Raw genomic sequence first — 71,412 nt, 5'->3', positions numbered from 1 at the left:
ACTGTCATACATGTTGGTATTTTTTCTTTATCTTCAAGGTGGCTGTGTATAGTTGGTATTTTTTCTTTATCTTCAAGGTGGCTGTGTATAGTAGTGACTGGGTTTTGTTGTCATTATTTTGTGTGTAAAGTGTAAACCATCTTTAAGATGCTACTCAATAGAGTCGAAAAAAGAAAAAGGTTGGGAACTAGTTCAACTTCTGAATATATTGTTTTTAATTAATTTAATCGACTGATCAAGTGTGCTTGGAATGGAGAAGTAACAAGTTTACATGATATAATCTAAGTTGAAGCTTAATAGATTGCTAGTGGTGATAACCCTATCTTCTACGTATTGTAGAGATATTCAAGCGAGCAGTATACTTCTCGATGACAGATATGAAGTTCGGTTAGGGAGTCTAAGTGAAGCCTGTGGTCAGGAAGGTGATGCCCATCAAAGTAAAATCACCCGGTTTCTGCGATTGCCTCAGTAAGTACTCCGCTAACATTGTATTTAAAGTAACTGAATGGTTATTCACTGTGCATTGACCACATTGTGCTTTGTGGGACTTAATCATTTAGTCCGTTTTTGGGAAAAATGCCTATGATTTGAAATTATATACTGCTTAAAGAATTATTTATATATTTTAGAAATGTCATTTTGTCTGTTGTATATGTATGTGTTTTAAATAACAAATGCCGCTCATTCGGTTTTTGTAATCACTGCTCGTTAACTTTTCTGGGCTTTGCAACGCTGGATTCTTTTCTTACCTTGCTTTTTCTTTCACATTTTCTGCCATTATTTCATTGCTCTGTGGTTCAGCTGCATTATGAGTTTGACTAGTTTTAATGTCATATTTGCAAATTCATATTGTTTGCTATAAAAAAGATGTATCTAATTTCTCATTTCTATTTTTAATGTGTAGGTCCTCTGAACAAGGCGCATCTGGTAAGTAGAAGCTCAATTTCTGTTTTCAAAAGTTTTATGTTTTGATTGCTTGTCTGTGTCATACATAATTCCTCACTTTCCTTCTTACAAAGTATTTGGTGCATGCGTGGATTTGCTTCCTTAGGAAAAAATTGTTCCATCCCCCAAAAGCCGTGTCAGTAAGACTTACAAGCTATTTTTAACAAAAAATAAGCTAATCCAAACTTTAAAAATGTACACATGGTCTTCCCATGTTTGCTATATGGTTGCAAAATTTATTCCTTGGCATAAAAGATTTCTGGAACAAAATGATTTCCACGTGGGAGGGATTGAGAAATAGATTCCCATGAGGTGTGAACAAATTCTGTTTGTAACTTTCTTTTTTTAATTCCTATAACTGCCTCTACACCAGTGTTCTCAAATATCAGCCGTGGCGGATGTTTTTATAATCTCCACGGCTAATTTGCGAAGGATGTGGTGGGTTAAAATGACGGATTTTAAGCTTTTCGCAATGGTTCACTATCCGCAATCGATAACATTGCTCTACACCCCACTTCTATGAAAGACTATTGGGATTTGGGAGTGCATATAAGTGTCTAAAATTATATAAAAAGTACCTGGGGATAACATTCCCATCATTAAATTTTCGGAATAGTTATTTCTGGAAATGAATTTTGATGACTTGAAACAAATGCCTCATTGCTAGTGTTGGCTTTGCAGGATATAGTATTTTTATGAATTAGTTTGTATTAGATGATGATTGATCTGGTAGTTTATTTTATATGCTTGTGGTAATTGCATTTTCTGCTTTTCTGACTTGAGGTAAGGCAGAGACATTTATTTATGTTGAGCTAAGCAGAATAGTCATTCAATCTATTACTATTATTTTGACACAAATTTTGTGCACTGTCCGTGGAAACAGGTTCATCAACATCAGTTTGTGCCTACGACGTTTATTGCTTTGGGAAAGTGTTACTTGAACTGGTGACTGGTAAGCTGGGAATTAGTGCTTCGAGTGAGGGTGTATTAAGGGAATGGCTTGATCAAATTCTACCTTGCATTAACATGTATGACAAGGAGCTCGTGACGAAAATCGTTGACCCATCTCTTGTTGTGGATGAGGATTTCTTAGAGGAAGTGTGGGCAATAGCCATTGTTGCCAGGTCATGCCTAAACCCAAAACCTTCAAGACGACCACCGATGAGATATGTTCTCAAGGCTTTGGAAAATCCTTTAAAAGTTGTAAGAGAAGAAAGTTCGAGTTCTGCACGGCTGAAAGCAACCTCTTCCAGAGGCTCGTGGAATGCTACTTTGTTTGGTAGTTGGCGTCAGAGTTCGTCTGATGTAGCCGTAATCCCTGCAGCTTCTGGTACGAAATTAGAAGGGGCTAGTAGTTTGAAGCTTTCAGCAACTAGTAGTTCATCGTCGCGGAGACGTCATTCAAATGAGATATGCCCTGAGCCATCATTTGGCTTACCTGATGTAGAGAGGGTGGACCCCTGAAGGAATAGAGGCTTAAGTTTTAAAATTTTTTCTTCTTTTAGTTCATTAATACCCTTGTGCTCTTATCGGTTTCTGGGCATTTCTTAGGGTATTTTTGGAACTAAAAAGTGCTCACTGCACATTTCAGCAGACAAATTGGCAGTAAATTCCTTGAACTCATGATAATACCTTTCAAAGGGGAATATTGTTTTTGTTTTCAGTGGTCTTGGACAAACTTTTGGAGATAGATGTAGAGTGGATAGAAAGACCAATTGACAACTGATGTGGTAGATATGGATGATACTTCTTTGACTGCTTGTTTTGGACAGAGACAAGCTCCATTTTTTTCACCTGTAATTGAATTTTTTTTACCCCTTGTCCCAAGTCTTTTAGTGGTTGTACATTTTGAATCCGGCACTTCTAAAGTGAGCAGATAGTAAAGTAAGTGATCTCAACCATTAATGAGAAAATTAAGGGTTGATAATTCAACATACTCATGATTTGTCATGTATGTACATTTGATATTAACCATTGGTTTATTTATCAATAGTTGATATTACTTACTTTATTATACTTTAAAGTGACTTACTCATTTTAAAGAAATAGATTCTTAAATTTTAATGTGTAAGACATTATTCTTCATTCAAATCATAATTGATGACATTTTTTTGGGAAAAAAGGGACAACATCAGAATTATAGAGGATGAAAGAGAAAACTAGTTTTACTAGTTCTTCCCTTATGGATCTCTTAATTGGTTTTGGAAACGTTGTTAAGCGTCTGTTTGGTTGCGCATTGCACGTCCACTTGTTCTGTTGCGATTTTTTAGAAGCTACAAAACCAAGCTTATGCGCTAATGTGGAAAATTCCTGCAATTTTGGATTCAACATTATAAATCTACACTGTTAGCCTGTGGTAATTTTTTTAACATATGAACAACCTCAACCTCTTTTGTTTGTCTTCGCATAAACTTCTCATAAACTCAACACTAGAGTTTATATAAAAATGAGAAAATACGGATTTACTATAAGCTATAATGAAACTAAATTTGATAATGCCGTATTTTGACATGAAAACTGTCCACCACCTTCTTTGAGTCTAATTCTAAATCAACCGGTCCCAAATCTAACTCATGTATCCAATTGAGAGTTGAAAGTAAGCCAAGTGTTTCACCAATATGAACATTGTAAAAAATATTTACATTAATACTATTCAAATTAAACTATGTTTTAACCATAGTTTAAATTCAACATTATATCAATATGCAAAAACAACATACACCTGGCTTTATCATAAAAAAAACAAAAAAAAATTATGGTTGATATGGAAAATATAAATAAAAGGAGAGGCGTTTAAATTATGACTTTAAATTATGACTTATTTGAAAAGAATATTGAAAAGAATATAAAAGATAAAAAAGTCCCACCGAGACTTGAACTCGGGTTACTGGATTACTGGATTCAGAGTCCAATGTCCTAACCGCTAGACCATGGGACCTTAACGATGGAATTGCTTCAGATACACCACTTTATTATCTAGAAATAAAAGAATTTAACAAAAACCTTCAAAAATAAAATAAAAACCATACTATTAACAAATGCTACTTTTATTTGTATAAACGATCCTTCAAAAAAAAAAAAATTGTGTATAAACGAAAAAACGTTTTTTAAAACTAAATATGACGTTTTATTAAAAAAAAAACTAAATATGATGTTATTCTTTTATTAAAATACTGTCCTTGATTGCTTTATAAAAAAATGTTATTCATTTACATATCTAACATCTAAATACCGTTCCGAATAAACACCACAACATGAACGAGAAACAAAACAATGTTACACCAAAACGACGAACCAACCAAACGTCATACTAAGATAACAAGATCACAAAAGGAAACACTAAATATATGTGAAAATACTTATTTAAACAAAATGAATGAAAATACGATCTAGAAGCAAACTATTTTAATTAAAAAAATTATACACATGACATCCTAGTCGCGTGTGCGTTGATTGAGCAAAAATTGGATAAGGGGGTCAAAAGTGCAAAATAAGGTAAACTTAAGGGGCTGATTTGTTATTATTTTTTATAGGGGTCAAAATCGCAAGATTGTGAAACATAAGAGGCCAAAACTACAATTAAACCTAAATTTTTATTAAGACATGCTCATGCCATATCATTTTTAATGTGGGACTCCTACATCCCCTACTCCATGATCGAAAATCTAAAACGTGACTCGATAACGGAAATTTGATAACACGTATTCCAAAGAAACTTGAATACCCTCCGTTACCATTTTAAAATTTTTGGTTTAATCTAATACAACCCTACAAATATGACTGAGGTGATGACTACTCCCACTCATAAACATTTGTTCAAGCCATATAAGTTCAAATGAAAGACTCTTAATAGAGTGTATAGCTAGACAAAACTTATGCTACAGGAAGGAAGTAAATGATCCATTAGACTGGAAACAAGCATGAATTCTGCTCTTCACCCTGCACTTTTCGCTCGCGCCCTGCAGCCATGCCGAAAATACTCCTGCGTTAGTTAACTAACACATGTGTAAATCAAACAATCTTAAATTTACACATGCGTGACTTAAGTCACGCTGCATGAGTTAACTCACACAGGTTATAAACCCAGCGTGAGTTAACTCACGCTAGTCTGTTTTGATCTTTTGTGGTATCTAGAGCTTGACGGTGCTTCAATGTTTATGCTACTTTTAATGCTTATTAGTTATTGTACTTACAAGGTCACTGTTCTGCTTTATAGCTTAAAGATCCTTTTTTTCAATTCAAGGTATGGAATTAAGAAGATCCACGTGGCTTACATATGATGGTTCAAAGGAATTTATTGTGTTTGGTATATTCAATTAGAAGTATAACAACTAGGATTCATTCATCACCGGTGCCTGGTATATTTGAACGTGAATATGTAAAAACATTCTCAATATGAAAAACAATACCAGCGTGAGTTAACTCACGCTGGGTTTATAATCTGCGTGAGTTAACTCATGCAGCGTGACTTAAGTTACGCATGTGTAAATTTAAGACATGTTTGATTTACACGTACGCTAGTTAACTAACGCAGGGGTATTTTCGGCATGGTTGCAGGGCGCGAGCGAAAAGTGCAGGGTGAAGAGCAGAATTCAACAAGCATTTATATTTGGGCCTATAATTGGTTATGTGATGAGACAGTGTTATCGTAGCCTACTGCCCTTGATCCAGATCGAGTTCCACACTTACTTGAACCAACAACAAAAACATGGAAATGGAGCTTTGACAACATCTCTATTTTATCATGCTTCCGCTCATAAAATACTGTTGACTCTGTTGTTTGACTTAGTTAGTTGTCGAGGATGATAGGATTTAGAAGGTAGAGAAGGAGAAGCATGAAAGATATTCAATATACAGGGTGCTTACCGTTAAGAACCTGCTACATGGAGGGTGTGCAAAAAGTGTCTTCTAAGTTCTAAACTAGGCGGAGGCTGCAATTTGACTCTATACATGTGTTGGAGGGTTGGTGGAAAAATTTGCATTTTCTTTTTCATTGTCCCAACACAATGTGCGTTGTTGACAAATAGTGGTGTTGTGGAAGCATGCATTCAATTCCGGCTATGCACAACAATGTCAATGATGTATTTTTTGAAATTCTACGGCATCGGAAGACAACCTTTTTGTTGTTTGTTTGGTGATGATATATGGAGCATTTCAAAGCAACGCAACACCATGGTGCGGAATAAGAAAGTAGACACGTCTCAACAAGTTTGGAATCGAACCATGCATGTTTTAGAAGGTTGACATTTTGCATTTATGTTTGGCCAAGACTGGGAAGCAACACATAAGATACTAGTCAAGTAAGATGGACTGACCCTTCAAAAGAAGATTGACTGAACGAAAAAAATAATTGATATAAATGTAATATTGATGCTTTTATTTTCTGGTTTCTACCCATCATAACTGTGTGAATATTGATGTGTTTGAGACTGTACATACTATCTGAGTAAGATAGACTAAAGCAAAAAAATAACAGGTATAAATGTAATATTGATTCTTCATTTTTTACTCATCATAATCGTGTGAATGTGGCTTGTTTTTGAGAGTTGGTAATGCAGTAGACATTTTTTCGTGCCAAAATTTTGTGGATTTCTCCACTATGTACGGTTGATGAAGGTGATGCCTATGAGCCTCTGCTTGCTTTAAAATGAGTTCATGATCTTCAATTGAAGCCTCTTGTGAATTCTAGTTAGATTTAAAACGTGTTTTAGACCGGTTTAGTCTATACCAAAATGTAAATATTGATATTTGTACAACTATTTGTGACAATGCAACTTTGATGACAACTTTCATTTTCTCTCTTCCTATTAATATAGAGAAAAAAGAAAGAGAAATAATAAGAATAATAATGTGAGTATGAGAGAGAAAATTGTCATAAAATGGTTGTACAAATATCATTTCTCAAATATAAATGAGGATACACTCTTTTGAGTTGAATTTTTTCCTAAATCATATTTCATTTTACAATATCAACGAATCACTAATGCTTATTTCCCAAATATATTTTTGTAAAATAATTTATAAAAGTACTTTTCGATATAACATTAACTACATTTCTTAATTCCCAAAGATATTTCACATAAAATTGTTTTTTTAAGAAGCCCTAATTCACATAAAATTGTTTTTTTTAAGAAGTCACACCTGCCCATTAAATTGGCACCGAGGAGAATCGAACATGATATCTTGAAAGGAACACATTCCAAAGGTCTCAAGACAACACTATCAGACCAACTTAAGTGGGTTTATTCACATAAAATCGTTAAAGTGACATATAATTGGGACAAAATTAATCCAAACTCTTTCTCTCTTTTCTCCTTCCCAAACCTTAGTCGTCACAATTTTTCTTCCTCTTGATCTACTGAAGAGGGGTGATTTAAAGTCAAATTTAACCCAAAATCACCCCCGCCAAATTGTTTATCTTTCACTTTTAGTTAAATAAGCAATTTCCACATGTTTTCAGTTTTCTTTTTCATTTGTTTTGTGATTTTATCGTCGTAGCACGACTCTATTTTTTTTTGTTTTTCCGTCTTTGTACTTTGTGTTTTTGATTTTCCATCTTAGTGCAGTGTTGATCAAGTGCAAATCTATTGGGTGACTTTGACATCGTCAACGTTGCAAATCGTGAGAAATGAGTGTTCCGAAAATTTAAATATAGTCGTACTTGCATGCAGGCATATATACTCTTCCGTTTTATGTTATTAATATAGATGTCGTGAGTTTGTTTACAAATTCATCTTTTCTGTTTTTAATGACTTTAAATCGATATAGTCTATTAATTTAAATGAATGAATATTGTTTATTTTTGTAAAAAGATAATAATTTGGGACATAAAATATAAACGATCATTTATTTGTAGATATATTTAAAATTACTATCAACTTTCTTAAGTGATATGCTCATACATCCTCTTGTTACTATTACAAATAAAAATCAACATTTTAGATTCATTCAATTAATAATGTATGTTGTCTTTATAATAGACCACATACATAATTTAATAAATGAATTTAAAATGTTCCTAATTTTTGCTTATATTTAAGCATAGATACTCCATCTGTCCCAAATTATAAGCAAAAAAAACTAATTTTCTTTGTCCCAAATTATAAGCAAAAAAGACCAACTTTTATCATACTCCCTCCGTCCCTATATGTAAACCCCCTTTGTCTTTTTCACATTTCTTAAGAAAAGTTGTTAGTGTAATTAATGTGTCTATTTTGTGTGTTAATATTACCAAATTATCCTTTGTTTGTATGTGTATTAAATTTGACTTTACATATATCAAGACAAGTTAGTAGTTAATTAGGGGTATGTTTAGGAAAAAAATAATAAATGCATCTAGTAATTTGAAAATGAGTTTACATTTAGGGACAAAAATAAAATTAAATGGGTGATTACATATAGGGACGGAGAGAGTATTTAATTATATTGTTTCAAAAAATTATCTTTTCCAAAGGAAAATTAAATGCAAAGTACATTCAATTTTCTCTCTCTTTCATTTTCTCAATAACCAATAACCAATGAAAATTGTTTTTACATCTTCCTATAAAATTTATTTCAAAAATAACATAAGAAACTATGTTGCAAACTACTATGTTTTGATTTTTTTTAATAAATGTGATTTTATTTATTTTTGCTTATAATATGGAACGGAAGGAGTATAGTAAATTCAAGACCTAGAGTAAATGGAAAAATCAAATCGAACTGAAAGTTGTACTCCCTTCGGTCATATTTATAAGCAAAAAATAATTTTTTAGGTACATTGAATAATTAATGTATCCGATCACATTTATGGGTTAGATACATTAATTATTAAATGTATTTAAAAAGTTTTTTTTGTTTATAAATGTGATCGGAGGGAATACAATGTGGAGACCTTAATATGGATATTTTGAAAGTACAATTGAACTATGGAAGTGAGACTTCAATTTGTCCGACAACAACATTCAATACCCAGTAGTAAGGCAGCTAGCAGCCCAGATATTTCACGTATTCCGAGTTTCCCATTAATATCTAAAATTTACTCCGACCCGCGTCGCCAGCTTTGCTTTTCCCAACCTCACCTGATACAATGCAATCCCCATCACTACCGAAACTTCATGCAACAATTCAATACCCAATTCTTGAGTAATGTTATTTGAAGAATAAAAAATTAAAAATGTTAACGAGTGTCTTTCTAGCACTTTTTAAAGACCATGAGTAAGAAATATTTATGAAAATGCATGTAATCATTACATTAGTTAGTTTAAAGTGTATCCCAGAATACTCGTTAACAAAATCCATAAAAAATTCACAATTTTTAAGATAATATTTTTCTTTTGAAACAAAAATGATAAAGAGAACAAAGGACCTAAGAACAAGTCCTCTTGGGAGAGAGACACTCATTTTTTTTCTACTTTACAAACCAAAACACTTATTTATTTTTTTTAGGTTAAACTAAAACACTTTTTAAATATTTTGTACCAAAAAAAAAAAAAAACTAAAACACTTTTAAACTACTGACTATTGGAAGTTGTATAAGAGGACACTCTATTTCAAAATGAATATATTTAAAAATTTTACACATTAAAAATGTAATAATTAGAAAAAAGAGAATAAATTTTTACTAAAACTATTCCCATTAACACAAAATAGATAAACGAAAATTGTTATATTTGATTCAAATTTTGAATCAAATGCATCAACCATTTTTACATACTTTTAGTGTGTAATAAACTCACGGGATATTTTTAAATGTTACCGGTAGCACTAATACAAGTAAGTTTTGGTAAGTAACGTAGTGCACTAATTTTGCCACATCCTCACCATAATCCTACATTAATTCTATATTAAGTAGACAAAATCCATGATTCAAAACTCAGTTTTATTTCTTGGCCTTGGGCTGTAAATGTAAATCCGACACCGGAGCTGGAGTTTGAAACTAGATTAGTTGGTGAAACAAAATGCCAAGCAAGTATGCAGAATATAGTATGTCCTAACAAATCGTTTGGTGGCGAGTTACTTTGGATAATTACGTTTACGTGGAATCCAGGTTCAGTCACTTGACACTTTGACAAACATATATAGAGCCAAGAGAGACCCTTTCACCATATCAAAATGGATGAGTACGTTTGAACTTCCACAGGATATTAATTCACTGGTTCCAAATCAAAGTGGCATTGAAAAATACTAATGTTGATGTACTGTTTCTAACACTTTTTTTATTTCCAATTCAACCCTTGGCACTATTATTGTACTATCATTTTATTGTTAATTAATTAATACTCCGTAGTACATGATAATGATGCTGTATTAAACACGCAATAATTTATTAAATAAACATTCTGCATTATTCTACAGCTGAATTGTTTTTTTAAGAAGCAAATAGAAAACTCTACCAGGTAATACACGTGATATTATTGACTCAATAAGAAAGAGACTATCATGTACTAGTAAAAAATAGAAAGGGACTGTATGATTAAAACTTAATCAGTTAATCCCTATGTCGAATGCACACTTCACATTAATGTATCTCTACCTATAGTAACCGAGCTTGCATTTCACCATTGGAAGAACCAACTAAAACAAAAGGAAATTGCTATGTATAATGAAAGATTTTTCTCAGATCCATCGCAGCAAGTGTGATTTAATTACATAGCACACTATCGCTACCTATATGATTTTCTATCAATCCAGAATTGAAATGTGGACAAAATTATTTTGCCATTTCATGCTTCTCTATACACATAGTAAGTCTCTCTTGAATTATTCATTCGCTTGATATAGCAATATGGCATCACTCAAAACAAAAATTATATGTAGTCAATTATTTTTTGTTAATTAACAATGTTAAATATTAGATTCAAAGTTTTGTGAAAAAAATTGATGCAAAGTTTTGTCATATTGCACACTACTAGTCTTACTATATGATACAGAAAGTTTGAAGACCCAAGTGTCCCCCTTAAAATAGATACAAATGTCTGTATTGATATACTTCAATTTGGTTACTTCAAAATTCAAACTATTATATTATAGTATAATGTACCTACGTGTAATTAAATATCCATGTCATATCACATGTTGTTGTCAATGTCCATTTTTTCATAAGATTAATTTGCACTCCCCCAGTCCCCACGTCATGCAGCTCCCTAAATACCTGGGCACTGATTCTGAATCTGATTAATTATGAGTGGCATTTAAGTAAATATAATCACATCCAAGTCCTAAAAGTAACAACAGTAGTAATACTGTAGTTTCCTTTCGCTTTTGTAATATCCGTTGGTGAAAGTTGAAACTTCACTTTTCTCAATATTCTCTCTTCTCTTCTTTTTCTTTTCCTTTCTCTTTTCCTTTTCTTTCTTCTTTGTTTCTTCATTAGAATTTTTTCACCAACCAAACATTCTCACATTTTCACTTCCGATTCCACCGGAGCTAGCATAGCAATGGCACCTTCCGCCAATTCTTCCGGCGGTGCTGTGCCGTTGCTGACCACCTCCATCGCAGGTCTCAAATTCTACATCTTAGTCCTCATTTTCGTCGCAATTGTAGTCACAATCATTCTCATCACCGTTCTCTGCATTCGCCGGAACAGAACCTCAAAGAAGAGCAAAATGCGGCGAGTGAAGCATAGTTCAGGAACTATTCCACTCGTTTCTAAGGAGATCGTGGAGGTGATCAAGATCGAACAAGTTGACGGTGATGAATCGTCGAGGATGAAGAGTGAGATCGAAGAGAGTAGTAGTGTGTCGGTGGAATCACCGTCGCCGTCAGCGAACATAGGGTGGGGTCGATGGTATAGTTTGAAGGAATTGGAGAATGCGACGGATGGATTTGCGGAAGGGAACGTGATAGGAGAAGGAGGATATGGAATTGTATACAGAGGAATTCTTCAAGATGGTTCTATTGTTGCTGTCAAGAATCTTCTCAACAATAAGTATGTTATTGCTAATTAATTCACATTTCCCATTTTCATTCTTATAGAGTACAGTAAATTGTTGTTTTATCTATAGTAAAAATTTAATAAATTTCTCGCAACCCAATTTAGTTCTAGATAACAAATAACAAATAATAATACTCAAATTACAATCTGATAAGGGACTAAGTTGATCTCTGGCGAAGATGCCAGGGACTACTGGCAAGAAAATTGACCCGCAAGAAAACTGCGAGAGACTAAAATAAAATTTTACTCTAAACTCATGTTAATTTGTTATTGAGTTAATCATTTGTTCTTTTTTTCTGAGAAATATTGAGTTAATCATTTGTTCACTTGATGAATATGACTAGAAACAGTTACTATAGGAATAGTAAACGGTCACTTAGTTCTTCTTTACTTTATTTTTCTTTTTTTTTTTTTTTTTTTTGAGGGAGGGATTTATTTTTCTTCTTTTAAATAAGGTATTTTCCTTTTTGAGCTGATCTCGGTAATTTTACCTTTCTCTTTATCTACTTTCACTTTTGAATTATTTATCTTATTCGTGATTTTTTTTATAGCTCAACTTTTTCTTTACAGTCATATTGACATTGTCTTACTCCCTACAAAAACTTTAGTCTAAATATATTTAATCATCTATTATAAAAAATATAAAAGTTGATATTTCAAAAATAGTCATTGTGATAATAATAATAATGACATAAGAATGAAGTAATTAATAAAAAAATGGCATAAGAATGAAGTAATTAAAAAAATTAAGAATTTCTACTTTTGTTGCTTCATTACTTCCTTAAATTGAGCTTGCGTGAGTGCAAACCGTTGAAATCTCCATGATAAATTAAAGAAATATTGCAAGATATCCAAACTAAGAAGAAATTGAGCATTTTTATTTTGCACACAACTTTGCTCTGCAGTACTATATCAAGATGTTATGCTTTACCTCAAAATGTTGATAACTTTGCTCTGCTATGGTATGCTGAAAATTCATGTGCATTATTGTAATAATTAGAGGTCAAGCAGAGAAAGAGTTTAAAGTGGAAGTTGAAGCCATTGGAAAAGTGAGGCATAAGAATTTGGTTGGGTTAGTTGGATATTGTGCAGAAGGTGCTAAAAGGCAAGTATTATGTTTATTACATGACTGTTATTCTTTTGATTTAAGGTTTTTCAAATGAAGAAACTTCCTATAAATTCTGTCTAAAGCGATTTTGCTGACTATACAGGATGCTTGTTTACGAATATGTTGACAATGGAAATTTAGAGCAGTGGCTGCATGGTGATGTAGGACCTGTTAGCCCCTTGACTTGGGATATACGAATGAAGATTGCTGTTGGGACTGCAAAAGGGTGTGTTTATTGAGTTCTTTGCTCGTTTTATCGAGTTTATATCTTAAATTATCCGTATTAGTGTATCACCCACGTTACCTTCACATGCATTTATGATAATAATACTTGTCAACTGAGATATTGACTATATATATTTTTATAACAACAGGAATGTATTTTTATGAGTTATCAATGTCATGCTCCAATAGAAAAACAATAATAAACAAAGCCTTAATTGGTTTCAGAGACCAATTAAACTATATCATAATATCCTATCATGAATCATATCCAATGACACACTGTTATGATGCTTCATAGTTGTGGAATTCCCATTAACTTATATATGTTTTTATAGAATATTAATTAACTTTTCTACATTATGAAACAGGCTAGCCTATTTGCACGAAGGCTTAGAACCCAAAGTTGTCCACCGAGACGTAAAATCAAGTAACATTCTTTTAGACAAAAAATGGCATGCTAAAGTATCAGACTTTGGACTCGCCAAGCTCTTAGGGTCTGGGAAAAGCTATGTGACAACACGTGTAATGGGGACATTTGGGTTAGTTCTTTCTTTTCCTGGCCTCAGTTATTTTGTAATAATCTCTTTACTGTATATGAGTGATATTTTACTATATTATTTCTTCCCACAAACAATTTTTCTGCAGATATGTTTCACCCGAGTATGCAAGCACAGGTATGCTTAATGAGGGCAGCGATGTGTATAGTTTTGGGATTCTACTCATGGAGCTAGTTACAGGAAGAAGTCCCATTGATTATTCTAGAGCACCTGCAGAGGTGAATCCAGGATTTCTTTACAGCATTCCTTGGAATTGTAAGAAGTCTTACGTCTCTTTTTGTTTGGTTTGCTTCAGATGAACTTGGTTGATTGGTTTAAGGGAATGGTAGCAAGTCGTCGTGGCGAGGAGCTAGTTGATCCTTTGATCGAGATTCAGCCTTCTCCAAGATCTTTGAAGCGAGCTTTGCTGGTTTGTCTTCGTTGTATAGATTTGGATGCCAATAAGCGACCAAAGATGGGTCAAATTGTTCATATGCTTGAGGCAGATGATTTTCCCTTCCGTTCTGTAAGCCTTAAGTTTTAGCGTCTCCATATTATAAGAAAATACATAAGTTACGCACACACGCTTAGTTTTGAAACTATATGGAAATGAGTTACCTAGATTAACTTCTTAGCGTCTTCCATATTATAGTTTTGAAACTATAAGAAAAATTAACTTCTTAGTTGTGCCCTGAAATACATGTTTGTGCTCAGTACATAAAGTACATGTGCTCATTAGTTAAAGTATATGCCATGTTCACCTACACCAGTTACTAATACTATGAAAATTTAAAATATTATTATCTACACCACATCTTTGGCAGGATATTCAGTAAAATAGTTCTTTATATGATTTTGTTTCCTTGTTGATAGGAACTTCGAACTAGAGAGAAAGATCCTGTTCCCTCTCAAGTAGACCTTTCCAGAAAGGTTCCGTATCCAACAAGACATGTGGAGCCCGTGAATAAAGCGAGCTGGAGATGATTGTTTGTTGCAATGACCATGGCAGCCTTGGATTGCAAATTACTAGTTCTAATGAAGTTCAACTTGTTATGAAAAAAGTCAGAAGCCATTGTGCATATCTTATATTACCATGTAGTTAACAGTTATTTTTCTTTAGGTCTTAACATATTTTGTTTGCATTATCTTGTGAATAAACAAGCTCTGTAAATATTTATCTCTCATGATATATCAATTTTATTAGTCTGAATAAGATGATATTTCTGCAATATTGCTTATATTATTTATTCATGGATTTTATTATTTGTACTTTATATTTGGTTGGAATGATTTAGGGTCTCTTCTTTCTTAGGCGCTCTGTGTTGTAAAATATTGTTCACCAATGCTTCAAATCACAAACAAAGCAACCACAACCGATAACTTCAACAATCTCGAACAAAGTCGAAACATCTATAATCACAAACCATGAGTCTAGAGCACAAACAACAAGAATTAGAAAATAACTATGAATATTGATAAACATGAGCCGTGTAAACTCAAAGATTTATTCACCCAAGACGAACATGCTCTTCTGCCCGCGAACTCATGATTTATTCACCTTTGCCCCACATTATCAGCTTGGATTTCAGCAATGCTTGAATACCGTGTTTTTTTTGTCTAAGATCAAATAACTTGAAAGGTAGCTTTACTCAAAATATGTATATCAACTTTCATCAGCAGCCTGTCAAGATAGATTCAAAATTGTTTGAATCACATGAAGACAATGTCCCTCATTATAAGTCATATGTTTCGGGTGAACCCCCCTCAAAACTAACCTTGTCCTTTCCCAGTTTCCTATGTCAATAATACGACAATAACTTATTACACAGAGTTTCTAAAAGCACCCACCTACATCACCTTGAAGTACTTAGCAACAGGGGTTACATTTGAAAGTAAGCATACCTCCTCTCCAAGTCATGAACTTGGAGGCATGCTTGTTTTCAATGTGTTGACCGCTTGTAAGATCTGATCTATGTGATGTTAGTCATAAAGACTTTTAACCACTATAAAACTATATACAAAACACAGTTTGTTTGTTTTTTGTGGTCAAAGAAAACACAAAAGTTGCAACCTTATGAAACAAATAAATTTAGGGTTAATTAAGTTTTTAGTCCCTATAAATATTCACAGTTTTGTTTTTAGTCCCTACAAAATAAAATCACAATTTTTAGTCCCTGTGGCATTTTCCTTAAGCATTTTAGGGACCAAAAATGTTGATGAAAATTTTTGTAAGGACTAAAAATGCTGATGGAAAAAATTTATAGGGACTAAAAATACTGATGAAATTTTTTAGAGGGACTAAAAAGTGTGATTTTATTTTATAGGGATTAAAAACAAAATTCTGAATATTTACAGGGACCAATTACTTAATTAACCCATAAATTTAAGCATCATATTAACAAGCAAGTAATTACTACAGGGCAGTTTCTGAGATTTTGATGGCCTATGACAAACCTATAATTTGGGTCATAAATAATGCATATATAAAAAAAAATTAAATTTCCAAAATATGAAAATAATTTGCTTGAAGAGGATGGTTTTTACTATATTAAGATATTATCTAACAAAAAAATTATAAATAGGACAACAAAGGATTAAACCTATTATTAACAACCACACATCCCTTTAGAATATAAGTAATTTTTTTAGGGCATAATGAACCCCTAATTTTACTTTGTTAGGGTCCAAATTCCGCGCTATTTTTTAGGATCTAGAATGGCCCCCCTACTCGCCTGCCTCAGATACGGTCCTGAATTACCCTTGGCAACAATCAAACAAAAATTTCATTTCACTTTCATTTCACATAAGCCCAAATACCTCATTAAATATGCTTCTTCACAAAGCCTATCGATCATCACATCATATATTTGTAATAAACTATTCATACTTTGCTTGGTTTTTTTTGGTGGTCGGGGTTCGAACCCCGGACCTTGCATATTTTATGCATTTGTCCCTACCAACTGAGCTAAGCTCACGAAGACCTTTGCTTAGTTTAGTTTCATGATAAAAGGGACAATAATCACACTATATATATATATATATATATATATATATATATATATATATATATATATATATATATATATATATATAGGGTCATGTTAACTTGTGCCTTAAGGGCACATGTTAAGGAACCTAAAAGAAGTAACTTTGCATTGGAAAATATAACATTTTGACTTTTAAGAAGTTGAATGCACGACTTTTCATACTTATATTTCTTTAATAAGTTCCTTAACATGTGCCCTTGAGGACACAAGTTAACATTTGCCATACACACACATATCTTATGATACGACTTACCGAAGAAATTAAAACTAGCTCAGCGTTTGTTTGGTTCAAAGGAGAAAGGTTTGAATTATAGTTGAGAAAGTGAGGGATTTGAAAACTTGAAAACTAGTTTACCTTTTATACATCCATTCTAACCTTCTATGTTACATTTTATGTATGGATATTTTAGGCAAGAACTAATGATTTATCGACAAAAATTCGTGATTTTATTGGACCGGTTTTTGTGGTCAACAATAAACCATAGTCACGCATTCAAACATCGAAGATCATCCAATCTTGATTGAATGGTCCAAATTTAAACGCATTATTTTAAATTAAAAAATAAAAATCAAATCTATCGAATTATGATTTATTCACCTTCCCCTCAATGACAGAAGAAAGGAGATATGTTTTTCTTAACCACATGAAGGCTGACTATGATAGTTGATCAGTTCGGTGATGATCGATGAATTTGGATGGTCGGTTCGGTGATGATCGATGAATTTGGATGGTTGTCCACGGTGTTCCGGTGCAGTAGAGGCTGAGTCTTCACGATGGAAATGGAAGCGGTGTCAGGCATATTCTCACTTCAACTTTCAAGTCAGAATCTGAAAGAGGTGGTAAAGTGCAGAAAGTGGCAAAAGTGAATCACCCTTTGTCGCGTCATTTTTCGGAGATCATCGCTATTTGATTAGCGTTTGACTCACTAATTTATTTCCCGACTGAACATTTTATTTTTTATTAAGAAAAAGGGGAAAAAAGTTCAAACTACCCCATTGAAAAGATTTTGGGTTCGGGGGTTAGTTACATAAAGGGAAGGTATTAGCACCCTTTATGTACGTAGTACTCTACGGGAACCTCTTGGTTTTATTCAATTTAATGTGCTATAAACTTGCCTTTTTTTAAAAATGGAATTTAATATGATAAAAGAAAGGAAGCCTAGTTTATCTACATTTTATCGATTTGGAAGGACGAGTGTCCTCTGCCTACGTACCCGTGAGGGATCAAAACCTCGTAGTTTGGGGTTAAGAAAATGACGTTTGATTTGTTTTGGTGTTTTTTATTAATTTTGAAAAAAGCTTTTAAAATAAAAGCCAAGTGGCAAATGAGTATTTGTTTGTATTTTTTATATTGAAAGAAAGATGACTCAAAGTATGATTAAAATTGATTTGATATTTCATTAAGAAAGAAAGTAAAAAGAACGATCACTTGATTGAAAATCAAGGTTTATTATGAAAATATTTTTGTGATTTTTGTTATTTGAATGTTTTTGTTGTTTTGGAATAATAAATGAAAATTAAACTAACGGAGCAATAAAAATAAAAGCGCGTGGATTTTTGTAGTGACGTTGGGTCACCACAAAATCTCTAATCTAATTTTTTTGTATTTTTTGATATATATAAAGCGGTAAAGAAATAAAAGACACACACACACACACACACACACACACACACACTTACTTTTCTCGTTTATATTTACATTGGACCTAAATACATTCTATTTGCTGGAAAATAAATGACAATAATTAAAATGCTAAATAAAAATAAAATAAAATGCTAAAAAGAAATAAAATGCAAGAAAATAAAAGAAAGGGACAACCGAAGGGACAAAAATTACCGAAGGGACAAAATTCCAAAGGGACTTATTCCGAAGGGACAGAAAAAAGAGGGAGAAGAAAAGAATAGCTCGTCAACACAAGCTAAATGAGGGAGAAGAGAGAAAAGTTCTTTGACAACTCAAGAGAACTTTTAGGTGTGTGAAATTGTGAAGGATGAGAGCTCTATTTATAGGTTCTAAGGTTGTTGAAAAATGGAAAATTGGTTTAATGCACTTTGATGGGGATTTGAATGAGATTGATGGTTTTGGAATGTGATTTGAATGATTTTTCAAATGGGAGAGTTGACATGTAAAAATGGCATGATTGGTGGCACACTTGAGAAAGAAAAAAATTGGACCTTGACACTATATTTTTTGACAATTTTTGGACTCATTAAAAAAAGTTAATAAAAACCTAAAGAAGTAATTAAACGAAAAAAATAAAAACAAAATGGTAAAATGGAAAATAAAAAAATATAAAAATCAAGACTGAATAAAAATGAAAGATAAAAATAAAAACTAAAAGTTTAAAAAAAAATGACTAATAAATTAAAAAAGTGAGAAGAGGTATTGATGATGAAACGCGTTCCTGATGAAAAATGGGAAGAAAGTTTTGACTCTACACTGATTATGGCATGGCTTGGAGGAAAAATATTTTGGACCCCTGGACACTTAATTTTGGACTCATTCACACTTTGGTTTTTTTTTTACTTGGACAATAAACTAAAAGTGACTAAAATAAAATATGAAAAATGACTAATTAAAAGCTAAAATAAAAATTGGAAATAAAAACTAAAATTATAAAATTAAATAAAAGATGGAAATTAAAGAGTAAATAACAAAAAATAAAGAAAACTAAAATTATAAAAATATAAAGAGCGAAGGGGGCCCGACTCGGAACCAAACATGAGGTATTTTAAGATACCTTTCTGCTGAAATTTCCTTTGAAAAGTCAAAGACTATTCAGGGTCAGACAATGTATGAATGTAGGATGTTAGGTCAAAAATTGGGGTATGACAGATGCCCTTATTTAAGTTTTCTTCGTCCGGAGATTTGAAGATGAAATCTTTGAGTTGACGGGACGAAGAGACTTAAATACAAAAGTACACCAATTTTTGACCTAAGATGTTGTGAAATGCTCATGATGCAATTATGAATGCAAGGCGGCAAAGATGATTTGACTAGGACGAGAAACAAACAACGGGATACCCAATTTGTTAAAGAAAGGGATCCGACTCCGCTGGGGAATTGCAGTTTCACTGGGGAAGAGATTGTCTACTACCGTATTGGTTTGGGACGATAGCTTAATGAAGACAACACTTTTAGCGATATTTCTAGAACAACTAAGCTGGGGATGACACTGGAGAAAATAAAATGTGATTTCAAACTGTTCATTGGTTGGAACTGACTATGACAAAAGGTAAACTCAAGCGGTCCGTTGTTTAGGACTGACAGCTTGAAACAAGACAAAAGGTAAACTCAAGCGGTCCGTTGTTTAGGACTGGCAGCTTGAAACAAGACGGAAGGTAAACTCAAGCAGTCCGTTGTTTAGGACTGACAGCCTGAAACAAGACAAAATGTAGACACAAGTGGTCCGTTGTTTTGGACTAGCAGCTTGAAACAAGACAAAAAAGGTAAACTCAAGCGGTCCGTTGTTTAGGACTGACAGCTTGAAACAAGACAAAAAGGTAAACTCAAGCGGTCCGTTGTTTTGGACTGGCGGCTTGAAACAAGATTAAAAGGTAAACTCAAGCGGTCCGTTGTTTAGGACTAGCAGCTTGAAACAAGGTAAACGTTTGCGAGAATCCACCCGGCTTTTGATAAACATTTGTGAGAATCCACTAAGCTTTTGCAAGGTTGTGCCGGAATCCACGAGGCTTTGTAAAAGATTGCCGGAATCCACCGGGCTTTGTAAGAGTTGGCCGGAATCCATCGGGCTTATAATGAGTGACATCTCTGGACCAGACACGCTGGGGATGACACTTTTGATGATAAGAAGGTAAATGTCAGATGTTCATGTGTAGAAACTTGCGGCTTGACACAATGATAAGTAAAGACCGAACTGAAGAGACACGACCGAAACAAGATTTTGGTGACTAATTTGATCATGTGTGAATGATGTCATGTATATGTTGTGTATGCATGAGTGTATGAACATGTGTCAGTATTAATGTATGAATGTATGATTGTATCAATGCATGAATGTATGGAGGTAGCTTGTACGACTGTATAAATTGGATATGACAAGCGACTCGATGAAACGAGACAAGATATGTAGGATGGGAGGCGGACAGACATCACAGTACAAACACTCGGCAAACTTCCTTGGAGATGATGTGATTGAACAAATCAAGCCGTTGGCGGTGTAAAACCCGGCACAAGGTAGCAACTGATGCCTCTTGGGGAGAGAGCCCATTGTTTAACCAAAAGCCTAGAAGAAGTCGCCATTTGTGAACCGACGCATAGTGTACTTCTATCGGCATGCTTCCGCAGTCATGTTTTTTCTTTTTTTGAAAATCCCTAACTTTTGCCTGGACCGCCCTTTCGGGTTTTCAGTCCACCGGGAGTATATTCTTTTTTGTGCCCCTAATTTTTGCCTGGACCGCCCTTTAGAGTTTTCAGTCCACCGGGACGCTCTCTATTGCCTAAGCCGCCCTTTCGGGTTTTCAACATAGCGAGCTTTTATTTTTTGTATTTTTTTGTATATTTTTTTTTTAGACTGTGAAAGCATCTTGTTCGAAGCAGAGGTCCTCTCCATAGTGCTTAGCCATGTTTCTCTTTCGGAATGTAACCGTTTTCGAGGCGGATGTTGATGTATGCTTCAACTACTCACGAGTTTAAAGAGAGTGTGTTTGTCGTTCACACTTTTCAAAAGATGTAAAAAAAGTTTTTGTATTTTGAAAATCTTGCTTCAAGTATTGCCATCAAAAATAGAAGAAATTTTGCAAATAGAATAAACAGGAGTTCCAAATAAATGGCCACAGGCTCAAATTTGATGAATTGAGTGGTGACCTGCCAATGGCATGGCTCCACGGATCTTTGAAAATTTTGGAAAATGGTAATTGTAATGGGGAGGTACATTGAACACAATAACCGTTATTCTCCCTAACAACTTTGAATGCCCCTGTTCCGAGTCTTTGATCTACAGATACTTCGAATCGAAGGTCTTTTGATAGCTGGATGCCCCAAGTGGATCGTGCCTGACCGGATGCGACCTTGAATTGCCCCTGTTCCGAGTCTTGGATTTGTAGATGCTTAAATTGGAGGTTCTTTGATAACAGTTATGCCCCAAGTGGATTGTGCCTGACTGGATGCAGTTACTTTGTCTCTTAATCCTTAACTTTTGCATAGATGGCCCTTTTCAGGTTTTCAATCTATCAGGATAATCATCTTTGTCCATGTCTCTAATTTTTGTCTGGACCGCCCTTTTGGGTTTTCAGTCCACCGAGACGCTCATTTTTGCCTAAGCCGCCTTTTCAGGTTTGCGACTTATCGAGCTTTTATTTTGACAAAGTATTTCTTGACTGCACCGGCATTCATAGGACATGTGAGTTTGTCATCATCCATGGTTGTAAAAGTCATTGCACATGAGCCTTCATATTAGGCATCCACTTGCCCCTGAAGTCTGGTTGGAAAGTAGTACAAAGTTCCCTTCTTGAAATTCATGGTGACGAACCTTTTTGTTAGAAGCTTGTTTCAAACCTCTTTTGATATATTTGGACAAGGTTGTCATGCATTTTAAGTTCAACCAAATCGGGATTCCAGCAGAACTCCTATTGACGGGACTTCGACCTCCATAGGAAACACGACCTCCATGTCGTATATTGGGGAAGGAGGGGGGTTTCCCCTGTTGAAATGTGTACTGGAGTATGATACTCATGAAGTGTAGACGATAGCATCTCGGGCCAATCTTTGTAAGCGACTGCCATCTTCTGGAAAATCTTCTTGATTTTTGTTTGCAACTTCAACGGCTAAGATGCCCCAGTATGCGAGAGATTTCATCAGGAGCTTCGGATACAAGGAACTCAAAGTTTGAAGATAGTATAAGGTTAATGTGTTCAACGGGTTTATTAATGCATGATTTGATTATTGATTTTGACAAGTAAGTATAAGTTATGATTATGCAGATATTTGAAGATGATTATTTTTTTGGGTTTTTTGTATTACCATTTTTCCAGAAAAAGCACAAAATAAAACAAAGTCGGGATCAAAACGACCTTTTTATTAATGATGGAAAATACATGAAGCAAAAATCCATACACAAGTTCACTTTCATCTCAGGCGGGAAGAAAGGATTTTTTTTGAAAAGCAGCAAACAACAAACAGACACATTATTTGAATAGATGAGTAGTAGAAGGAACATCAAAAGCGACCCAAAGCGACCCAATTGCGGCTATCCACTCCATGTGTCACAATACTAGGTAATATAATTCGGCAGTGGATTAACTTGTACGTCCGAATTTAATCTTCAAGAAGCAAGATATTGGCTTCAATCAGCTTCTGGACTTCAATCTTCAAAGAGAAACAGTGCTCGATGTCATGGCCGGGTGCTCCTTGATGGAAGGCACAGGAGAGGTCAGGTTGACACCAAATCGGCAACTCGTTAGGCGCCCGAGGAGGCGCTCTAGTTTGGACAAGGTTCTTCATGAGCAAAATGGGAAGCAGCTCCTCATATGTCATTGGGATTGGGTCAAACTGCATCCTTGGAGCCTGTTGTTGAGGCTGCTGTTGATGTTGGCGTTCGGGCCCTTGTTTGAACCGCGACTGATCCTGTGAAGATACCAATGAAACCACCAGGGTACTCAGTCTCTCTAACTCGGCCTGAAGTGTTGTTACCTCTTCACGAATGCTCGTGGATTTCTTGTTCAAACTGATGCGTTCTCTCTCTTTGTTTGCACGAGTGTTGTAGGTGTGAGTTGGCTTTGGATGAGGACAGTCGGACCACTTTTGAAATGGGTTGACCTTTTTATAGGAAAAACAAACGTGTGAGACACAGACTTGAATTTATGAATGCATGATGATGGATTATGCTTATGCAAAAAATGGACACATTTTTTTATTGAAGGACTTTGTCAAAGTAATTGTAAACATTATAAGGAACATTGTTTCAATTGATAATTTGAAGTGTTACAAACAGTTTCCTTAAGAGCAAAAGCAAAGTCAAGGAAAGAGACCCCAACAAAAGCTAAGGTCTGGATAAGACTTTTGAAAATGTATTTCTCGGTTTTCCTTTTACAAGGTTCATACCTCTAATGTTTATAAAAACTTATCGAAGTCCTTCGGTATTTAATGAGAAAAAGTTTATGAATGTATGCATGTATGCATGATTATGCAACAAGAACGGTGAAAACATGGCGAGGTTTAAGTCCATAATGTTGGAGTCAAGGGTAATAACGTCTTTTGGTAAGGACTATGGTTTCATTTGTACTTGTAACAAGGGTTCTACCAAGTTCCCAAAGTCCAACCCCCTCAGAATTTTATTGGATACCGAGACAACACCCGGTCCAACAACGTTCGTAGGAAAGTCTCGTTTGAGTGTAGCATCACGTGTCGACTAATTCCGAGACAACACTCGGTTAGCCACCGCACTACGTCCTAAAAAGGCCAAGATGGGTTAAGGGTTACTAAAGGTCCTTAGCGTTCAACGGAAACTCAAGAGTAATAAAGTCTAAACGTGACGACACACGCCGACAAATATCACTTCAAGCTCCTCCTCTAAGTGTGGCCATATCACATGTGTCAAGACACGGGAATACTCTCGGTATGCCACTATGATTCTACCACTCCTATCTTATATTTCTCTCAAGCCCGGGTTAGGACTTATCTCACCACTCACGTTAAGAAAGGAGAAAGAAGAAGGAAGAACAAATATACACGTAATTTCCATCTTTTATTTTTTTGATTTTTTTTAAGCAAGTTTAAAGCACAAAATTTCAATCAAAGCCAAGTTAGGCTTAACCCTCTTAGGACGTCTCCAGTGAAGTCGCCATTTCTGTCGCGTCATTTTTCGGAGATCATCGCTATTTGATTAGCGTTTGACTCACTAATTTATTTCACGACTGAACATTTTATTTTTTATTAAGAAAAAGGGGAAAAAAGTTCAAACTACCCCATTGAAAAGATTTTGGGTTCGGGGGTTAGTTACATAAAGGGAAGGTATTAACACCCTTTATGTCCGTAGTACTCTACGGGAACCTCTTGGTTTTATTCAATTCAATGTGCTATAAACTTGCCTTTTTTAAAAAATGGAATTTAAAATGATAAAAGAAAGGAAGCCTAGTTTATCTACATTTTATCGATTTGGAAGGACGAGTGTCCTCAGCCTACGTACCCGTGAGGGATCAAAACCTCGTAGTTCGGGGTTAAGAAAATGACGTTTGATTTGTTTTGGTGTTTTTTATTAATTTTGAAAAAAGCTTTTAAAATAAAAGCCAAGTGGCAAATGAGTATTTGTTTGTATTTTTTATATTGAAAGAAAGATGACTCAAAGTATGATTAAAATTGATTTGATATTTCATTAAGAAAGAAAGTAAAAAGAACGATCACTTGATTGAAAATCAAGGTTTATTATGAAAATATTTTTGTGATTTTTGTTATTTGAATGTTTTTGTTGTTTTGGAATAATAAATGAAAATTAAACTAACGGAGCAATAAAAATAAAAGCGCGTGGATTTTTGTAGTGACGTTGGGTCACCACAAAATCTCTAATCTAATTTTTTTGTATTTTTTGATATATATATAAAGCGGTAAAGAAATAAAAGACACACACACACACACACACACACTTACTTTTCTCGTTTATATTTACGTTGGACCTAAATACATTCTCGTTTATAAATGACAATAATTAAAATGCTAAATAAAAATAAAATAAAATGCTAAAAAGAAATAAAATGCAAGAAAATAAAAGAAAGGGACAACCGAAGGGACAAAAATTACCAAAGGGACTTATTCCGAAGGGACAGAAAAAAGAGGGAGAAGAAAAGAATAGCTCGTCAACACAAGCTAAATGAGGGAGAAGAGAGAAAAGTTCTTTGACAACTCAAGAGAACTTTTTGGTGTGTGAAATTGTGAAGGATGAGAGCTCTATTTATAGGTTCTAAGGTTGATGAAAAATGGAAAATTGGTTTAATGCACTTTGATGGGGATTTGAATGAGATTGATGGTTTTGGAATGTGATTTGAATGATTTTTCAAATGGGAGAGTTGACATGTAAAAATGGCATGATTGGTGGCACACTTGAGAAAGAAAAAAATTGGACCTTGACACTATATTTTTTGACAATTTTTGGACTCATTAAAAAAAGTTAATAAAAACCTAAAGAAGTAATTAAACGAAAAAAATAAAAACAAAATGGTAAAATGGAAAATAAAAAAATATAAAAATCAAGACTGAATAAAAATGAAAGATAAAAATAAAAACTAAAAGTTTAAAAAAAATGACTAATAAATTAAAAAAGTGATGAAAAATGGGAAGAAAGTTTTGACTCTACACTGATTATGGCATGGCTTGGAGGAAAAATATTTTGGACCCCTGGACACTTAATTTTGGACTCATTGACACTTTGGTTTTTTTTTACTTGGACAATAAACTAAAAGTGACTAAAATAAAATATGAAAAATGACTAATTAAAAGCTAAAATAAAAATTGGAAATAAAAACTAAAATTATAAAATTAAATAAAAGATGGAAATTAAAGAGTAAATAACAAAAAATAAAGAAAACTAAAATTATAAAAATATAAAGAGCGAAGGGGGCCCGACTCGGAACCAAACATAAGGTATTTTAAGATACCTTTCTGCTGAAATTTCCTTTGAAAAGTCAAAGAATATTCAGGGTCAGACAATGTATGAATGTAGGATGTTAGGTCAAAAATTGGGGTATGACACCCTTATATAGCGCGTGAAGGCACCACTTTCGTGAAACACGGTGCGAACAGAGGAGTTCGCTGGAGATGATTTGGATGGTCGAGATGGAGATGGGACGTGCGTCTTTGCGGTAGGTAGTCTACGTAGAGCTTAGCATACTCACTCGTCGTGTTATCTCTAGTTCCTTATGTGTGGGTCCTTTGGGTTTTGCTTTCGCGGACTTGTGGTAAATGATTCTTTTTATATAATGACATGGCAACTACATTGCGTCTTATTTTTCTTATGTTGTTTTGAGGTACGAGTATTTTCAAATAAACCATCAATTTTGATAAGTAGTCCTTAAAATGTATAAAATGTGTCGATTTAGTCTTGGATGCTAAAATGTCAAAGACTAAATTGATGATTTTTAAATATTTTTAGGATTTAAATTGACAAGTTTTTAAATGTTAAGTAGGAGTACTTGTTATCCTTTACAAAAAATCATTTGAGGAAAAACAAATCATAGATTAGAGACTATAAAAAAATAATTGTCTAGAGACTAATTTGGTGGTTTATTTGAGTCTTCACATTGCACATGTAGCAGAAGTGCAGAACGTTGGCAAATGACTGAGTTTTATTGCAACATGGTGTTCTTGATGCATGCCACAAACTATTGATTTATGTTGGATAACTTTCAAGAACTATTGGTCCTTGGAGGAGAAAATAATCAAGTCCCCTGCGAGTGAAATTGGTCGTTCTTCCTATGATAGTTTAAACACTCGGTACAAATCCTCGCAGTGAACAAAGTTTCTTATGTACTTCAATATTTTTATATCTGTTTCCTATCAGCACAATGATTGGGAAAGGAAATAAACTATGATCAACAGGCTTATATTTTTATGTGCTTAGACTCAGTTATTTGGATTTTCAATATTTGATTTCAAATTTATTTCCATGAGTTAGGTGCAGAATGATTTCTTTGTGATGATCTTGTATTAGCCTTGAAGATTTTGTGATTTCTTTGTGATGATTTCAATATTTTATATCTTGTATTTCTTTGTGATGTTCTACACCACATGTTACGTTTAACATGTGGCATATTATTAAAAACTACTCTATTATATTTTTTTAAGTGGCTTAATGATTATAATTCATCATTTAAGAAGAATAAGTGAGATGTTTAAGGTTTAAACCCAATCCCTACATATAACGATGTATTATTCCTCCTAACTTCTTGTAGTCAACTAAACTATATTCATGAGGAAACTGTATTAAGTGTAAAAGTGATACTCCATTCTCCATCCTTCCCTTTTTTTATAAGAACAATTAAAAAGTATTAAAGAAAAATTGTTAAAATAATAAATGCCTACAATATGTATTACTAAATTACCCTTTTTATATAAATGCATTCAATCTTACTTTTCATATTCCAATATAAATAATAGTATATATCAAGAATTACTTACACTTGGATGACAAAACCAATCATCGTAAACACGTAAACCCAATATTCATGGACCTAGTAGACATGACATTGTTATGCATGACTCTTTGAACCTTATGCAGAAGGTTAACAACATCTGGTGTTAGAAAACCGAAAATATCAAAAGCAAATGATATAAAAACATGTTGATTGTCAGAACAAATTTTCTCATGTTTAGCCATTTTATTTGACGCAACTTTTATGGCTGCTTGTCTTACTGTAAAAATCCCGACACCTAATCCAACTAGTGGTGAACCCCTAGTCAAGTCCACACATGCATGTTTTCCCCTACTCATCCGTACACCATAACATCCACATGCAGAAGTGTCAATCTTCTATCTAATGGATAAGTCAAGAAATTCACATACGTCACCTTCTTTAATCTTTACTGATACTCCTGCATATTAATTAAGGAAAATTTTATGATGAAGTCATGAAAATGACTTTTCTGGTGAAGTTGAATGGTCAATCATTGAACATTTGTGTATTTAATTCATGTCACGTCAGATTATATGGTGTATTGGTCATTTTCCCACAAGGCGTGTCATTATATATTTACTTATTACAATTGTGTCGCTGATTAAATCAAAATTAAACATAGATTCTCATTTGTACACTAAGATTGAAATTCCTCTTAATATTTTGTATGATGACTGATTTGTAATAAGGTAAAGTTTAGTTTTAGAGTGGTCCACCAGCAGGACACTAGCTGACATGACATCGACAGTTATACTATTGGCTAAACAAAATAATTTTTCCAAAAAAGTCAATTTTCTAACTGCACCGTAGAAGCTCCCATTAATTAGATATTGTCATACCCCAATTTTTGACCTAAGGTCCCACATTCATACACCGTTTGATCCTGATTAGTCTCTGACTTTTTTAGTGAAAAATTCGACAGAAATGGCGACTTCACTGGGGATGATATTATTGTGAACAAATCGAGCCGTTGGCGGTGTAAAACCTGGCACAAGGTAGCAGCTGATGCTCCTGGGGATAAAGCCCATTGTTGACCAAGAGTCTGGAAGAAGTCGCCATTTGTAAATCGACGCAGAGTGTTCTTCCACTGGTATGCTTCAGCAGTCATGTTTTTTTTTTTTTTTTTTTTGGATTTTTAAGCAAGTTTAAAGCACAAAATTTTAAACAAAGCCAAGTTAGGCTTAACCCTCTTAAATTGTACATTTAATATTAAATATAATTTTTTAAAATAAATAATTGTTTTTTCTAAAAATAGTTACTACTATTAGTTGTTTTAACACGTGAAATGTTGCACATATTAGACAAACTCTTAAAAAAAATACATATAATAATTTATTACAAGTCTTTTATCGAAGAACAACCATTTTTTTTCTAAGTAGTTTTATATTCCCTCCGTTTTAAAATAAATGTCGTTTTAGGTGTTTACACACATATTAAGAAATGCAATGATTAAAAGAAAGAGAATGATTATTTTACCGAATTATCCTTATTAACTATTAGTTAGTTTTAAAAGTAATACTTTGGAAGTAGTGTGCAGAGTATTAATTGGAGGGTACAATTGAAAAGAAAAAGTTATTATTGCATTGGAAAATGAAAGCGACATTCATTTTGAAACAATTTTTTTTTTGCTAAAACGACACTCATTTTAAAACGAAGGGAGTAGTTAAAAGACGAAATGAGTATAATAAAATACAAATGAAGTAACATTCTCCAAAATAAATTGATTCCAATTGTAAGACCATCTCCAATGGTCCTTGTTGAAGCTTGTTGAGACATGTTGAAGCCATTGGAAGAGCCTTGTTGAAGATGAGGTGGAGGAGTTGGGTGATGAAGGTATTCAACATGTTTAATCCTGCAAGCTGAAGCCACGCGGCGCGTTTTTATTGTTTGAAACCTGGCGCGTGCGTTACACGCGCCGACAGGGCGCGTCGGGCAAGATGAGGGCGGAGAGAGAAAGAAAAGTGGGGGGATAAGGGACAGCTGGCGCGTTCTTATTGGCTGGTTGGATTTTAAATTATCTTCATATTTTGCACTCAATTATTTCGGTGGAAATAAATTTTTTATTTTTTATTTTTTTTACCAAAATTCGTGATTTTTTTTCCTCTATAAATAGAGACTTGGATCATTTCATTTGGACACAGAAAAAAATCAAGTTTTTCACTCTCTTAATCTTATTATTAGCCTTTCTTTTAAGTTTTAGTCTTTGATTAGTGAAATGGTTCCCAATAACAATCAATTTAACACCCAAAATTCTTCTGATTACCCATTTAACTATCAAAATCCCAACAATTATCAACACCCAAATCAATTTCGAAACCAACATTTTTAAAAAAATATTGTTTTTTTTTAAAAAAAATATTTGTATTATTTTAATTTAATTATAATCGATAATTATAATTTTATGTGATTATAAAAAAAAAAATTAAATAAGAATAAGAAATAAAAAGTAGTGGGGTAGGGTGTTGAATGAAAACTATTGGAGTAGTAAAAATTGAATGAGTGTTGAATTAAGAGAGAGAAAATGATGTGGAGTGTTGAGAATTGAAAAAGTGGGTGTTGAAGGTTATTGAAAAAAATTTCCCATTGTACATGGTCTAACTCATGAAACTTAAATGCCGCCCCTTAGTAAAGCTATCCAGCTAATCTGTCTTTTTGTAAGTATTGAGATTTGATATACACGCTCTTTCTACCGTTATCTCTCTCAACTCAATCATACACTTTCTCTTCCGTTATTTTTATTTTTCGTACTAAAGTGTATACACTGTTTTCACTTCACTTCACTCTGATGAAATTGAAGTTGGCTTTATAGCACCATCTTCATCGTCTACTTGTTGTTGTTTTCAGACTCACTGTTCCAATTACCAACTCAATCAACGCCATGTCTCCTCCTACACCTTTATTCCTTCTCTTCCTTTCTTTATTCGCCATTGCTCTCTCCTTTGCCGGTAATTAATTACTTCCTTCTTCTTCTTCTTCTTCTTCTTGCATTGCTCTCATTCTTTTGAAGTACTAGTAAAAAAGTAACGTTACTTTTTTCGAAATATATTATTTTCTTGGGAAAGTGCGAAAATTACTTTCACTTTCTTTAACTTTTCCATTTCTGCAGACTCACAATCCTTCGTCGGCGTTAACTACGGTCAGACCGCCGACAACCTTCCACCACCGGAAGCCACTGCCAAGCTTCTCCAATCCACCACCATCGGAAAAGTACGTATCTACGGCGCCGATTCCGCAATCATAAAATCCCTAGCCAATTCCGGCATCGGAATTGTCATCGGAGCCGTAAACAACGACATTCCAAGTCTAGCTTCTGATCCTAACGCCGCAACTCAATGGATAAACACAAACGTCTTGGCTTATTACCCTGCCAGTAACATCACTCTCATCACCGTCGGTAACGAGGTTTTGACTTCCGGTGATCAAGGACTTGTTTCACAGCTTATGCCGGCGATTCGAAATGTCCAAACTGCCCTCAGCTCGGTGAAACTCGGCGGAAAGGTGAAGGTATCCACCGTACATTCCATGGCGGTGTTGTCTCAGTCGGATCCACCTTCGTCCGGGTCGTTTAACCCAGCGTTACGAAATACGTTGAATCAGTTGCTGGCGTTTTTGAAGGATAATAAATCGCCGTTTACGGTTAATCCGTATCCGTTTTTTGCTTACCAGAGTGATCCAAGACCCGAAACGCTTGCGTTCTGTTTATTTCAACCGAATTCGGGTCGGGTTGACTCGGGTAACGGAAAGCTCTATACCAACATGTTCGATGCTCAGGTAACGTTCCCTTTTTTCATTTTCATGCTGTCTTTCTTTAAGTAATTTATTGATTTTAATTAACTGTTGTAAAACGAAAATTTAAGTGGGAGTATTGAAGAGACAATCTTTCTCTGTTTTATAACATTCGGCATTACATGCGCACGTGTTGCCAGAATTAGGAAAAGATTAATACTATTGCTTGGAGCCCATTCTTTCTCCTACTCCCACCGTCCCATATTACTTGACCTATTTAGAATATTTGCACTATTCATGTACCATGCTTTGACTCTATTTTTCTACTAATATATAAAAACAAAATATAGCATATAAGATGTTGTTAGATTCGTCTCGATTAATATTTTCAAAATATCAAATTTTCGTAATTTTTTCTACTAGATTATTAAAGAAATTTAAGTTTAAAATTGTGCATTGGCATACGTGACAGAGTCAACTAGGTCAAGTAATATGGGACGGAGGGAGTACTAAATATACAAAATCACATATAATCATTAACTTATGTAGAGGCGTCTTGGCCAGCAATTTTAACATTTTTATTAGTTAATATGGAATTTGCGGACAATTCTATTATAATCCAAAATAAATTAAAAGTCTTGTTTATATATATGAGTGAAACAAGTGTTGCATCATTCAAATAAATACTACTACTACTTGTTTGACTCGCGGCCGAATATAACCTAAAAACTATAAACTATAAATAATTATATTTTAGATTATTTCGACCGCAAGTTAAACAAGTATTTTTTTAATAACATGAACTTATAAGTTATAAACTAATTTATTACGTTTGCTAAACAGGCCCTTATGTACACATATATTATTTTAAAGAAATCATTGTTTCTTTCATGATTTTTTGATAATTTTTTTTATTACAACAGCAATATGTTCTCTTTGAGTTTAGATGACTTAAACTTTCTGTCTTGAGCTTGGAAATGTTAAATGCCCACATAAGACTTGCGTAAGCAGACCATTCACGGGTTAATCGGTCTAAAGAGCAAACACATCATATTTGATTAGTAGTCTAGATTGGCACTGGTGTCAAATTGTAAGGAATAAAGTTGTTCTTATCCATATGTGATTGAGAATGCTGTCCTCTGTTTCATCTGTTTGGGTTTCAACTGTGAAATAATGAGTACATAGATTATAATCTCATGACTTTGATTGGAGACTAGCTGGCACAGATAATGTGGTCACAAGTCCTTCCAAAGTCTCAATAATTGTTTGGCATAGTAGAGAAAATGGACCCATAGTAATAGTAGTAGCAAGTATGGTAATGGTAGGTAGATCCTTGCTCTTTTTCGATCTCATGGAATAAAGAGGTGAAAAAGTTTCCAATAATGTACTAGTATGTCTTTACTCTCCTAGTTTCTGTCCACTTTCCTTCAAAAACAAAAAAACTTATAAGCTAGCTTATTCTTGGCTGTTCATTTTAACTCTCTATTAATCTTCATCATAGAGTCAAAAAAGTTGGTAGCAGCATATTAATATTTGTTGACAATTTGTATTGTTGTATACTATTAGTTTACCCTTTAATATAGAAAAGTTGGTTTATGTTTTCGGCACAAAATTTATTACAATTCTAAAAAAAGGTGTAACATAATTAGATGCATATCGGTAAAGAAATAATTAAACCAGATGAAAATTTGAAATGAATCTTGTGAAAAAGGACAAAGAAAAAGTTTGAGATGTTCTTATATTTAAGAACATAGTAATCATCAGTGGTATTTGATTTTCTTGCTGATTTTTTGAGCAGGTTGATGCTGTGCATTCTGCACTGAGTGCTATGAGCTACGAGGACATTGAGATTGTGGTTGCTGAGACAGGATGGCCTTCTAGCGGGGACAGCAATGAAGTAGGACCAAGTGTTGAAAACGCCAAGGCCTATAATGGCAACCTTATTACTCATCTTAGATCATTAGTTGGTACCCCTTTGATACCTGGAAAGTCTGTGGACACTTATATTTTTGCACTCTATGATGAAAACCTCAAACCTGGCCCGGGTTCTGAACGCGCCTTCGGCCTTTTCAAAACTGATCTTACCATGTCATATGATATTGGCTTGGCCAAGTCTAGCCAGCAGGTGAGCAAATTGTTAATCTTTAAGTCATATGAGATGTTAAAAATTGAAAATTAGTTTCAATTTTTCCTATTTTTGTTGATAGTTCAATTTTTTTGCTTAGATATTGGTCTCATAAAAAGAAAGTTGATAAGATGTTTGAATGATTTTCAGAATCCACCATCAACTAGCCCAGTTACTCCAGCACCTATCACTTCTGCTGGATGGTGTGTTCCTAAGGCAGGAGTCTCTGATGCTCAGTTGCAAAACAATATTGACTATGCATGTAGCCAAGGCATAGATTGTGGGCCAATACAACCAGGAGGAGCATGTTTTGAACCCAACACGGTAGCATCCCATGCTGCCTTTGTAATGAATCTTTACTACCAAACGTTTGGTAGAAATCAATGGAACTGTGATTTCTCTCAAACAGCAACGCTCACATCTCAAAATCCAAGTAAATATCCTCTCTTGACACTTATTTGTTCATTTCTTTGTTTCAATGATGCTTGTTAATACTAAATACTGATCAATAAAAAAATGATGAAAAACATGTCACTTAGCCATGATTCGCAATGAAAAACGCTACATTATTGGAAAATTATTGGAAATAGTAGACTGTCCTTTTAAGTTGTGCTTTATGGCTGTAGGTGTGGTTTGTGGCTTATGAGTGATCTACAAGTTATAAGGTTCTAACGTTTAAGTCTTCAGTAAAATTGACAAAATCACAATAGTAACATTGTGATTTTTGTTGAAGTTCTAAAATGCAACTTTTGCCAAAATCATCGCACATGCATTGTGGCTTCAAAAGAAAAAAATCATACATGCATTGTGTTTGTTATCTAACTTGATTTTCCTCCTCTTCTTGGTAGGTTACAGTGCTTGCAATTACGCTGGTGGGAGTACCTGAAAAACAGATGCTTCAGCTTGGCTTTAGTAAATAAGTTTTTCCCAAACAAAGTACTTCATTAATTTAAATTTTAATCAACGAATAAGGGTTTATCATTCGCCCTCTTTTATTTATAACCTTTTAATTTAGTATGTTTTTAATTGTTCATCGTCAAGGCATGCCAATTCTGGCATGCATACCCAACCTTATTCTAACTTTTTTTCTTCTTAATATCATAGTATCTCTTTTGGGTATGAGTATGCGTTGTATAACGTGTGCTTGTTGTAAAACACGTTCAACACTTGTGCCAATCCATTTTCATAGATTATTGACCTATCAGCGTGAAAACTGAAGGAAAAAAAAAATCCATTTACCGACGTGTTTGTTGCATACATAATAATTTCATATTATATGTAAAACTTTTTACACATGTATGCAATAGATATCATAAAGTTATGTTTGCAAAAACGAAAATAAGCTACTGTACTACCAGTCACAGATGGGAATGAACAATCTAACGCAGTGGAGTAACAAAACAGAAAGACAGAAAATGTAAGCAAGAGATGTGTTTAACCCGCAAACGTTTTTAAGAGAAGTAAATAATGCAATCAGATGATTTGGGCATGTAGAGAGAAGACCCATAGGTTTATGATAAAACATTACGTCGTCATTTGATCCATGTAGCCGACCCCATTTAGCGAGATAAGATTTGGTTGTTGTTGCTGTTGTTGATGTAAATAATGCAATTTTGGAGTGCTGATAAATGATATTATATTAAAATTAAATGAAATTATTAAAATTACATTATAATTATAATTGCATCCCATGCTGCAATTTTGTAGACACAAGTATAATCGGATATGATCAGTCAGGGCTAACTCATACAACTGTCTTCTAAAATAATTAATGATGCAAATCAAAAAGGATGCGATGTAAATTTATCATGCAAGTGGGAGTGAATTAGAAGATTTTTCACTATAATCAACTATCAAAGGTTTTTTGGCCCAAATCGCGTGATGAGTCCTCTTTTTCGCTTGCTACATTCATGCCTTTCATATGAAATTTAGTTAGATGGAAGAAAAGATTTAGTTTTGATCACAATAGCAATACATGTTCCAAAATGAAGCTTGTCATTCACATATAATAATATGTTCTCCGTCTAAAGATTTAATACATATTTGTCAACTTCAATAGAGAAGAAACCATCACGAAGATTTCATTGAGATATACAAAGGTATTGGCATGTGGATTGTGACATTTTATCTAAAAAAATATATTGATGTATGCACACGCATCCCTTAAATTAACATTGACTTTGAGAATCATTGAAATGCAAAGCACAAAGGTTTGTTTTTAACAAAATTAAAGCTTGATAAATTTCTAAATACCTAAGGGTAAGATATATTATGAAGTATGAAATGATCAAGAGCATAAAACTAAAGCAAACGGATAATATATCGAATATAATATTGTCATTGTTTTCCCTAACACTAAGACTTTTTTTCTTAATTAAGTTTGTTAAATTCTAACTTCTGTCATTTAAGTTGTTATTTCTAGACACAAATAGAAACAATCAAAGTGTCTTACATTTATACCTTAAAGTATCAAAATAATAGAAATAAATTAAGTGATGATTTTTTTTTTAATGTATGTAACTTAAGAAACCTAAAAGAAACAATTTTTCTTAAGGGATCAAAATAAAAGTAAAAATAATTTAAAGTGTAAAAAGTATTATTCAATGCTTTCATAATGATTTTCATATAAATGTTGTTGTTTCTCGTCTGGTATTTAAAATGATGGTGATATTCTTTTTAAAAAAGTAAATAAAATGATGGTTTGTGGCATAAACAAATCGATTGTAGGGTGCAAACTCTATAGGGAACTTCTACGGTACACTCATAAATTGAGGTGTACCGGTACTCTTGCTTCCTAAATCTATAAATTAACGATCAATTTATGAAATAAATAGTTATTTGTCGACATTTATATTTTAGAAAATATAATTTTATAAGAAAAACACATCATTCATTGTTTATAAGAATCATGGTAATTTTTTTACATATTATCGTATAAAATAATCAAAGTTCTTTATTATGAGCGATAAAAATTCAATTTTATTTCGTTGACGCTTTTGGTGAATAAGATTTAATCATTATAATTATAAATGATAAAAAATAATATTTTTCTTTAAAAAAAAAAAACTCATTTAACTATAAATTTAAAGGTTTGGTGTACCGGTACACTCGAATATGTTGGGTGTACGGTAGAATTTGCCAACTCTATAAGGCTGTTACAAGAAATAAATAAGTACTTGGGAGTTATTAACACAAGCATCCGATGTCGTCCAGCGGTTAGGATATCTGGCTTTCACCCAGGAGACCCGGGTTCGATTCCCGGCATCGGAATCTTTTTATTTTTTATTTTTATTTCTGAAATAAGAAAATTACTATCCGTTAATTATCGTAAGTAAATATTTTATTGCGCAAATAATGAATGGTGAGATATTTGGTTTAGTAAATTGAATTTACTATCCGTTAATTATCGTTATTTTTTTTGAAGGATTAATTATCGTTATTTTGTTTTTACTTATTTGAAATAACGAAATTATTATTGTTACTACCCGTTAATTATCGTTCGTCCATAGAAAAAGAGAAGCAGAGACAGATGGAGGAAGTGGGCCCGGCGGCGTCAGTAAATAATAATAGTGAGTCTCCTCCACTTGTTCAACTTCTTCATCTTCCCTTCACACTTCACATCTCAACCATTTCTAATTGTAAGTAAATTCATATTCATATTAATAATTAGGTCGTGGTTATCGTCCTTTTTCTTCATTCTTCAGAATTTGAATGAATCAGTGAAGGAAGACCTAAAAAATAAAAATGTCAGTTACGGAGCTGAAAGAACGTCACATAGCTGCAACGGAAACCGTCAACAATCTCAGAGAACGTTTGAAGCAAAGACGCCTCTCTCTTCTTGATACAGATAGTAAGTTTCATTTCATAGTTCATTCATTAGATCTATCTATTTATTTTCTAACTCAACAAACAATTTCATTTCTCTTTGTAGTTGCTGGTTATGCAAAGTCTCAAGGTAGAACTCCCGTTACTTTTGGTCCCACCGATATCCTTTGCTGTAGAACTCTCCAAGGTCATACCGGAAAGGTTTATTCTATTCTTTTTTCCTCAATTTAACACATCGTGCTCGCTCGTGGTAGCTACAATTATTATTATTATTATTCTAATTTCTTCTTAATCGGTACCAACCATTAATTTGTGTTCTGTTCAGTTGACCGTAACTAACTTCAATTTTACGGTACTCAACTCAACGCTAATGCTTCATTTCATTAAGGGAACATAATGTAAGAGTACGCACGCAATTGCGGTTTGTTTAGTTGTTATTATTATTAAGCTAAAATCGGTACTTAGATCTTTGTTGCTATAATATAAGGGAATTGCTGTATTGGGTTTCGAGTTAGATTCATTTACTTCTATCATCACTTATAGCAATTTTTTTGTTAGTTGTGAGTGAGATATGCACGTGCAATGAATAACGCATTCATTTAAATTTTACAGGTTTACTCATTGGATTGGACTTCAGAAAAGAATCGAATTGTTAGTGCATCTCAAGATGGAAGATTAATAGTATGGAATGCTCTAACAAGCCAGAAAACTCATGCTATAAAGCTTCCTTGTGCATGGGTTATGACATGTGCTTTCTCCCCAACTGGTCAATCTGTTGCATGCGGTGGCCTTGACAGTGTTTGTTCTATTTTCAATCTTAATTCACCCACTGATAGGGATGGGAATCTAAATGTTTCAAGGATGCTTAGTGGACATAAAGGTTATGTTTCATCTTGTCAGTATGTTCCAGGTGAAGACACTCACTTAATTACTGGTTCTGGTGATCAAACATGTGTTTTATGGGATATTACCACTGGCCTGAGAACATCTGTTTTTGGAGGTGAATTTCAGTCTGGACATACTGCAGATGTACTTAGGTATTGTTTAAGTTGTTTTAATAGTAGCGAGATCTATATGAAAATCAGTTGGGCATAGTTTTTTTTTAGTATGGAATCATCGCTAAGAAATATTTCTTTTCTTTGCTCACTCTCAGCATTTCCATTAATGGATCCAACTCCAAAATGTTTGTATCTGGTTCTTGCGATGCGACTGCCAGATTGTGGGACACTCGTGTGGCAAGTCGAGCAGTACGGACATTTCATGGGCATGAGGGTGATGTTAATTCTGTCAAATTCTTTCCTGATGGAAATAGATTTGGAACTGGCTCAGAAGATGGAACTTGCAGATTGTTTGACATTAGGACTGGACACCAACTTCAAGTATATAATCAGCAACACAGCAGTGACAACGAAATGGCACATGTGACCTCCATTGCATTCTCCATATCCGGAAGACTTCTTATTGCTGGATATACAAATGGCGATTGCTATGTTTGGGATACTTTATTGGCTAAGGTAATTGTTGCTTTAGTGTGATTATGTAAAACAAAAGTAGGGCGTTTTCTTTCTACTCATAGCCTCATACCACAGTGAACTGGGGATTACTATGTTTGCAACACTTTTGGCAAAGATAATTGGTTTTTCAGTTTAACCTGAAATGACAGCAGGGTGTTTTATTTCTACTTATTATATTTTGGGAGATTTTATTTCGAAAGGTAGTTGGTGCTTTAGTGTGTCCTATATGGGTTTGTCTAACATGTTAAAACAACTAAAAGCAGTAATTTTTTATTGAAAACAACAATTATTTATTAAAAAGCGACACATTTAATATAAAATGCACAAGTTCCAAGTCAAAGTTACTACTTTAAATTTCTTAACATGACCCATATAGAAAATAAGATTCTTTGTGACGCTTAATAATTTTTTATTGAAAACAACTAAATTTCTTAACAATTATTTATTAAAAAGCGACACATTTAATATAAAATGCACAAGTTCCAAGTCAAAGTTACTACTTTAAATTTCTTAACATGACCCATATAGAAAATAAGATTCTGTGACACATACCAACAGCATGTTTAGTTTCTATTAATTAACTAATTGTTTGCTTTACTTCTACATGCGATTTAGGGGTGAGTTCTGGTTCCATTATGCTTTCGACATTTCTATATGTGGTGGAATTGTGCCTCCGAGTCTATTAATCATGATGAGCTCACTAGGCATTATCTTGTATATAAATTGGCTCGTAACTTTCTGATATTCTTTTTGCTATCACAATGCCTTTTGATGTGGAGCTTTTATACCGCTGTTTATTTTATTTTGTACTTCTATTTGTCTCAAGTCATTGCCTAAGACCTTGTTTTATGGGCCAGTAAAAGGAGTTAATATGAATTATTTGAAGGAAATTTTTTTCTTATTTTGAAGGTTTATCTTCTGGTTGAGATTTTTCTTATTTTGGAAAAAGACAGGAGAAGGGAGGCTGAAAAAGAGTGGGTGTTCCAACTCCCATTAATATAGACTAGGAGTATATTAAATCTCAGGCTTGGCAAACTTGCCATATTTTTTGAAAAAAGAAAAACTGAACAAAAACAAAATGCAATTCTGTCTTGTAACATCTAATCATAGCATGATATTTTCTGACGCTGCTTTCTCTTTCCATTTATTTGTACTTGCTCTTGTACTTATGTGGTTGTGCCTAGTGCAACTATTGTCAGTAAGACTGACTAACTGACTATACTTGCTTCTTCATTTGATTGTAGGTGGTCCTGAATCTAGGATCTCTTCAAAACTCTCATGAGGGCAGGATCACCTGTTTGGGTTTGTCTGCTGATGGAAGTGCTTTGTGTACAGGAAGTTGGGACACAAATTTAAAGGTGAGCAAACATTTTAGTCTGATACATAAAACTTATAGGTTATGTGTGATATAGGGGGTGGTTACCAATTTTGGAAGTTAGCTTCAATGTTGGTGATATTTTTCATGTTTTTTTACGCCACTAGAATGATTGTAGGATTGAACTTTTAAAGAACTAGGCTTTTGTGTTAGTTTATAAGCTTTCCTTAAGGAAACCTTTAAAAAGAATTAGGAATTAAGCAAAAATAAAAAAGCATTATATTTATGATGGCATGCGAGCTTATAGAGGTTTAACATGTTCTGAGTTGAACTCCAAAACATACTTCCTTTAGGATTGTTAAGGACCTTGCATAAATGAATCTTCTGGTCATAATACTGGGACTTGTTCCAAGTTAGTGGTAAATTTTTTGGTTAGAAAAATCATGTTCTGCCCTGAAGTTGGTATCATATTTTTCCTCAGCTGTTTTGTCCTAGAATTGTCTCACTGATAGGACATCTAGGCAAGGCACATTCTAGAAGAGAGGGAATATGAGTTAGAACTCAGTTTCTCTGTGTTTCATCATCACTGCCCTCAACACAATTGACGAAACTCGCCTCAAACGATTGGACACATTCTTCAAATCTTCCCAATCTTGCTTCCAATGCATCCAGGCGTTCATCCTCGGATGTATTCAATGGCATGATAGAACTTGTAAAATCAAGATAACAAAACTGTATTTACTGAATGATAATGGTGAGCTAAAAGGTTCTACTATGGTGGAATAACATAAAACAAAAGGATAAACCAGAGTGAGAACACTCCTACCAGAGCACAATACTCCTAACTAGAGAGAAACCTCTCCAACTAACAACATTGACTCAATCACTAGCCTTCCCTCTCTTTTATAGCAAAAATATATCTAAAATAAAGAACTTTGCTAACTAACTCATATTCCCTCTCTTCTAGAATCTTCTAGCATGTGGCTTGCCTCGGTGTCTTATCACTTACTATACTAACATTTTTTTTTCTTTGATAATATTACTATACTATGGTAACCAATGCATATTTGTATCAAATAATATATCCAGGAATGCTGATGTATGTGGATTTCACTGATTAAATATATGGATGTGGTATTTTCTGAGTGCCGTCTATCTTGAAAAAATGTTTAGGCGTTAGTTTGACATAATTACTTGCATCTTGCAGATATGGGCATTTGGAGGGCATAGGAAGGTGATTTGAGCCATCCATGGGGTAAAGACTCATACTTTGACTCCTTTGTCTGGGCCACTCCTTGTAGGGTATTGTGGTTCATCACAATCCAGTAGTGATGCTTCTGATGTTGACTTTGGTCAAAAATTGGAAGACAAAGTTTATAACCTTTAGCAATGGAATTAGTGCAGCCTTTGTTTAGCTCCATGCTCATTGGTTCTTGTGTTTGATCTAGTGTAAACCAAAACATAGGACTATTTACTTTTCCGTCTCCTCAATTTCACTATTTGAAGTAAATGTATGTTCACAGACACAGTGGTTGAATGAGATTTGGATCAGTCAAGACTTGGGAGGATGTTTGGATCCCCATTGTAAAATCGAATCTTCCTCTTCAAATCAATTTGTATCAAAGAAACTCTTTTGTAACTTTTCGCTTTTGGCGAAAATCGATTCCACATTAAAAACCCCTTTCATAAGCAAAAGATTAAGCATGTGTCTTAATTTCTCTACTTTGCCCCTCCAACTCTGAAAAGTTGAAACAAGAGGAAAAGAAACAGTATACCCTTTCTCTAGGTTATGAGAGATCATCATCAGTTTGTCGTTGATGTTTCGAGCAATGTTCAAGCAACATCCATGATAGACTATCTTCATTACCGTATTAACAGTTGTGTTTCACTCAATGGCCATAAGTTTGCCTCTCACTTTTATTGAATCAAATTATTCTCCCATATTAACATGTGATTCTGAATTGTGGTCAAGAAATAAGAATAACAAATGCAATTCATTAGCAGAAGCTTTTTATTGTAAGAAAAAAACGACCTAATCATTCCATTCAAAGCAAGGGCGATGATGGGACAGTGGGGTTGCTCCTCTTTGCCATTTCTATTTGTTGTCAATTCACCGGTTTAAATCCCAAATTTTGTTTCAACATAAACAAAAACAAAAATCCCAAATTTTGTGGATTTTAAATTTGAAGCAATTTACCTCCTACCCCTCCATTTTGTACTCCTACTCCCACAAATACATGAACTTTCCAAATTATTATTCATTCTAACAAATAAAATATAATTTTTTATGACTTATGGAAAACTCATAATTTGACTTTGCTGAATGGAAATAGATTCTGAAAAATTTGAATTTGAGTTTGCCAATGCTTTCTCTCAACAATTCTGTTATGATGGAAGTGTAAGGACATGTTAGATGTTGTGTGATGTCAAAGCTAGTTAGAAATTATGTGAAGGGACTGAATTCTCCTCTCCAATGTGATTGTAAGGCCTTAATGGGGATTTGGAATTGATTTCAAATGAGAACATGAAATTGTTTGAAGGCTATAGTGTCCTTTGGTTTTTTGAAAGTATATCCAAACGTATTTAGTGTAGGTCTCGACAAAGGTAAATGTAGTACAATAGTAGGAAATGGTGTTAGGTCCCGTAGATCACAATGATTTAGACCTTAAAGGGAGTAGAATGAATTGCGAGGGATGGGGGTCATATAATCTATGGGATGCACAGACACAACAAGCAGAGATTTCTAAAGCATGGATATTAGAAATAGTATGTATATGTTGTAGAGGTGGATATTTTGCTTGAAATGAGGAAGAACTTTAGATTAAGCTAAAGATTCAATAGAGACAGACTCCTTGACTATTTCCCATTAGAACTTTTTCCTGGCCAGTGCAGGGACTACGATGGGTGATATTCTGTTGTATGGATACCAAGGGGCATCATAGTATATTGAGGGAGTTGAATACTCAACGGTCAAAGCTTGTAGATGAGTTTTTATTGCGGGAGTGTAAGATTCATATTAGGTAGGATGTGAGGATTAAAAATGTTTTGTCTTTGTGGACTGGAGATCCTCATGGAAAGTCAGAGGATGAAATAGTTGCATAGTAAAATTTTGAAACTGGTGTGGGTGATATTTGATCATAGCGATAACAAGTAGCGAAAGGCGTTTGTGCCTCATATACCACGAGTAATATCTTAATGTCTTCTACAAAATGCGTGTCAAGATTATTATTATAAATCATTATTACAAAGGAATTGAATTCCTCCGATGATCCTTCAAGTATAAATCATATACATGTTCTTGATATGACATTGTGTTTCCAATTGCACATGGAGAACCGATGATTGCTTTGATGCAAAGATATTCGTGGATATATCTTGTCGATTTCTTTGTGTTCTTAAGTTCGCACATGAGTTGACGATCTTGAACTTTGAAGAGAGAATTGAGATACTTGTGCACCTTACCCACACCTGAAAAACGTGTTTGCAGCCAAGGACACACGATAGAACACCATTAGATAATGTACATAGATGCCAATTGCACAATGTTTGATCCTAAGTGATCTATTGGTGATAATTCTTAGAGATTTTGTCAACTACACGGTCTTTCTTAGAGATTGCCAAGGACACACGATAGAACACCATTGGATAATGTACATAGATGCCAATTGCACAATGTTTGATCCTAAGTGATCTATTGGTGATAATTCTTAGAGATTTTGTCGACTACACGGTCTTTCTTAGAGATTTTGTCGACTACACGATCTTCCTCTCTAGCAAACTTGAAAGGAATTTAAGGATTGAGGATCAATCAATAGATTATGAGCGGTGATGACATTGTTTACTTGTTGACTCGATGACAAGAAATTCTTCTCATCAAGTTTGATGTTGAGAGTGTCGAGTCCAACTTTTGATGAATCTTTATAGGTGTTTCGAGATTTAAAGAGATTTTTTAAGTGCAGTAGAGATTGTCATTCGGTGAGGATGTTTTCATTGAAGAGAAGTGTCATATTGATAAGAGTTGCGTGCTTTCATTGAAGATAAGCGTCATAGTGATAAGAGTTGCGAAAGCTTTCTGCTAGTGGTGTTCGATGTGCGAATTTGGTCATATTTGAGGCAATTCTGATTCAAAGACAAAATCCCATGTGGTTGGATTCAATTTGGATGACTCGTTTAAAAAACTTATTTCAATCCAATTTAATGCAGTGTAATTTAGATCGTTGTTTGGATATCCAAATTATAATTTATTTATTAATATTAATATTACATAATGTTAGTAATCGATTAAAAGTAAAATTAGTTAAATTAAACTAATATTAATTAAAAAAAAAATTAAAATTAGCTGATAAAAGATTATCTATATAGTTCTGAACATGATTTGGTTCAGTTTTGAAAATCAAACCTAGCAGTTTTGAAGGAAAAAAAATCCAAACACAACCAATAACATTCAATTTTGTTGCAATTTGAATCAAATTTTTGGATCGATGTGCTATTTTAATTTGAATCAATTTGAATAACACAACCCTACTTTCTACACCATAAAGGGCGTTAATACCATGCTGAATCAAATTATTCATTCAACATTATTATTGAATAAACTTTGAGATAGTGTGAGCACTTGCAGTGGCAGGTTCTAACCAGATAGCTAGATAACAACAACAAACTTTACAGTCAGTAGCAGACTACTTAACAGGTCACCAACTGACAACTAATTCTGCAATATTTTAAAATACATGTGTATTGAGGCGACCGTGTATTGATAGTGAAAAACTTGTTTTCAGTACTTGCACCTAACCATGTAATGTGTCCTCTGATGGGAATATATTCTCTTATTTTCACATGAAAGAGTAACATGTAATATCTCACCATTCACACTCATCTCATGTAAATTTCTCATGTGGTTCCCACTCCTTTGGAACAATGAGATATAAGTCATATAACACTTTACGTTGGTTATATCTCATGCGTTTCCCTTCGTGATATATAGAACAGTGTAAATTATGCTGGAGTAAGAAACTTGTCGTTAATACTAAATAAACAATTGCTGTTTGAAAAAATATCTAATTCAATGACGACACAAACATTCTTTCAAAAAAAAAAATGACGACACAAACATTGGTCAAGGAAAATCCTCAAAATTCATATTACATTAACTACAAGAAAAATGACGTATAATCATGAGGAAGTGTATTCCAATAGTTATAGGCCCAACATTATACTTCCAGTATCGTTGCTAGTCTACCAAGAATGCAGTAAGGGACAAACAAATGCGTACTGATCCCAACCGAATAGTTTTGTAATTCTTTACACACGTCTATCTATGTGCCTGATTAAATCCAATCTCATTAACAAAAAAGAGGGGCCATCTTGAATCAAAATTTATCTACCTGATAGATTATCCGCTAGCCACAATCTCATGAATGGCATCACTGACAGTTTCATCCTCGGATCTGACAGTCAATTTCATTGCAACATCCTTTGGACCGTCAAGTCCAAAAGACAACCGCACAAGCACCTTTATATTTCCTATGAATACACCCGACAACAAACATGTGTGTGATCTTGAATTGGGTGGAACAACCTCGGTACCCTGCACAGCCCACAAATAAAAATTAGAAGATATCACGATCCATAACAGTGAATAACTGAAAGCAGACACCAATAATATTTTAGAGTGGGGAGAGAAATGGAGGGCGCCAAAACTTATATTGTCTCCTCTACTCTTGACTTCGTCTCCTCTCCAATGTTGGAGAAGAGATAGATAGGAAAGAAAATGGGTTTGAAATATATTTTAATTGTATTGGACTAAAATGTCCGAACTTATGTTTAGAAAGAAATCCAAAACTTGTGCTCCATGACACAATTTCCTACTGTAGTTGTACGCGCCTCTTCTTGCATCTTCACAAATCACAAGAACCATTCTTTATCTTCACTTAACAGCTTAAGTGACATCACAAATCACAGTATACAAAACAAATTTGTAAGTGACTAACAATAAACTATGCTTTTCTTTCACTTTCCTTGTTGCTGATATTTTTATTTACTCCTTGATGTTTTTTTAGTCCCATATATTTTATTGGCTTGCATCTTATCTTTGCCTTAGTTTTCTTTTCTGAGATGTTCATTTTGTCACTTGGATTGTTCTGGAAATATGAACCTAATCCTAAATACTGCACTCATTTACCAAACTGGTTGCAGAATGTATAGGCTGGGGGAGAGTAACTTGGGTTTCAAAATCCAAAATGGAATGATGAGGAATTGCTTCAACTTAATGGCCAATTAGATTAGTTGTCAATGAGTTGCATCGTTTTTCCAAAGATTATTGGGGTCTCAAATAAACAAGATTATTTTTGGTGGAATTTCTATTTATGTTTTTCTGTTTTGCTAAGTTGTGCCTGAGCAAACTTCTCTGGAGCTATTCAACCATACGAAATTGCCCGAGTAAGCCACAATACCCTAATCTTTCTTTGGGGCCTGTTGGACCATGAAGAAATCTGACAATTAGGATAAGAGTATTATTATGTTACCTTTTTTTATTGAAAAATGGTTATACCCAACATGCAGGCACTAGTAAATATTTTCAGCCTCCTGTTCCTTTCTTGCGTTCATTTTATTGTAGTTCCCGGATCCAATCTCTTGGATATCATATTGTGTATGTGAGCTTTGCTGACTGATGTATTTGTCAAGCAGGCAACCAGCAACACATCCAAACAACTAATCTGTAATGGACACAACAAGTTGACCCTCACCATCTTTTGAACTTGCTGACTTGCTCAATACAAATAGAATAAGACGATCACAGGTATGTAGGCTGGTTACATGATTTTAATGTTTTGTACTCAGGGCCGGCCCAAGGGCCAAGCTAGGGGTTTTAGACTGCAAACTTATGGTATAAAAAAAGGCCTCAAGAAAATTCATTTTAGTTACATAGTGTTGCAAATTAGTTGTACATGTTTCTCCAGCTCAGTTGGTTAGGGTGAGTGCCTCACACGCCTTGACTTAGGATCAAATCTTTACCAACAACCAACAACCAAGCCTTATCCCACTAAGTGGGGTCGGCTACATGGATCAAATGACGCCATAGTGTTCTATCAAAAACCATACTTAGGATCAAATCTTTAACTCCGCAAAATTTAATTCTTTTTTTTTTTTTATAAACCTTGTGTTTATTTTTTATTTTAAAAGGCATCACTATAAAATTTGCTTTAGACCTCTAAAGATGTTTGGCCGGCCCTGTCAGTATTTATCTGCATACTTATAAAGTACAGCACTATAATCTTTTATTTTGCAAGCTGCTATATCATTTGCTTGTTGCTTCTGATATATGAGAATGATCAATAACAGCTGTCAGAGGCTCTTGGTATTACACTGGTAGAACAGGGCATTTAAAAATATATACCATTATAAAGGTAGAGTTATTTTCTCTCAACTGACAAACCAAACAAAGAGAGGGTTATATCCCCTTCCCCTCTGTTGAACTAAACACTCTGCCAAAATCTTTATATCAACCAACTTAACTAGCCTATTAATATTTTCTTAATATTAAAGCTAAAATTATGTTTGAGAAAACCCACTTTGGGTGTATGTTTTCATCTAAATCCTTCATCGAAAACGAGTCTGTGATACTAACGTGGAACTTAATGTCTTATTAGTCTTTTAGAAGCTTATACCAAGCAGAATTGTCCCACCACAGTAACTATGCTACAGTAAAAATTGCATGATCGCTTTGACATGTTTGTAATTAGTTTTAATAAAATATGGTTTATCATGGTGAGGGCATTGGGTAATTAACAAGAGGTCATAGATTCAAAACTCCTCACAACCATTTTACACAAACACAGACATAAATGCTAAATAAAATGGTCTCAACGAAGAGTTCAAAAGAAACAGGTAACACCACTGGCTTACCTCACAAGGCTGCAAGCCAAGAAGGTTGATGACAGTATTTACAGCTTCGGCCAAGCTCTCCCTTGGGCCAAGACCATACTCATCCACTCGCTCACAATCAGGGCCCATGCTTTCCCATGCATTCCTGAAATTAGATACCCCCACTTTCAATGTGTAATCTGCTGAAACGATCTCCAGATCCTCTAGCTGGTATTCATCTTCAACACCATCATCTTCAGCCTCACCAGTGGTCGGGTCAACCTGAAAATCCAATTTATGCCGAGATTTTACACTTGAAATATACACTTAATCATTATACATATCAAATAATAAAAATCCCATAAATAGAGGGGACGAGTACCTCTCGAACAATAAACTTCAGAACGTTAGAAAATTTCCCAAGTGTTGGCACTCCCTCAGGCTTCTCAAATGCCACAAAAATCTGTCCAGGTGAATCATATGGAAGAGACTTGAGAGGCTTGGAGAACACCTCTGAAAACTCATCTGCTTCTGAATTATCCACAATTACGATAACCTGAACAAGGATATATATAATTACAAACAAGACCTGGATTTGGATTGTTTTATGAAATTTGAAGTATCTATGTTAGTCATTACATGTTCTAATAATTGCTCTGGTATCGTGTTTGTGCAGTTGTACTGGAACACAACATGCCTATCAAAAATGTGTTTAACGACATTAACTGCATATTCTGTCTCAGCTTCAGTGAGCTCCACAGGCGCTGAGGACTGGTAACAAAATTTAATATCAGAATACATATATTGTATTAGCCATTGAAGGAACAAAAAACAAATATAGATTTTTGAAATAACATTCAAGTGTATGAACCTTAAAAAGGTTCCCAAAGTTTGCAAACTCTGGAATGGAGGAAAGCACTCTCTGATATGCATCAGCTGTTGATGGGGGACCACTTGGAGGAGCACCCAAACCAGTTGGCTTTTTACCAGAGGCTTTCTTCTCTGCAAGTGGTTGGGATTTGACTTCCTTGGGCACAGAATCAATGTCAAAAGCCTCTTCTGAAGGCTCCTGTAATCATATCAAACACATGAGATATGTACTATACTAACAGAATGCAATAAAAGCACCAAAGACTTACATAATTTTTCAAACTAGTCTCCAGATTGACAAGCGGGATATCAAATGGCCCAAACAGGAAGTCCTTTACAGCTTTATCAGTCTCAACAACAGAACCATCACCTCCAAGTGTGTTTAGATAAAGGGTTGCTCTATCACGCACCTGCAAATAAATCAAAATACCATACATAAAAAAAAAAAAGCAATTGACAACTTCACACACATCCAGAAATAGAAAATCATCTTCTTTCGGCGGAGGGTGAGGAGGGTGATGTCATCCATATTTTTAAAATTTTAAATAGTTACTAGTTTTTCAGACAAAGGTGTATATACTGTATTATCGAAAGATTTAAAGTGAACAATTCAAAATTACAAGTTACACGCATATATAAGCAACAGATTCTAAATATGACATGCAAAACACATACACAATTAGTGCATCTCAAAAAATGCATCATAAAGGACACAGATATTCACCTCATCATCACTGTCAAAAAGACATCGCCTTAGCAAAACAAATATGCGCGGCTGAAACAGAGAAGATGAGATTTTAAATTAAGTTAGCACCAAATATTCCCCAAAAGTATTATAAAACTACTAGAGAAAATCACTACGAATGAAATAATAAACAAAAGAAAGTAAACCTTTAACTCATCAACTGCAGCACCAAACTTTGCCAGTGTGCTCACAGCACCGGCCCTCACTGTTGCATTCTCAAGATGTACTCGATTGTAAATGAAACGAATATATTTGCTAGGGTCTGATGTTTTTGGCCCTTCAATTCCCAGGAAGTGTAGTATCTATGGTTCAAGGGGAACAACTTGGTTAACAACAAAAAGGACAATTCCAGAAGAAATATGAACAAACTGTGAATCATGAAAGTCCGCAAAAGAAATACCTGCGTAGACAGATAAGTGAACTCGCAATCTTCAATGAACTCACAGAGATGAAGTAACCCTGTTTCCTTTGCATCAGGGATTTCTCTAATGAGAATCACAATTGAATCTACAATTGCCTTCTTGTACTCAAAACCACCTTCTTCCCTAAGAATGTTACTCAGGAAATTCATGCTGAAAATAATAGCAGATTATAAACAAATAATTTATACCACTCGTTAAGGAAAAAAGATTATGCAAGATATAGAATTTGAGGAGATGAAAACCGTAGTACAGCACACATACAGAGATCTATATTTTAATGGGAACTTCTGGCACAATGATCTTATTGCTTCAACAACGACGATTTTGAACTCATCAGCAATATCAGACATGAAATTTGTAATCTGTTTCATAAGACGATCCACACTTGATTCATTTCCTGTCTTCAAAAGTGTAGTAATAGCAAGTGTGGCAATGCTTCTGTTCTGGTCAGAGATTAAACTTTCCATATCAATGTTGCAGTTAGTGACTGATGTTGGGTGTATCATTGCCACCTGCAAAGTTTTAAAGCCGCACTCAATTAAAATAACAAAGCTCAAGTTTAACCAAGGCAAATATTATGAGAATATTTAGGAAAGAAAGAAAAAACGAAATACTTATTCAATGGGGAAGTTGCTTGAGAGGCCTGTTAAAAATCACTTCTGCTAAAATTTGAGTTATCGACAAAGGCTTACCTTGTTCAAGGTGCGAACAGCAGCAAATCTTAAAACTGGCTTAGAAGAGCTTAAGAATAGCTGAAGAACAGTAATTGCTGGATTTAATTCTCGGCTTGTTACACCATTGAGCTCTGTAATAGCTCTGGCAGCTTCAAAAATCACCATTTCTGACTTGTGACGTAGGCAACTCTCAAGAAAATCATAGAAGGGGCGGTCCCCTGACTGTGTATTATTTCCTGACTCACAGATAACCTACAAATATAATAGAAGATAGAGATTAAGCAAATAAATATTATTCCAACAAGATTCACGTGAAAGGAAAACGTACCTGACTTGTGTAACGAATCAACAGGCACTGGGCTAAAGGAGAGCGAACAGCCCCCCTTGTCAAGCTGCTAACAAGCTTGCTAACAGCTAGCCGATCATTCTGTCGTATCTGCAATGTTGAAATCACCAAATACCACAAACCCTTTTTAGAATTTATACTAATGTTCTGTGACATAAAAAAAAAAAAAAAAAAAAAAAAAAAGAAGGCCTTTGAGAAGGCGCAATCGTGCATTTTGCGGTAAAACATTTAGAGAAGTATTACGGAATATAAATTAGTTAAATTGAATTTTTCCATCATGGTTCAGCTCAGACCAGAATTCAACAAGATAATTACATAAGACATGTAAAGATCTTGATGATGCCAAAATTTACAGCGATGATAATCAATGTAGGTCCTAGGTGAGATAAAAACTTCGCCATTTCAACAGCAATATAGATATCAACTCTCTGCCTTGAAAAGGAACCACTTATAAATTACTGGAGTTGAAAATAAAAACACAACAACCAAGCCTTATCCCACTAGGCGGGATCGGCTACATAGATCAAACGATGTTGTAATGTTTTATCATAAAACATGTCCCACTAGGCAGGATCGGCTACATAGATCAAACGGTGTTGTAATGTTTTATCATAAGCCATGTATGTCTATATCCAAACCATTAACCTCTAATTCTTTCTTAACAGTTTCTTATATAGTTTTTCTAGCCTTCCTCTACATCTAACAATTAGGCTGCCCTCCATTCGATCTACTCTCCTTCCTATGGAATCGACACTCGACAGGTCTCCTCCACGCATGCTCAAACCACCTAAATCGAGATTCAACCATCTTTTCTACAATGGGTGCTACATCAACTCTCTCTAATGCTATTGTCATTGCATTAAGAATGTGGGACTTTGCTCAGAGCGATAACATTTGAATACAAGAGAAAAGAGTATACAAGATTATGCAAAATTCTCTATGTTTGCAAGTCTAAGAAGTCAGGTGTCACCCCTAGTCCATTGATTGTGGGGTATTTCTGGCCGAGTGGATGGAGAGATAGTAAACTGCCATAAAAGTCAGCATGATACAATAGACCATACTCCCTCCGTCCCAATTTATAAGCAAAAAAAGATAAAAAAATTCGCACTTATTAAGAAAACCAACCAATTCTTATTAATATTCTAGAATTTGCCAAAAATATAACTAGGCTTCCTAAACTACCCTTCTTTAAGATATTTAATGTAAAAAATTGAAGCATAATTATACCTCTACGGTTTAATTCCATAGAAGCATATGTAGTGTTAATTATAATATGCATCGGTAATGTATAAATAATTAATGCAGAGGCTAATAAAATATATTTCACATTAGGCATGTTCTTGAAACTAAATAAACATATGGATGATTCATCGGCAAATGTATAAACATGTGGAAAATTTTAATAAATTGCATGGGGGTATTTTTGGAACAATAGAATTAAGTAGGTCAAAAGTGGGTCTCTTTTGCTTATAATTTGGGACAAAAAAGTGTTTTTTTCTTATAAATTGGGACGGAGGGAGTACAATACATAGGAAAAAAAAAATAACAACTTCTACAGATGAACTTCAAATAGAAACTAAGCACCTCTTAAAAGAAATGTACTTAAATACAAAAGTTTCAAGATGTAATAATATAATCCTGATTAGCTCGTGCTGAACATTCATCACAAGTACAGTGATCATTCAACAAAGTGTAGTTGAAATACCGATATAAGCCAGCAAGCGAACTATAATTCACTGAATTATCTAAAAACACAAAGTAACCAAACCAATCTTGCAGCATACCTGGTGCAGCAAACCCAGTGCATGAAACTGTACAAAAGCTGCTCTTGATTGAACAGATTCCTGAACCTCATTGCTCCACCTTTTTACAATTTCAGGATTTGTCTGTAAAGAGGGAGCACAAAATAAGCATGTCGCATACATGGGGTGCACAAAATATACTATACAGAATTACAAATAGAACTCGGTATTACCTGTAGTAGATGAATGCCACTGACTAAGGCAGCACTTGCAACAATTGGATTCTTATCTACAATTGCTTGTTTCAAATACCGCTCAATTTGTGCCAGGAGGGTTCCGTCTGTGATACGACACAGCACTCGAATGGCATTTGCTCTATACATATCAATCTTGCTATTCATGTCCTTCATAAGAGAGCTTGTGACAATAATAACCTTTACAAGATCAAAGAAATAGAACAGTCATAATCTAAGTTTGTAACACACAGATCAAATACTAATACCATACAAATCTAAAAAACTATAAATTTTGCATAAGAACAAGTCACCTCGTCTGCAGAGGGAGATATCTCCTTTATCATCAGATACACCATTCTCCTTAATCCCATATCTTTAGACTGGAAAAGCTTAGTGACAGCAAAGAAAACTTCTGTGGCTTCGGTCTAGCAATAACAATAACAGATTAATACTTAATAGCGACTCATAATTTCATAATTTCAAACCACAAATAAGCACGAAGATTTAACCTTTGTAAAAGTCTCTCCCTGATTCAGTAGGTATAGCAGCTTTGTAATAACCTAGAAATTAGAGATGGCAAAACATACACAGCATCAAAATTCAAATTCTGGATAATAATTTACATAAACAATAAGACTTGAACATCAAAATCCTTTAGCTGAAGATAAAAACCTGTGAGCATCTCCTAGCATCTAATTGTGGATCATTAAAAACCCTTGCTTCCTGAAGAACCGCCCCCTTTTCAATTCCCATGAAAGGGGAATACTCAGCTGTTCACTCAACAACCAAAATCACAATTAGCAACAATTACAATCTATTCGCAATCGCGCCAAAGCTAAAAGATCTATACACTATCAACTCATCACTAGAAGGCAAAAAAAAAAAAGTTCATTGAATGATCTACATTGCGAAATATGTAACAAAATGAATAACGAATCAAAATCAATTTTCACAACACTAAATTCACAATTAGCAACAATAACAATCTGTCCGCAATCGTGACAGAGCCTATGAAGCACGAATACTGACTCCGACACACGCCTTCGATCAGATACACTATCAACTCACTACTGAAAAAACTGATTCATTCAATAATCTACATTGCAAATTATGTAGCAAATCCAATAACGAATCGAAATCAATTGAATGATATTGATATTGACGATATAAATACTACAGAAACGAGAATTGGAAACGAAACATGGATCTGGAAATCGAGAAAAAAAGTTAATGAATGAGCGAGAAGATGAACGAAATGAGATCGAATTGAGAAAGAGAAAAACCTTCATCGTCGCGGTCATCATCTTTCTTCACGAGTGGTTGAGCCATCACGGTAGCTGAATCTCAGGGATCTGTGAATGAATGAATGAATGCACAACTCACTCGGGTTTATATATATCAGTGCTCCCAGAGAAAGAGAATAACAAGAAGAAGAAGGTCTTTCTTTTCTTTCAACTAACGTGTTGTTAGATCATCATCATTGATTTTTTTTATTTGTATCCCAGGACGTAGATCGGGTGGGTCGTGGGTATGGGTAAAACTACTCAACAAAAGTAACTTAATGTTCTGCTCTTTACGCAAATGTTTTTGCTCACTCCCAAAGTAAAAGTTCATAATGACCCTACGCATGTAAACTCACGTGGCGTGAGTTAACTTACGCTAGTTATAAGATGAACGTGACTTAAGTCACGCTAGTTATAAGATGAACGTGATTTAACTATCGCAATTTTTATTCTAAAGAAACAAAAATAAAGAACCAAAAATAATAAATATAAAATATCATTTTATTAATATAATTCTTATTACATTTACAATGGGGTAAAACTAAAACTGCGAAAAAATAAAAACCACCAGAAAACCTATCTTCCTAGGGTAAAACTAAAAATAAACCACAAGAAAACCAACCTTCCTGGGATAAAACTAAATCTGCACATTTAGTTTTACCCAATGTGGTTTTTTGCCCAATAAAGTTGTTCACTACTTATATTTTCCCCAACATTCCCACTACTTATCATTCTTTCTCTTTTTACACCAAAATAAAGAAGGAAAAAAAGAAGGAAAGGTAGAAGATTCATAGGGGAGAGAGTGAGAATGAGAGATAGTGTGAGGAAATGGGGAAGTTTAGGTGTGTATTTATAGAGGGAGATTGTAACTTAGGTTATATCTATCATAAATAGGGTCAAAAAACGTGTAAAACCTTATCAAAAACGTGTAAAATCAATTAAAATGCATTGAACAAAGTCAAAAAAACGTGTTCTTCAGCCCAGGATTAACACTAGCGTGAGTTAACTCACGCCTAGGATATACACTAGCGTGAGTTAACTCACGCACAGGTTAACACTAGCGTGAGTTAACTCACGCTAGTTAGGCCGGTGGTCACAACTCAATAACACGTTTGTCGGACTTTGGTCGGTTATTCAACCATGGTTTTATTGTGTTTTACATGTTTTTTTTTACTGTTTTTGACTGAATTTAGTGCATATAAAACCTATGCACTAAATAATTTTCAATTAGGCCTTCATTTTTTTTTGTTACATTTAAGGCCTATATTCTAAATTAATTTATTAACTTTATTCTAAATTATTTTGTTTACATTAATCTAAATTATTTTCTTAACTTTATACTAAATTATTTTATTAACATTATTCTGAAATATATTCTTAACATTATTGTAAATTAGTTTGTTTACATTAATCTAAATTAATTTATTAACTTTATTCTAAATTATTTTGTTTACATTAATCTAAGTTATTTTCTTAACTTTATTCTAAATTATTTTATTAACATTATTCCGAAATTATTTTGTTAACATTATTCTACATTATTGATTCGATATTATTCTTTAAATAAATACAAATATAAATAAAAGTAAATGGATTAAATTAATAAAAGCAAATGGACTAAATATAAATAAAAGTAAATATAACAATATCTCATTTCATTGATAATTCATACATTACAATTATTCATACAATAATTTTGAACTTATTCACTAAATCTACTTATTTTATCCTTCTTGAGGTAAAAAGTGAACAATCTTCGTGAGGTAAAATAGTGAGCAGCCTTTTTGGGGAAAATACATCATCAACCCTTGGGCTTAATTTAAATCTGTTTTTTTTTTACCACAAGAAGTTCTTTTTACCCACGGTAAAAAGTTTATGCGGTTAAAAAAGCAGATTTAAAATTATCCCATGGGTCGATCACTTCCCCAAGTCGGCTACTCACTATTTTACCCCGACGAATTTTGATCACTTTTTACCCCAAAGAGAATATTGAAAAAAAAAACAAAGAAAGAAGAGAATTAGAGGGAGAGAGTGGGAGGAGATAATGTGAGGAATATGGGAAGTATGTGAGGGTATTTATAGGTAGAAATGTGAACCTAGGTTGTATCTAACATAAATGTGGTTAAAAAAACGTGTGAAAGTGGTAAAAAACGTGTTTCTTTAATGTTGAAAAGCTGACAAAAGTTGAAAAAACGTTTGTTCTTCACCGGCCAACTAGCGTGAGTTAACTTGCGCTAGTGCTAAGTGATGCGTGACTTAAGTCACGTTCATATTACACTAACGCATGTTAAGTTACGTAGGGGCATTATGGACTTTTACTTTGGGAATGAGCAGAACCGTTTGGGTAAAGAGCAGAATTCCTTAATGTTTATGGGTTAAACATATTGGTGAAATTTTGATTTACCATGTCAACTTTTAATTTTTCTTTTTAAGATGTTGCCTTGCAATTTAAATATTATTTTTTTAAGAACAAATACAAAACAGTATTGATTGTATAGTTTTGTTAGCCACTTTAGTCCTTGTATTAAAATTGGTCATTGAACGTTGAGTTGTCAATTATATTTTGACTGACAAAGATGTATGACGTGGCTTTACGAACCAAAGTGATATAAACCAATTTAAAATTAACATTTTAAATCCTAAAAGAGCAATGTTATATCTCTAGAAAAATAACATCAAGAATTCTTCAAGAATAAAGAATAGCTAATCACAATGCACTATTTGCCACAATTCAATGAGGTGTGGCTGAAAAATAGAAAGTGGACAAATAAATCATCCAATTAAGATTTGTCAACTGTCTTGAAAAATTCTTGAAGCTATTTTTCTTGAGAAGTAGCATTTTCCATCCTAAAAACTGAATTCATCCCTCCCAATTCCAAATCTATAATCATTCTCCTTCTTCTTCATCCTTATTCCATCCAATATTCCATTGAATACTGAAATCAGATCACATGATGATGAATAACAGATATGCATGTATGTAAAAAGTTGTCCAAATATTCAGATATGGATAATTGTACATATGGCAGTGGATAACAGTGTACAAATATGTTCAGTCCATGAGTTCACCGTCACGTGTAAGGTTTGCACACGATTCCCATATAAGGTTGCGCATATAAAAGGCTCACAGACAACATGTTCACATATATGAAACATATAAAGTTCACATATAACACCGTCGTACACATTGTACAAAATTCAAAGAGAAATTTCACATTCTTGTCATGGGCTAAAGTTGGGATTTTAAGATGGAACGGGGAGGAAGAAGGAGAACCATTACAAATTTAGAATTGGGGTTTTAGGATTTAAGGATTTAAAATGTTAATTTCGATATGGTTTTAGTCACTTTAGTCTCTAGAGTCACGTCATACATTCTTGTCCGTCAAAATAATTGATAGTTTAGCGTTTGATAGACAATTTTAACGTTAAGGACTAAAGTGTCTAATGGATGTACACAACCAGAGACTATTATAGTTCCCTCGTATTAAATATAACAAGGGTCATGTTAACTTGTGTCCTAAAGACATATGTTAAGGAACCTAAAAAGAGCAACTTTGCATTGTAAATCATAATATTTTGACTTTTAAAAAGTTGAATGCACGACTTTTGATACGTATAATTCTATAATAAGTTCCTTAACATGTGCCCTTGAGGGCACAAGGGCACAAGTTAACATTTGTCATATAACAAATATGTACACTCCACTTTTGATTAAATTTTTTTCTTCATATATTTTAGGCTTAAACGCACTTTTGGCCCCCTATGTTTCAAGTAGTTGCAGTTTTGGCCCCCTAAGAAAAAAAACAACTTTTCAGCCCCCTAACTTTACATTCAGTTGCAAACCATTGGCCCCCTCTGAATTTGACCTTGTCAGCTCCGACGTGGCAACTATAACCCCCTATGTTTTGCTACACGTGGCTTTTCATGAAATTAAAAGTTAAAAAACAAAATAAAAAATTTAAAAAAGAAACCAGGCACGTGAGGAGAAGGATTGGAAAGTGATAAGTTAGGGTTTCATTTTTAACCCCTCAACTTTCCAACATTGTTCCATTCTCTCACTCTCTCTCATACGAACACCAAATCGCTGCTAGGGTTTGATCGGTTTGGTGATAACGATGAAGTGGGCTGGTGATGCTGGTGCTTCTTCGAAGAAAAAGGGTGGCTCGAAGGATGTTTCTCAGAAGAAGGTTCGTTCGCACAGGAAGAACGGTCCGAAGGCTGCATCTCAAAAAAGGGTTGGTGAAAAGCGTTCTGGGTCCGGAAAAGAGAAGATTCCCGACAACTCTGGTGCAAAGTAAGTGTTTTTTTGTTTGTTTATGGTTGTTATGTTGTGTATTGTTTGAAAGCATATTTTTTTGGTTCCTATTTATGTCTCAGTAAAAGGGTTGGTGTGGTTTTTAATATTGCAATTTTTTAATGAAAAAACTTTGTTTCTTTGTGCTAGGACTGTTGAGAACCACTCATTGAAGATAAGGTTCCATTACAAAGGGTATTTCATCTCTGACCCTGTGGTTGACTATAAGAAAGGGGAAATTCACGAATTTGGGGCTCAGAACATAGATGAAGTGAACTTGCATGATTTGGATAAGCTTGTCAGAGAACTAGGTGTGGAAGGAGAGTATCAGTTGTGGTATGTTAGTCCTGGTGCAGAGTTGAAGGATGGTATTAGGGTGTTGAAGACTGACAGAGATACAATTAACTTCATCAATGAGTATAAGCATGAATCAGTAGCTGAGTTGTATGTGGAAAGCATAGGTGCAGATGGTCTTGATGCAAGGTATGATACTGATGTTGAAGAGGTAGTGGAAGTTGATGAAGATGAATATGAAACAGATCCTGAGTATGTTGCTGATGGAGAAGAAGGGCATGCTGAAAAAGATGGTGCTGAAGATCTAGATGGAGGCAACAGTGTAGATGGATCCTTAGATGATAGTGAGTATGATGAAGAATGGGAATGGACCAGTGTATTGCCTGAGCAAACTTTAAATCCAACACCTGTAGTGCCTTCAACTGATAACAGGTTGGTTGCTGTTGAGTCATCAAACAATCAAGGCCAGACAACCCTTTCAGACTTTGAAGATGAAAATGGAGATTCATCAGATCTTGAAAGCCTAGACTCAGATGACAATCAATCAGGTAAGAAGAAGTCTAGGAAGTTTAAGTTTTCTGAAGGTGATCAAATTGTCTATAAATTAGGACAGACTTTTACTAATGCTGAATTAGTTAGGAAATCTGTTAAGGAGTATGCTTTGCAAGTTAGGAAAAACATCTACCTGAAAAAAAATGAGAGTAAGAGGATTATTGTGAAGTGTGTAAAAGATTGTCCCTTTCATATGAGATTTAGTAGGACAGACACAAAATCATACTTTGTCCTTGCTAGTTTCACCCCTGATCACAAGTATTGTTATAGGAATTCAAAAATTAGGCTTGCAAAAACTAGGTTGTTAGCTCAAAAGTTTGTTCCAATCTTGAAACACACACCAAATTCAACACTGAAGAGTTTGTCTACAATTTGTAAAACTCAGTGGGGGGTAATCTTGTCCAAGTTTAAGATATATAGGGCTAAGAATAAGGCTTTAGAGATGATACAAGGTGCAGTTGAAGAGCAGTATGCTCATTTGAGGAATTATGCTGAAGAGTTGTTAAGAAGTAACCCTGGTAGTTCAGTGAAGATTAAATGCAAACCTGGTGATAATGGGCCAGTGTTTGAAAGAATGTATGTGTGTTTCTATGCATGCAAGAAGGCTTTTGTACAAAGTTGTAGGCCTTTGATAGGCCTTGATGGCTGTTTTTTGAAAGGAAGATATGCTGGTCAGTTGTTAACAGCTGTTGGAAAGGATGGTAATAATCAGATGATGCCAATTGCCTTTGCCATTGTTGAAGCTGAGACAAAAGAATCCTGGGACTGGTTCATTGAACTTCTGCTTTCTGACTTGAATGGAATTCAGTACAATAGATGGTCTTTCATCTCAGATCAGCAAAAGGTATGCTTACAAAACTGTTTGTTTATGCTTATGTGTATGTTAATATTAATGCTTATTATTATGTTTTTTTATGAAGGGTCTGGTGAACACAATTGCTGGCCTTTCTGAACATGTGGAGCATAGAGTATGTGTAAAACATCTCTATGGAAATTTCAAGAAGAGGCATGCTGGTGAGCACTTAAAGGAAGCATTATGGAGATGTGCTAGAGCAACCACCATGAATGAGTTCAAGAAAGCTATGGAAAACTTGAAGAAGCTAAGTGAGCCTGCTTGGGATGAAATGAACAAAGTAGCTCCAGGTATGTGGTCAAGGGCAGGGTATAGTACCTACACATGTTGTGACTTGCAAGTTAACAACATGTGTGAGGCATTTAACAGTGCAATTTTAGAGTATAGGGAGCTGCCTATCATATCTTTAGTTGAGGGCCTGAAATTCTACTTAAGCAGTAGGATAGTAAGACTTAGGGACTACATGCTTAGGTATCAGGGTGATATTTGCCCAATGATAATGAAAAGGCTAGATGTATTGAAGAAAGAGGCTGATGGTTGGTCCCCACATTGGTGTGGGGACAGAGATTATTCCCATTTCAGTGTTTCTAATGGTACTGACAGTTATGTTGTTGAGTTAAGCAAGAAAACTTGTGCATGTAGAAGATGGGACCTCACTGGGATACCTTGCCCTCATGCAATTGCTTGCATGTGGTTCAACAATCAAAACCCAGATGAGTATGTTGCACACTGGTATAGGTGAGTAGTTTGTTCATTTGCTAAGCAATTTTAATTAAAAATTTTGTTTCTGTGATCTGATTGTGTTGTTTATTTGAAACAGAAAACAAACTTTTTTAGATACATATGAGAATCTCATCCTTCCTTCAAATGGTCCAAAGTTGTGGCCACAAGTTGACACTGAGCCAATTAGACCCCCTTACATGAGAAGGTTACCTAGTAGGCCAAAAAAACTAAGGAGAAAGAACAATGATGAGGTGCCTTCATCTTCTGGAACCAGAATTCCAAAGAGGAACCAGGATACTGTGAAGTGTGGGAGATGCAAAGGGCTTGGTCATAATATGAGAACTTGTGGAGGGAAAACTGCTGCTGATAGGGCAATTCCTCCAGGGGGGAACAAGGTAAAGTAATTCTGATACTTGCTTATGATAAATTACCTGATTTTTTATTTTTGTTTCTTGTAAATTAACCTGATTTTACTTTCTATTTCCCAAGGACAATACAGAGCTTCAACATCCTGGTGCAACAACTCAGGCTCCTGCTGCAGAAACCACAGTTGCTCAACCTGCTGCTGCACCAGTTCAAACTAATCAGAGACCCAAAAAGAAGGCTATTCCAAAGAAGAAAACACAGCCTTCTGCACCAACAACAAATGCTCAACCTGCTGCAACATCAAATGTTCAACCTGCTGCAACTCAACCTTCTTCACCTGCAACTGCAACCATATCAGTTCAAGCTTCTGCACCTGCTCAACCAACTGTACCATCTACAAGCAACTCAGCTCAGAATGCAACAAAAGGAGGAAAACACATTGTGGGAGAAGCTGCAATTTTTGTTCCTACGAAGGTCAGGTCTAGTGGTTTGAAGAGGAAAGCTAATGAAATGGAGCCACTTGGGACTCAACAGTCTGTGAACAAGATTTAGTCTCATTCATGATATATCATTATGAGATATTTTGGATTTTATTTTGAATTGTAACCTTAACAGTACAATTTGGTTACTTATTTTGGTTTGATATTAAGTACATTTTGCTTGCTAAGTTTGATTTGGTATTAACCTTGTATGATTAAGTACACTTTGGTTACTTCTAATGATGAAGTATCTGTTCTAGTGACTTCTTTTGTAATGATAAGAACCATATGGTGACTACTATTATGCTATAATATTATGCTTTGTTATTTACAAGTTTATCTCAATATTTAGGTATGATATTAGAATGATATGGAAAATAAACTGTCAAACTATATTAAAACAACACACATTAATCCATTCATTTTCCATAGATAACTTACATCTTCAACATACTAGTCAAGCTTGATTACATGATAAACCCCATAAAACTAACACAAACAGTTGATTACACAACTATTTTTTGGTACAATACATCAAAACAGCTTAACACAAATAATAAACATAGAGATCAACAACATAACTACTAAAACAACAATGACAATTGCAAGCCTTCTTTCTTTGTTCTTCAGTTCATCATTCTTCTTCAACAAAGCTCGAATTATCTTCTTTTGTCTCTCAGGAACTTCAGGGTCGAACCATTTGAAAAAATTGCATTTCCTTCTCAGAAAATACCTCCCACACCCATAGAATCTTCTTCCTGGGTTTTCATCGGTCCAAGATGTTACCAATGGAGATTCAACACCACAGCGACACAGAAACCTTGTTCCACGCTTCAATGGTGTTGAAGAAACAGATGAAGAAGAATAATAATCCCCTCCCATTTTCGTTTTCGTTTACTGGAACAATTTATGGGGGACGAAAATAGAAGATGAAGGAACAAGCAGGATTATGGAAGGAGGACCGGCGATTCAGAGAAGATGAATGAAGGAGGAGTGGTTAATTGGAGAAGATGAATGAATGAATTCAATTCTGATTTGGGGATATAATAACCCTAACATCCGACCGTTACTCCCTCTCTCCTCACGTGCCTGGTTTTTTTTTTAATTTGTTATTTTGTTTTTTAATTTTTAATTTCAAGAAAAGCCACGTATAGCAAAACATAGGGGGTCAATGGAGCTGACAAGATCAAATTCAGAGGGGGCCAATGGTTTGCAACTGAATGTAAATTTAGGGGGCTGAAAAGTTGTTTTTTTTCTTAAGGGGCCAAAACTGCAACTACTTGAAACATAGGGGGCCAAAAGTGCGTTTAAGCCTATATTTTATATAAAAAAGTAATTAATATGTAGTACATCTCTCAGCCAAAATTAAAAATCAATATAGTTTGAACGTGTTGTCAAATCTATATAATATAAATTTACGGCCGATTCCGTAGCCCTTCTCTTATTCTTATGACAAGTGGCATTCTCATTCTCTTCTTTTTACAAATGCTCTCACCACATTCATCCTCACAAAATACTCTCACCACATTCATCCTCACAAATTTGTATTTAATGTTTATGTATATAAAAGGAAGTTTTACAATTTCAAATTCTAATATTTGAAATTAAATTAGAAATCAAACATTTCGTATTCAAAAAATACAAACTTTAATAAAATATGCTTTTTTTGAATAATCAGATAATTTAAATTAAAATATTTGAATTCGGATATTAAAATAAAACAAGTAATACGATTTAAATTAAAATATTTGAATTCAGATATTTAAATTAAAATATTTGAATTCAGATATTTAAATATCAAAGAGATCAAATAATTGATATATGTCAAATAATAAAAATATGATTTGATTTGTCAAAAAAAAATATGATTTGATAAAAGTGAAACTTTTTAAAATAATTTAATTAGATTTGGTAGTAACCATTAATTTTTTATATAATTTAAGTTTATATTCTTTTGATTCTATTTTCAAAATATATATTGTATAGTAACATAGTAAGAATTATTCAATCTTTATTTTGGGAAAGAAAAAAAATCGGATATTTTGTTTCAGGACAAAAAAAAAATCAGAACTGATTTCAGTTAATTGTGTTTGATGGACTTGCTAAGATAAATGTTAAACCTTCCCTAAAAAAATAATCCTTAAACCAAAATAAAAAATAGGAATTGGATGTATTTAATTGGAGTTAAAAACGTATCATTGGTGATAAATGAATGAAATAATGTTCAATAATAAGTATAACTCCAAACATAACAAATCAACAAATTTCAGGATCAAAGGGAGGCAGGATATTTTTATAAGCAATTATAACAGATATTTTATAGTAAACCTTCCTTATAAACGTTAAACCTTAAAAAAAAATGTTAAACCATTGGGCTGATTGAAAAGGTTAATTATATATGCTCCTTAACAAAAGAAAAATAAACCTTCCCTAAAAAAAACTTAAACCTTCCCTAAAAAAAAACGTTAATTATGGGCTGATTGAAAAGGTTAATTATATATGCTCCTTAACAAAAAAAAATTATGTATTACTTAATGACTGAGATATAAATTTAAACATGTGCTAAAATAAACCTTAAACCATTGGCTGATTAAAAAAGTTGATTACGCTCCTTAAAAAAAAATATTAAGACATTTAGTACATGCCGTAAAATAATTAGTCCTATTTAAGTCCTATTTACTTTTGCATTTAAAATAATAATTAAACAGATCAAATGCCGTAAAATTCATAGTCCTATTTAGTTTTTTTCATATGCAAATCGTGGAAAAAAAATTATATTTTACTTAATAGCTAAGATATGATTTGATTGGTTAAGTTACATGTTGTTGTTTTACGTAATTGTCCTCTAAAAGCTATTATAAATTAGACCCTTTGGCCAACACATTCTTCACACCACAACTTCTGTTTTGTAGTTGTCTTTCATATTCCTCTCTTTTTTCTTTGCGTAATTTTCATATTAGTTTGTTAAGCTGAAATGGATCAACTTCCTTACTCCTTGGAAATGGTTCTAATGGACAATAAGGTAGTTTGATTCCATTTGTTTTTAGTTTTTATCGTTCTTTTTTTTATCAATAATTTTTTGTTTTTTTTTGGTACAGTAAATTGATTCATTTTATTACTCGATTATTGTGATTAAAATTATTGATATGTAGGCTTTAAAAAAATAAAAAATTTAGTGATTAAAATTAGTTATATAATTTACTCAATAGTTGAAAATTTATTGTGAAAAAACAAATAATTTAATTTTTTAAACCAAACAAAAAATTGAATTGGTATATGATATAACCTTATCATCTCATATGATTCTTTTTAACGAATTCACATTTTAATTAATGAAAATGAACTAACTTATAATATTCAGTTCTTAAAAGAATAACAAATAGTGACTATCAAATTAATTTTTTATACTATTCAAAAAAATAAATTTTTTATAAAAGAATATTCCTTTAAAAAAAACTAAAAATAGTTACACATAACCTAATAAGTTTGTTCCTCTTTTCTTCACTTTGTAACATGTATATGGAAATCAAAATCTGCAATTATTATAAAGATTGTTGAATAAAAAACTTATGCTTCAAAAAAAGGAATTCATATCATTTCGAATAATTTCATTTAATTACTCATTATTAATTATTAATTTGCCAATAAAAAAATGTATAATTCATACAATTATTGTATATATAAGGCACAATAAACTAGCCATTCCAAATTGCTCACATCTTTGTTCAAAAATTGTAGAGCTTTTTATACTTTTGTGCAAAACCTTCCTCCTTTTTTAATGTCATGCACCTCCTATAATCTTAGAGTTATATGGTTATATGGGTGGGAGGTATAAAGGCTATTAGGAGGGCATTCAACAATATTTTCATATTGCTGGTGGTGAAATTAATTTTGCTAGCATGGAATATCCTCACAAGTTGATGCAACTGGTGTGTTACATACTATAAATCAATTTCCTATATAGCACCTGATGCATTATTTGGGTTCAATTCTTTTTTCCTTTAAGTATATCGTTTATAATGACTACTATTTTTCTGTAGTCTTTATAAGGCAAATATCATATTGTAATATTATGTATAATCAAAGTACAAGTTGTGTTTTGTGTTATTCTTTATGTAGAATACATTTACATTTTGAAGGAAAAAAAATAGTCTATGACCCTGAAATGTGAAAACTTTTGTTGTGCCTTACTTTTACTGTTTTTGTTGTAGGAAATGTCTAATTATGAGAAAAAAAGTGAGAAGAGAGAGCATTGTGATAATTTTTTTTTTTGTATAAAAATATATAGGGGGAGAGAGAGAAATCAAATAAAGTAAATTGAATCTATTATTTGCGTCAAATAAAGAGAGAGCACTGTGATAATTTCTTCTCTTGCTCGGTTAGATAGAAAGTGATAAAAGTGATTTTAAAAATAAAACCATTTGCGTCAAAGTTCTTTTATCGAATTTAAAAATAAAAAAATAAAAAAAAACTTTCTTTTTTGGATTATAAGTGATCAAGTATACACATATTTTCTCTCAAAAAAGTACACACATGTTTTGAATAAGCAATCATCATGTACGATCTTTTTTTAATAATAAATTTCAATAAATTTTTTAAAAGAATAAAATAAATGTCAGTATATGCTAATAAATTATGTGCCTGTGATTTGTGAGATATTTTTTTATATCTTAATATATATAGTAGATAATTTGTTTTTTCGACTGTTATTTTTATTGTTAATTTTTGCCTCAGTCAATAATTGAATTCGTTCCTGATATCTCTCATTGGAAAGAAATTTAGAGTATCACCTATAATAACCTGATATTTCTCATTCGAAAGAAATTTAGAGTATCACCTATATTAAATATATACATTCTACGTTGTATTTTTACGTTGTATTTTTTGAGGATTGTTCCACGTTGTATATTAATACGCCGTATCACCTATAATTGGTCTAAACATGAAAATATTAAATCCAATAAAATAAATATTTTATTGATCAACAAAATTATCTATATTTTATTTTAGTTAAGAACAACTAAACTAATTAAAATTATTTTATTTTAGCTAATTTTCTTTAATAGTGTACGTAGCAAAGTGAAACTGTGAGAGGAGAGAAGAAGTGTCTGCTTGCAAAATAAAAAGGAGTTCTAATTGAGAGTATAAGGGAATATCAATAATTTTTTATTGATGCAAATCATAGCCTTCAAGACGGAAATTAAAGGATCAATTAAGTCAACTAATTTTAATGGGAATATATTTTGCATTTATTGACAGGAAAAAAGGAAACATGTGTGATAAATTATTAATTTTAAAAGGTTATATTTCTAAAATGTATCATTATCTATATAATAATACATCTTAGATTTTTTTTCATTAGCGTTTCAATAATTTTCATTAAAAAGGTTTTTTTTTTTTGACAAAATAAAAGATATTCATTCATTCAAATTGTGAGAGTACATCGATATAATGCAAATTCGCTAAAAACAAAAAGCATGAATCTGTGAACAGGCTCACAGCATCCATGTTAATAGCATAAAACGGCAAAGTACAAATGCCTACACATATGACTATATTTAAATCTCCGGAATAATCATGTTTCCGGATCTGCAACGTGGATGGCGCCAATGTCATTGATTGGATCTGCACTGGATCGAAGCTGGTCTGACAATCTGAAGCGATCAAATACATGGGAGAAACAAGAAAAACAAACAACGTCGCACAAAGACGACGAACAACCAACGTCGCACGACGACGACGAAATCACAAAATAAAACGAAATAGATGTGAAAATCACTTATTTCAATAAAAGGGAAATAGAAAAACGAGTTAGAGGGGTGATTTTGGGTCAAAAATTGACCCTAAATCACCCCTCTTTGGTGGATGAAGGAGAAGAAACTAGGGTTTTTGTGACGGCTCACAAGAGAGAAAGGAGAGAGAGAGAGAGAGAGAGAGAGAGAGAGATTAACAATGATATTTTGTGATCTTTCATTAAAAAGGTTTATATTATATATCATATAAATCAGTTCATTCTATTATAACTATAATGTAACAATAATAATGAGCTTCAGTATATATAAAAATACATATGATACATGAAAATAGGTTGACGATGGAATTCACATTTTTTTTTTATAAATCTATTCTAAATTGGTGCATGATGGTTCCAAAAAAATATTAATATGATAGGAACCAAAAACAGCTATAGCTATTCCAAATTGATCAAGAATATTATTGACATGATTTGGTCAAAGAATTATGCATTTAAACAACTTAAATATGATGTGGTATTTTTTATTCACAAAGAATATGATACATATTATTGATAAATGATTTAGTCATAATATATGGATCAAAACAATTTTAATAGAATTCACACATCTGTTAGGCGTATTCTCATATACAAGTATGCGAAAGAATTAAGTGAAGATCAAGTGTATTCTATTATTGTCAAAAAAAAAAGTGTATTCTATTAACAAATTTAGTGTTGCTTCTGATGCATGGTCATACAGGACAACAAGACAAGGTTAACTTTCAATACGGTGCCATAATTTTATAAAATAAATAAATTAATATATGAATCAACCAATATTTGACTAAGAGAATGAAAAAATCATTCTGAAATTGAATGAGCCATAAAAGAAAATGAGAAATTTTCCCTGAGAAAGTCATCATGGAATCAACACCATTTAAGCATTAAAATCATATTTTTGGTGATTTTGTTACAAATATACCGTTTTTAAACATATATTAAAAAGTTTTAGAAAAACACACACACACACACACACACACAGATATATATATATATATATATATATATATTGAACATTATGGTTATGTATAATTTAAGAAAAAAAATGGCGATGTTTAAATTTTATCGCATCCATCTTTCCAATACATAGATTTTTTTTTTTTTAGGGAAGACACTTAGATTTTTAATTATTGTTTTAAATTAAATGAGTAAAATTGATTATTTTAATGAAATTTGGTATAACAAAAAACATTGATATTTTCATGTTGATACAATCATTTGATTTTATACACAATATGCATGTCAATACAACTTAAATTATAGGACAAACATTTTGGATCAAAATTTAATTTGTTAGTTTACATGTAGAGATGAGTTTAATTATAATTTTAATTTGTTAGTTTACATGTAGAAACGAGTTTAATATAAATTTAATTAATTTGTGCTATACCTCAACGGCCAACGTAAAACTTTATTAAATATATATAACAAAAACCAAATACGTAATAATGTGAATGCTCGGTCGTTTCCTACAAGAAACATGATGTAGAGTTAAAGTACAACATTAAATAAGAAAGAGTCCTTATATCCCCACCTAGATGCAGTGAAAAATGAGCAAGGTTCCCACATATTCGTGCACGAGTGTGGATAAAGAAGTTACTACATGAGAGTATGATACTTTTTGGAACATGAAATATAGGCACTCTTATAGCAAGATGTATGGAATTAGTTGATATTATGATTAGAAGGAAGATTAATTTTGTGTGCATACAATAAATTAAGTGAGTGGATAAAAAGACAAAAGAATTAGATAGTTCATGATTTTTTTTGGTTACAGATAGTTCATGATTTAAGCATTGATACACTGACAAAGTTAAATTGAAAAATGAGGTAGAGATTATTATCGATAAAGAATGAAAGAAGGATATTATCTATGTAAGAAGGACAAAAGATCATATCATAGCTCTAAGACTTATAGTGGAACAATACATCTTTATTATTGTAAGTTAGATCGAGAAATGGGGTAGGCAATATTGCAGATAAGGAATGAAAGAATGATATTATGGATGTAAAAATGATTGGAGATCAGATCATAATTCTAAAATTTGTAGTGGAGCAATACATATTTAATGTTATTAGTGATTACACACCTTAAGTAGGGTTGTAAAAACACCTTAAAGTATGGTTTTGGGAGGGTTTAGGATGCTTAATTCAAAATACAACAGTAGGAGAAAATATTCATTAAGAGGGGATCTAAATGGGCATGTAGGTAGTGTTTTGAGAAGTTTTGAAGGTGTGCATGTGAGTATTGCCTCAGGGAAATAAATGTGGAGGGTAAATCCATCCTATATTTTATGAAATGACATGAGCATATTATCACATACAAGAGTGTGGTGCAATGTTCTCATATATATATATATATATATATATATATATATATATATTTCTTTCTTATTAAGGAATCTAACAAATATTTGTTTGAACTATAAAATATTACCTGGAGAGAATTTAACTACCCAACATATGTGATTGATTATAAATTTAAGGGTTTCGAGGGAGTGAAGAGAAGAAGCCATAATTGGATTCCAAGAGTCAGGCGGTGGCATTTAAAGGGTGAAAATTAAATATTTACCAACATAAGATTTTATAGGGAGGTTTCACAAAACTGCACGAATTCCCAAATGATATGTGGGACAAGATGACACGTGAGGTTAGAAAAGTAGCAGAAGAATCATTAGGAGAATAAAGAGGTTTTGGATCTAGGTTAAAGAGTCTAGGTGGTGGAACTAAAATGTTCAAAGAAAAGTGAGAATCAAAATGAAATGTTTTAAAGAGCAGCCTATGTGTAAATGTGCCGAAATTTGGGAAAATTACAAGACCTAAGAAAGAGACCACGAATGCGTTGAACGAAGCAAGAACCCAAACTTTTGATGGATGATACCAATCCTTAGGCACCAAGGAGGGAGAAAAATCTATATATAGTCTTGCCAAGGGATGAGAAAGTAAGATAAGAGATTTCGATAAAGGATAATGGAAGAATTATTTCCATAATTGATTTAATGAAGTTATGGGATCTTACCGGACTCTAACATGCTAGACATTTGATAGGAGGATTGAAACTATGAGGTAAAAGAATATGAGGTAAAAGAAACGTTGAAAAACATGAGTAATGGCAAGAAAGTTAGGCCTGCAAACATACCGGTTAGATTGTGGGAAAGTTTTGGAAAAAGAGACAACGAGTGACTCGCCAAAAATTTTAACAAAATTATGAGGTCAAAGCGAATGTCAGATAAATGGGAAAAAACAATTTAATTATAATTATAAGAACAAGGAAGATATACAAAATTGCGCAAATTATAAAGGAATTAAAATTATTAGTCATGCCATAAAGTTATGGACAAGAGTGATTGAACGGAGACTAAGAAAATAGACTAGAGCTACTAATAATCAATTTAGTTTTGTGTTTAGGAGGTCGACTATGAAAGTGATCCACTTACCACGATGTGCGATGGAGCGATACCGGATGGATAT

General features: G+C 33.6%; 6 protein-coding genes and 2 non-coding genes across 9 annotated transcripts in view; 6 read left to right on the top strand and 2 right to left on the bottom strand.

Annotated features, from left to right (window-relative positions):
• LOC146943155 (Leucine-rich repeat protein kinase family protein) overlaps positions 1–3,016 on the top strand; it is a 5,951-nt gene extending 2,935 nt beyond the window's left edge. For both annotated transcript variants that reach the window (XM_085757260.1, XM_085757259.1), the window contains 3 exons: positions 340–468; positions 905–927; positions 1,829–3,016. In XM_085757260.1, the coding sequence (XP_085613386.1) occupies positions 340–468; positions 905–927; positions 1,829–2,409 (733 nt within the window). In that variant the 3' untranslated portion in view covers positions 2,410–3,016. The remainder of the gene's footprint in view (positions 1–339; positions 469–904; positions 928–1,828) is intronic.
• A 787-nt stretch (positions 3,017–3,803) lies between these two features.
• Positions 3,804–3,883, bottom strand: TRNAQ-CUG (transfer RNA glutamine (anticodon CUG)). Its single transcript is given in 2 exon segments — positions 3,804–3,838; positions 3,847–3,883. It is a non-coding gene; the product is annotated as a tRNA-Gln (tRNA).
• A 7,336-nt stretch (positions 3,884–11,219) lies between these two features.
• On the top strand, positions 11,220–14,967 carry LOC146943153 (Protein kinase superfamily protein). The gene is made up of 7 exons (XM_085757258.1): positions 11,220–11,854; positions 12,861–12,965; positions 13,072–13,194; positions 13,562–13,732; positions 13,839–13,968; positions 14,046–14,255; positions 14,603–14,967. Exons 1-7 carry the CDS (start codon positions 11,364–11,366, stop codon positions 14,711–14,713), a joined length of 1,341 nt encoding a protein of 446 aa, XP_085613384.1. The 5' UTR covers positions 11,220–11,363; the 3' UTR covers positions 14,714–14,967.
• A 15,570-nt stretch (positions 14,968–30,537) lies between these two features.
• LOC146943152 (glucan endo-1,3-beta-D-glucosidase-like) lies at positions 30,538–34,906 on the top strand. Its single transcript, XM_085757263.1, has 5 exons — positions 30,538–30,845; positions 31,007–31,671; positions 33,425–33,751; positions 33,902–34,184; positions 34,600–34,906. Exons 1-5 carry the CDS (start codon positions 30,779–30,781, stop codon positions 34,635–34,637), a joined length of 1,380 nt encoding a protein of 459 aa, XP_085613389.1. The 5' UTR covers positions 30,538–30,778; the 3' UTR covers positions 34,638–34,906.
• Positions 34,907–36,949: 2,043 nt separating this feature from the next.
• TRNAE-UUC (transfer RNA glutamic acid (anticodon UUC)) lies at positions 36,950–37,021 on the top strand. The gene has a single exon. It is a non-coding gene; the product is annotated as a tRNA-Glu (tRNA).
• A 354-nt stretch (positions 37,022–37,375) lies between these two features.
• On the top strand, positions 37,376–42,100 carry AGB1 (GTP binding protein beta 1). Its single transcript, XM_085757262.1, has 6 exons — positions 37,376–37,601; positions 37,683–37,777; positions 38,189–38,613; positions 38,730–39,090; positions 40,335–40,448; positions 41,613–42,100. The coding sequence occupies exons 1-6, from the start codon at positions 37,496–37,498 to the stop codon at positions 41,646–41,648; spliced, it is 1,137 nt and encodes a 378-aa protein (XP_085613388.1). The 5' UTR covers positions 37,376–37,495; the 3' UTR covers positions 41,649–42,100.
• A 3,417-nt stretch (positions 42,101–45,517) lies between these two features.
• LOC146943149 (coatomer subunit gamma-like) lies at positions 45,518–54,771 on the bottom strand. The gene is made up of 18 exons (XM_085757261.1): positions 54,587–54,771; positions 53,976–54,073; positions 53,813–53,863; positions 53,615–53,728; positions 53,301–53,501; positions 53,110–53,211; positions 51,308–51,415; positions 50,998–51,231; positions 50,567–50,817; positions 50,284–50,455; positions 50,030–50,185; positions 49,863–49,913; positions 49,408–49,548; positions 49,140–49,337; positions 48,908–49,039; positions 48,651–48,824; positions 48,311–48,550; positions 45,518–45,992 (listed from the first exon to the last, which is right to left on the bottom strand). Exons 1-18 carry the CDS (start codon positions 54,630–54,632, stop codon positions 45,798–45,800), a joined length of 2,664 nt encoding a protein of 887 aa, XP_085613387.1. The 5' UTR covers positions 54,633–54,771; the 3' UTR covers positions 45,518–45,797.
• Positions 54,772–58,573: 3,802 nt separating this feature from the next.
• On the top strand, positions 58,574–61,836 carry LOC146943148 (uncharacterized). Its single transcript, XM_085758062.1, has 4 exons — positions 58,574–58,880; positions 59,031–60,570; positions 60,647–61,317; positions 61,400–61,836. Exons 1-4 carry the CDS (start codon positions 58,702–58,704, stop codon positions 61,704–61,706), a joined length of 2,697 nt encoding a protein of 898 aa, XP_085614188.1. The 5' UTR covers positions 58,574–58,701; the 3' UTR covers positions 61,707–61,836.
• The last annotated feature ends 9,576 nt before the right edge of the window (positions 61,837–71,412 follow it).

Source organism: Medicago sativa, chromosome 3, assembly GCF_051527215.1.
Source record: "Medicago sativa cultivar Bolivia chromosome 3, Bolivia_mono, whole genome shotgun sequence".
Classification (NCBI taxonomy): domain Eukaryota; kingdom Viridiplantae; phylum Streptophyta; class Magnoliopsida; order Fabales; family Fabaceae; genus Medicago; species Medicago sativa.
The sequence above is the reverse complement of the archived record's forward strand: the minus strand, read 5'-3'. Positions and strand labels throughout refer to the sequence as shown.

What these genes read in the sequence shown, in the direction of transcription:
- LOC146943153 (XM_085757258.1), top strand. Translation starts at nt 11,364, where the DNA reads ATGGCACCTTCCGCCAATTCTTCCGGCGGTGCTGTGCCGTTGCTGACC. An exon ending in AAGAATCTTCTCAACAATAA is followed by an intron (nt 11,855 to 12,860) that starts GTATGTTATTGC and finishes TGTAATAATTAG; the next exon opens with AGGTCAAGCAGAGAAAGAGT. An exon ending in GCTGTTGGGACTGCAAAAGG is followed by an intron (nt 13,195 to 13,561) that starts GTGTGTTTATTG and finishes ATTATGAAACAG; the next exon opens with GCTAGCCTATTTGCACGAAG.
- LOC146943152 (XM_085757263.1), top strand. Translation starts at nt 30,779, where the DNA reads ATGTCTCCTCCTACACCTTTATTCCTTCTCTTCCTTTCTTTATTCGCC. An exon ending in CCAACATGTTCGATGCTCAG is followed by an intron (nt 31,672 to 33,424) that starts GTAACGTTCCCT and finishes TTTTTTGAGCAG; the next exon opens with GTTGATGCTGTGCATTCTGC. An exon ending in GCTCACATCTCAAAATCCAA is followed by an intron (nt 34,185 to 34,599) that starts GTAAATATCCTC and finishes TCTTCTTGGTAG; the next exon opens with GTTACAGTGCTTGCAATTAC.
- AGB1 (XM_085757262.1), top strand. Translation starts at nt 37,496, where the DNA reads ATGTCAGTTACGGAGCTGAAAGAACGTCACATAGCTGCAACGGAAACC. An exon ending in TCCAAGGTCATACCGGAAAG is followed by an intron (nt 37,778 to 38,188) that starts GTTTATTCTATT and finishes TAAATTTTACAG; the next exon opens with GTTTACTCATTGGATTGGAC. An exon ending in GTTGGGACACAAATTTAAAG is followed by an intron (nt 40,449 to 41,612) that starts GTGAGCAAACAT and finishes TGCATCTTGCAG; the next exon opens with ATATGGGCATTTGGAGGGCA.
- LOC146943149 (XM_085757261.1), bottom strand. Translation starts at nt 54,632, where the DNA reads ATGGCTCAACCACTCGTGAAGAAAGATGATGACCGCGACGATGAAG. An exon ending in CCATTAAAATATAGATCTCT is followed by an intron (nt 50,456 to 50,566) that starts GTATGTGTGCTG and finishes TATTATTTTCAG; the next exon opens with CATGAATTTCCTGAGTAACA. An exon ending in TTGGCTTGCAGCCTTGTGAG is followed by an intron (nt 45,993 to 48,310) that starts GTAAGCCAGTGG and finishes TGGGCTGTGCAG; the next exon opens with GGTACCGAGGTTGTTCCACC.
- LOC146943148 (XM_085758062.1), top strand. Translation starts at nt 58,702, where the DNA reads ATGAAGTGGGCTGGTGATGCTGGTGCTTCTTCGAAGAAAAAGGGTGGC. An exon ending in CCCGACAACTCTGGTGCAAA is followed by an intron (nt 58,881 to 59,030) that starts GTAAGTGTTTTT and finishes TCTTTGTGCTAG; the next exon opens with GACTGTTGAGAACCACTCAT. An exon ending in TCATCTCAGATCAGCAAAAG is followed by an intron (nt 60,571 to 60,646) that starts GTATGCTTACAA and finishes TTTTTTATGAAG; the next exon opens with GGTCTGGTGAACACAATTGC.